This window comes from Pelobates fuscus, chromosome 9 (assembly GCF_036172605.1).
Source record: "Pelobates fuscus isolate aPelFus1 chromosome 9, aPelFus1.pri, whole genome shotgun sequence".
NCBI classification, from domain to species: Eukaryota; Metazoa; Chordata; class Amphibia; order Anura; family Pelobatidae; genus Pelobates; species Pelobates fuscus.
The window spans coordinates 74,150,264-74,222,352 of NC_086325.1; the positions used below are offsets into that span (position 1 = coordinate 74,150,264).

General features: G+C 41.1%; 1 protein-coding gene across 1 annotated transcript; it reads right to left on the bottom strand.

Annotated features, from left to right (window-relative positions):
* Positions 1-1,385: 1,385 nt before the first annotated feature.
* On the bottom strand, positions 1,386-48,418 carry LOC134572838 (cysteine-rich hydrophobic domain-containing protein 2-like). The gene is made up of 6 exons (XM_063432079.1): positions 48,220-48,418; positions 37,883-37,937; positions 9,823-9,978; positions 8,200-8,256; positions 8,052-8,111; positions 1,386-1,444 (listed from the first exon to the last, which is right to left on the bottom strand). Exons 1-6 carry the CDS (start codon positions 48,393-48,395, stop codon positions 1,394-1,396), a joined length of 555 nt encoding a protein of 184 aa, XP_063288149.1. The 5' UTR covers positions 48,396-48,418; the 3' UTR covers positions 1,386-1,393.
* Between the last annotated feature and the right edge of the window lie 23,671 nt (positions 48,419-72,089).

Here is a 72,089-nt window from a genome sequence, read left to right on the forward strand (position 1 = left end):
AAGTATTACATTTGTGTAAAACATTAGGGATATCAAAGCCCAACCTTATGGGCCTCCCAACTTAAGTGTTTAATTAAGGTACAACCAACTAACAGGCAAAGACATTCACAATGTTGCATGAGATGTAATCGTGATTGTATAAAGTTGATGGGTTTGTTTCTGTGAGTGTTAAAATAAGGTATGTGACTGCAAGTTCACATGCCTAAAACCTCATAATGCACTGCCCTCTTGTAAAGATTTTTTTTTCACCACCATACTCAAAATATCAGATTATTTAATATTGCTAAATGAGGGAAATACTATCATTTATGATGGATCAGAAGGAGAGTAGGCATTGTTAGTCTTTACATCACATGACACAAGTAACCACCCACCCCCTACTGACCACATGCAACCAACAGGTCAGTCCAACCATGCAGAGAGCTAAGGGTGCAACATATATTAAGTGATATTAGTAGTGTAGACAAGCCAGTTGTAGTGTTTGAGGCAGGATGAGCAGTGTTGGAAACCATACTACTAGGAGAAAGTAGGATTAGAACACCTGTGGAGGGATTGCATTCCCGTCCTGCTTGTGGGTTGTAGGTTAGACAATCCTGGTTTTCTACAATCAAATAATGCTCAAGAAGTACATTTACGTAGAATTGTTGGCAAAATAGTAACAGCTATATTACATTCTGTAAACAATCATAACACTTTAAATTCTGAAGAGAAAAACAAAAGGCAATATTTACAGGTTGTATTTGGTTTAACAAATAATCCATTTCAGTTCTATTTTTTGTTTTTTTTTTATATAGTGCCCACTCACAAAACACAAACATTGTTTAAATACAGCTCTTGATGCCAACTTGGCAAGTTGTAAAGAAAAAAAAAATGTGTGTGTATATATTTATATTAACTTCTGTATGGTGACAGGGAGTTAATCTAAACAGCAACTTGAGAAATAGGTACAAGCCATCAGACTTAAAACATACTGTTAACACTGGAGCACTACTCAGACATGAGGTAGAATGAAATGGATTAAAACCACGTTTGAAGAGATGGACAACTGGTAATGCAGGAACAATAAGGCAATAAGCTAGAATTTAAAGCAGCACTAATGTTGATCTGTCATTGTAACTATTGTAACGTATGGGTGCCAGACCGACAATAAAAGGTCTAATATGAAGAGTGCAACATAGAAGCCTCCATTAACATAAAAAAATAAATGTGCAAATTTCATTTTTTTTACGCATTATAGAAAATACAAGAGCTATTAGGTACTATAATGCTGTACAAAAAAAGATCCCTTTGTGTTTTTAAAACACAGTAACAGTATTCCTTCCTTTCTATCACCGTCTACAAGGCACTAAGGATAGGAATGAATGGTTAAAGAAAAAAAGGAAAAAGGTCCTCTTCAATCTGGTCGAAAAATTGGATATTTTGGTAAGAATTCTATAAGAATGACCTGCAAAATAAAAAAAGAAAAATAGTGTTTAGAAGTATTACACTATGGATTGTTAAAGGTGGAAAAAGTAATCCACAAAATTACAAAGTCGTGTACAGGTAAGCATCATAACGAAATTTAACATTCTCCATCCCTGATTTAACATGTTTCTCCACAAAAATGGCTCCCCAATAATGGCTTTTGATAAGCTTTCCAAATGATCTATTTTTCAACATTTTAATATATATATATAAAAAAAGGATCATATATAACAAAATATATAAATAGATCCAAGTATTACAAAATTCAAATGTCTATATAATAAATTATTTTAAAAAGTTTATACAAAAATAATTAATTATTTAGAAGGCTTATCTAACAATATGAAATAGGCCGATTTAGTCTATTTTGGTGCATTGAGAAGAAAAGAGGATATAGTTAGAATGAATTACATCATGTTTAGGTGTTAATAGAAACAAATAGAAGGTTAACAGGATTTTGAGGGGCAATATGCATATTATACCAATTTTTTTTTTAGCTCTATTACACTTCTTTCACTTAGGAAATAGAATTACCCACGAAACTGACATTTATCACAACTTGTTCAGATGTTTTGCCATTCACACACTTGAAAGGGTTAAAGCGGCATTGTCACCGTCTGGGGACTTTGTCAAATTCACAAATTCCTCTGACAGTGACAAAGCTGGTGGGGGCAGGTAAAGATGATATTTACTTACCTGAAACGGTCCATTGCAGGTGCCGACATCTTCCTCTGGTAGCTCCCCTTCAGATCCTGGTGCTTCAGTGCCAGCAGCAGACATCACTACTGTACTCTCGCACATGATTCAGAGTTCAGCACTGAGGTCTATTGAGGTCCTCCACGACAGCCAATTCCTATAGCAGTTAATGGTGACGGCTGTCAGGATTGACACTGTAGCTCCGCCCAGAGCCTAAGAAAGTCAGGCGGAGGAAATATACAGGGACAAGAGTAGTCCACTTCCCAATGAAGTGGTTTGGGTGCACGGTCCTGTTATTTTAACCCTGCAATGTAAAACATTATAGTTCTGAAGAAACTGCAATGTTTAAATTGAAGAGTCAAACACACCTCCACACTGCACTGACAGTATAAACGGTCACAAAAGGCTGCAGTTCATATGAAAGCACTAAATTCATTCATTTGGATGCTCGTTGTACATGCACATCAGTTTCCAATGCTCCTCTACATGTAGCATTGGGCTGGCCATCAGCTGGAGAACCAGATGAGATGGTTGGAGGCAGAGCGGCCTGCAACTCCAAGCAAGTTTTGCACCGGAGTAAATTTAAGTAAAACAAAGTCTGCCGGTAGGGCACAGGTTTGTATTCCTAATGCTATAGTGCTCCTTTAAGAAACAATCAGTAGAACTTCCCTAAATTCATGCAGACAAAAGCAAAAGGCAGTCCGGAAAGTGCACTGCCAAGTGTCCCAAAACATAGATCAAGGACGAGCTTCTTCAAAATGAATAATTAAACATACGGTATAGTTAAAGGCAAAGTGCATCATCTCTAGTTGCAAACAGACACTCAAACCACCTCACATTTAACCTTGGAAAGACCTCTCCGTTTTAGCTGACAAATGTTATGCCCATTTCGACGGAACACATATTTTAACAGCAGTCAACATAAGTCTTGATGATCCAACTTCTGCCAGCTTTTATACAAACTCAGTTGGAGTCAATATCAGGGTTGAAATTTATGGAAATAAGCTGCTTGGAGGGCAGATTACTGCAAATATGTTATAATATACAACAAATCAACTAAAATAAGTTCACAACAATATATTAGCGTGAAAACCCCCCCAAAAAAACAAGTAGAACAAATTCCTGAATTTGAGATGATGAAGCAGAGCCTACTTCGGGGTAGTGTCCTGACTGACATAGTAGACGCAAGCAAGTGAGGAGAGCTACGTGCATCAGCAGGCTTAGTGTAGCAATCCAGCAGCATCTCACACAGTGCCAAGCCTGCACTTTGATCAACGGTACACATACATGTCCCCTCACAAATAACACAAACTGACAGGAGAGCAGGGTCCTGCACTAACAGCTATTTATATTCCACCACAATAACAAAAATATCCAATTCCATCTTTTTGTCCAAATATTTTTTCCTACACAACAGAACCAGACAGAGGTGTTCCCACACAACCTTTATTTACATTCTAGGTTTGGATCCTTTGGTATACAAAATTTAAGACCGGACTGATCACAGGGTTTGACATCAGGTCAACTACAAACAAGCTTGAGTTATACACATATAATATATTGAGCCTTACGCATCCACGCTCCTCTCTTCCAGGGTTAATGCCCCCGAGCCTCTCCCCCCACCCCCATAAAAAAAAAAAAAAAAAAAAAAAAAAAACAGTACCTGCTTCAGAGGCCAAATTAAAGACCCTTACAATTTTGATTTAAAAAAAGAAAGAAAAAAAAAAGGAATTTTTAAAAATGGTTCTTTCTTTAGAGATACTTTTCAAATTCCTTTTATTATATGGATTCCTTTTTGTCAGTGGAATAATTTGCTCTGCCAGGACATCAGGTTTTAATAAGCTATTGATCACCTCAGCCCTGGTTGGCCTAGGAAAAGACTTTATTAATGTGTTAAAGGTACCATGTTTTTTTTATAACAGATTTCATTTCTCACTGATGTTTTCCGTTTTACATACAGGCTGTGGAAACTCTTTATTTCACCAAGAAGTCCTTTCCCCCATCTGTCAATATATTCTCAGCATACACCTCTATGCTGACAGGGTGTAGTCTATACAGACAAAGAAGTGACAGAGAAATCTCCAACATGCAGTTCTATTGCCCTCTTGTACAGTGCAACAAACCAAGCAGGTGACTGATCTTCTTCTATTCTGAGGCACTGGCACGAATGCCAGCGTCATCAGGGAGGATTGTTGTGCTTGGGGAAAGTCCTCAAACATGTCCAAATGTCTTATACATGGGCAAAGCAGGGTGAGAGGATGGGTGTTGCTGTAGTGAAACAACCATCGTTGTTCATGTAAGCAGAGATGGAGTTACCTTACAGCAGATGTCACTTTTTGTCATTTCATAGAATATATAATCTTTATGAAACACTATGACTGCATTTGAATTTCATTAAAGCCCAACACAATCCGAAGTTGTTATGAAAAACTAGGGACTACTGTGTATTATTGTAAAGACAGAGGCTGACATAACCAATGGTCTTGAGGACACCTCCGTAGACTTCAGTCTTTTACTCTCACACATGCGCGAGTGTACAGCACTGACTTGGTTTCTGGCAGCTGAAGTGCTAGGAGCCGAAGAGGATCTGCATTGTGAAGATGGCGGTGGCGAAGTAAAACTCCCCTCAAATTGACAGATCTACTTTAAGTCAATGCATTATAGGAATTGTAGTTCTTTGATAGATGGGCATCTACCTGTTGGACATCCTTTATATGCAACATGCAAGGAAACGCTCCACACCTACACCTGTCTCTACAACAGTCAACAAGAATTCATTTTTTTGTTTCACAAATGTAAAATGTTATAATTCACCCATGATCCTATCACTATGAAACATTTGGATGTTCTTACTATGTGTGCTGATAGATCATTTATGAGATGGGTATGTTGTAGCAAAAGAGAAAAAAATGTAAATCAAGAGAGCGTAATGGGCAGATATTAGTAAAAAAGAGGGAAACCTCCCAAGTATATACCAACAATTATTAAGCTGCTAAAACACAGAAGAAATCCCAGAATTTTCAAACATAAAACAAACATATAAAGTGTCAGCGCTTAGTGAATAATCCCCTCTAACAAAGTTTTTAAAAGAGGGTTTTGTCCAATAATGAACCGTAAAAGTTAATATAGGATTCTTCAGGTTGGGATAAATGTTATTCACAACTTTTTGCTGTTATACCACAGTCATATAAATAATAAGAATCGCTGTAACGTCTCTCCTTATGGTGTTCTTGGTTTCACCTTGAAAAATAAAGAGAGGCTGACATAGCGTGATACTGTTGGAAGGATTTCCCCAACTCAGTTATCCACACCCTACTATTGGAAAAGGAATCGCTTTTAAACTGCGAAGGAAACCAGTGTCCTGCCGAGATAGCTATATACACCCCCCGGTCCAAGTGCACAGGACGACGGAGCTTTTTCATTCAGGCGGGCTGGTAACAGAACGAGCCGGCTTTATTTAATTTATGCTGTATTTGTGGAACTTGGAGACAAGGACCACTTAATTTTGTGTAAGAGTTTTACTTAGGGGGGTTGGGATTACCTATTTTTTTTACTATTAAAATACCAAACAGTATCACGCTATGTCAGCTCCTCTTTATTTTTAAAGGTGAAACCAAGAACACCATAAGGAGAGACGTTACAGCGATTATTATTATTTATATGACTGTGGTATACCAGCAAAAAGTTGTGAATAACATTTATCCCAACCTGAAGAATCCTATATTAACTTTTATGGTTCATTATTGGACAAAACCCTCTTTTCAAAACTTTGTTAGAGGGGATTATTCACTGAGCGCTGACACTTTATAGGTTTGTTTTATGTTGTAGCAAAACATGACATTTATCAGTTGTACGTGCCTGGATTAATGTGCATTTATTGCATGTGCGATGCAATACTCATATACAATCTTTTTGGGGTTTACCAAATAATTTTTTTTGCATTGTTGCACAATTGTTTAAATAGCTACATAACACATGGTAGCATATATGGAAGACATCAGTACACCCATGATGCCAAATCTGATTGCATTACATTGTACAATTTTCTATGGATAAATCTGGAAAATCATATTGCTTGTTATTGGCCAGTACGAATATAGAGACAATAAAATATAAACTATGTTTCTGCACTGAATGCTAAAGTGCAAAGTGAGATTTAATACTTCAAGCACCATTACCACTGTAGTAGTTAAGGTGCGCGGCTTGCCCTCATGTCCTCCCGAAGCCAGAGAACATTTTAACAACTTACATGGGTCCTCCAAGAGCCCATTACCATTTCTTCATAAGACATTATCATCATCATCGGCATTTATATAGCACCAACAAATTCCGTAGTGCTTTACAATGTATGGCAATATGCTTACAATATGCTCATTGGATCAGCTGGCACTCTCAGTGGTCATGGTGCTTAGAATCATCTTAAAACTGAGGGGGTCAAATGCGTGTAATTTATGTTGTAGAAGTCTGGAGGTAGCACATGAGTTTGAACTTTACCAACTCATATCATCTGGGTGCTGACTTTGGAATATTATACAAAATCAAAATAGGGAATACTTTGTCTTATGATAAAGCCTGAGGTTGGCTAAAGGAGGAAGTCCTGTCAAATTTAGTCCAATCCCAACAGCCGTCAACTTCCCGATTTTCGATGGCAGACCTCAATGTTGTACTCTCACACATGCACAAGAGTACAGCACTGATGTGGCTCCTGGCACCTGAATTGCCAGACACCTGCAGCTTTAACAAGGCAGTGGATGTGAAAGACAGCTGGCTCCCCTGCACCTCGCAGCCACTGGATTGGTTTATTTTGGGCGTCTTAAGGAATATAGACTCTCCAAAACGACAGTTCCGCTTAAAGGCAGCCCTGGCCAGAGGCTGAAAATTGACACACTTGGTCAGAGGTTTTAAAAGCGCACAGAGGTTGGCCTACGCAGAGGCCTATTGCACAGGGGTCCAGAGACCTTCTGGTCTGCATCTTTGCCAGATTCAGGCCTTATATATTACTCTTGCAAGGCACTGCTAGACTGCCATAACGTACAACAGCAATATTTAGCTTGGTGGAGGTACACACCAGATTATCTCACCAACAGTGATTTGAATACCACCCCTCCCTGGCTCAAGGTAGCAAGAGGGAGGAGGGAATAAACATTATTCAAATAGATATATATGAATTAGCCCCACAGTCCTTCGCCCTCTTCATGCACACACACATTGCTGTGAGTTTTAATGCAGAGGAGGTCAAGGTTTTTCACAGTTTTAGTCCAAACCAAAAAAATTAAATAAATAAATTCTCCACAAATGGAATGTAACAGAGGAAAACACAGAATTCCAAAGCTATAAAACTCATATTGGGTGTGGCAGGGATAAGTATCAAGAAGCTTCAAAGCAATCTTTGGCAATGCATCACTGCCTTTGTAGGCAAAAAATCCTTGAATCGGCTCTCGAGATAGTATAACAATACAGGGTGTTAATATCCTAAGTGGTATATTTGTTGTTGTAGGTGCAGTTATCTGTCTAGATAAACTTGCATTAAGAAATCTACAGCATATACTATGCTCGCTGATTATGTATTAGCACCCACATGGGGTGTGAAAGGTGCAAAGCAGGTATTAATTTGGTCTTTCTGCCATATGCTTTGGTTGCTATATACAGTTCATTATTATATTGTTTAAGAAATATTTTATATTCAGTCTGCATTGTGAGGACCAGATATTTGGCATGGAGTGTTCTGCTCACTCCAAAATATAATACCTTAATTTCTGAGGAATAATTAATAAAAAAATAAAATCTTATCCAATGTATTTTTTTACATTTTTATAAAAAAAAAAAAGAAGTTAGAAACAGACAAAATACAAGTTTGGGTTAGGGGGAGGGGGAAGAAGAGTCATACTTACATATTCCATCATATTGTTAGATTCACATTTCCTTCTGCTCAACTTCCAGTGCAAGCCAAGCTGGGAATACATTAATTGTGGCATTGTTAATAGTCAGTCTACTCATTAAAATCACTGCGTTACACAAACATGGATCTACTCTGCTTACCTTATGATATAATCTGTTATTTTCCCATTCCAACAATTTATGGATGGATCTTCTTGTCTAGGGAAGTATGAGAGGGAATGACAAAATCTATACACAAAGAACCCTTTTAATGTGATCCACCCCTCTTATCCAAAGGGAACGCATCCTGTTCATTACAACGCTGCCATTTTAAAAATAAAAAAAAATTCCATAAGCCTATAAGGGATCAGTGAATATTACATTAAATAAGAGCTCTGCTGTGTCACACAATAATATTGCTGGAATAAGTGAATGTGGTGTTTGACAGTAAAACATTGTTTCTTAGAGTCACTCTTGGCATGTATTTTTAATATTAAAACAGTTTAGTTTGAAAACATTACCATTAAATATCTGCCTGAAAAAAAAACAAAAAAACAATAACCCACAACAAAGTCATTACATCTGAATTTGCATAGGAGTTGTTTGCCATGATCTGAGAGAGGTCATCAGGAAACAATTAACTCCTTCACTCCCACAATTTAATATAAATTGAAGAACAGAATTTAGTCCATTAAGCCTCACTCACTCATTTATACTCTAGGGATGATTACCAGCCTGTATGAACTCTATCATTTCCCTACTAGAATTACATTTGCATTGTAGAGGGTGATAAAGATTGCAACAGCAATATAAAAAAGGGCACTGTATACGGTGTATTGTTTCTCACTCTCAAAAATGCAATAGATTGCCAGAGAATCATGGGTGCTGTAGTTCAGGAACATCTCCTGAGTTGAGCGCTTGAGCTGCCTACAGTAGTGGCTAGGTTGCCTATAGTGTCCTGGCATCATCTCCTGGTACATCATCATCTCTTTGATACAAACGAAGCACCAAGAGACAACCAACAGTTGCACTGCTAATGCAGCCATGTTAGTTCTGCGTTATCGGTGTCAATTTTAACCAACCTGGATAACATTGGTTGATCAGATCTGTTGACAACACAAAATTAAAACCGCAAAAAAAAAAAAAAAAGGGGACACTAGTCACCAGAACAACTACAGCTTATTGTATTTGTTCTGGTGAGTAGAATCATTACCTTCAGGCTTTTTGCTGTAAACACTGTCTTTTCAGAGAAAATGCAATCTTTACATTACAGCCTAGTGATAACTCCACTGGCCACTTCTCAGATGGCTGCTAGAGGTGCTTCCTGGGGCAGTCCTGCCTAGTGTGCAGCACTGCCGTTCAGTGTCTCCACCCACCCTCTGTATGCAGACACTGAACTTTCCTCATAGAGATGCATTAATTAAATGTATATCTATGAGGAGATGCCCCTGATCTGCCTCCATGACAGTCTGAGCCAATCCTAAAGGAAAGCATTGTGATTGGCTTAGACCACCACTTCTGATGAAGTTGGCAGACAGAGGCAGAGCTAGCAGCTGCAGACTTAAATACAAGTAAGATTTTACTCTATTAAGGGAGGCAAGGGGGGGGGGGGTTACGGGGGAAGGACAAATTGTTTTTAATTCATTTTCAAGTCTACACATTTCACTTTGTAGTAAACTAAATTCCAAGTTAAAGTAATAACATACTGACAACGACGATAGATTAGAATATAAAATTACTGGTATTTCTGAGTTCTTGCAATGAAAGTATAAAATCAGCACTTACCCTTTTGTTTAAGCATATGACTGGCCACAAACTACAGCCTAGAGTACAACAGCAACAGATACAACCACAAAGCAGCCACTTCACATTGTGCGGGAGATTCTTCTTCAAACAACCATTCACACGTCCAATGCTGATTTTAAACTCTTCTGGTGCAACCTTCCAAAAATAAATTCAAGATTAAAATGGTTAATAAACGTTTTTCATCCAGCAGACCATAACGTAAGCGACAACTTTAAAAAGATCATGCCGCAGATCTTACGGAATGGCTTTTTTGTATACGAGGGACAATACAATACATTTTTTCCACGGGAAAATAGAATAAACATTCAGGAAATTACATTACTTGCTATATCCAAAAGCAAATACGTGACACTCAATACAACTTGAAATGAACAATCTAAGAAAGTGCAGAAGGAAACACATGAAGAAAAAAAAAAAAAAGGAAAAATCCATGATTACGCTTTCTACTTTCTTGCTACCAACTCAATTGTATGGGGTCTGACCGCAATCAATTAAAAATAGTCAGTCATGGATATATATTGGAGAAGGATCAGGGGTTGGAACATTACTTAATGGGAAGCCAACAAGAATAAAACTACCTCTACAGTACCCAGATTGTTTTCCTCCTTTCATTAAGTCTTTTTCGGTGTGCATTACAAAAGATCAAGAAAATGGTGAGAGACCACTGCAGTCTTTAAAGAGTTAATGCAATCGCCTTGAGCACTTCTGCTTTTAGAAGAAGTCATAGTGATAGGAGTCTGTATGTAGAACTAAAGAATTATACCTAACATTGCCAATATGCCACAAAGCATGTAGAAATCTGGCTAGCACAATTGTATTTGTTTTGCAAAAATGGCTTCTAATAGCGAGATTGTACAGACTTAATTTTGAAACACAACCAGTTATTGAAGAACCTCTCCTCCCCTTCAGATACACCCGCAAGTTGTGAAACTGGTAAACATCACAAAGAGAGAAAGTTATTCCAGAGTTTTTCTAGTTGGACTGAATTGGGATTTGTTTGCCAAGTTCCTTTCACATTGTTTTTCTCATTCTTCAAAAGAAAAGATAACAGCTCTGCTTCTGGTTGTACTTCTCCAAATTGTAAAGACATTATTTCCTTTGGGCATTTATTCTTCTTCACCTCTTCTCCTTTCAAACATTGTTAAAACAGGGGTCATAATATTTTACGACAGGATGCAAAAAGGGAGGTAAACAGTAAAACTAAGCAAAGCCCAGCAGGCTGGATCTGGTCTACTCAAAATTCTTCAATGTGCTGAACCAATCAATCAATGCTCTACTCAGCTGACAATACCAAGGGCACATTTTATGGCTCACAACCCATAGCTGTGCATAGGATAATTGACTGTTTAAGGCATTTGGCAGGAAACACAGTGGTCTTCCCTTAAGGTCTAGCTAGTCATTTTTCTGTCACCTGGAGCAAGATACTGCTGTAGGACTATATATCATCAGGTAACCTTTTCACTTTGGTTTGTAGTTGTGACTAAACCACTTTCCAAAAAAAAACAAAAAAAAAACAAAAAACACTTTAATCTCAAAACCAGAATTGTTAGATAGCAAAATTAAAAGAAAGCCAAGCAATTTCCACAGCTTAACACTACAAAATAGACAGCGTAACACACAAACGGTTATAGAAATTTAAAAGCAGACTTCCTATCAGAATCCTCTTTGAGAGTGCTTGTCTTTCTGCAATTTGGATTTCATTTCACTATTTTCCATTACTGATGATGTCCATGGCCCTAATTGGCACAGCAAAGATGAAAGAAGGAATATAAATAGAAGAGCATTCCCAAGAGGGAATAAGAGGAAGAAGACTGCAACAAACTAGTAGCCGTCCATATCCCAGAAACTGATGATCATATATATACCTCCATGACAATGGGAGAAACTACTGATCATATATATACCTCCATAACAATGGGAGAAACTACTGATCATATATATACCTCGATGACAATGTAAGAAACTACTGATCATATATATACCTCCATAACAATGGGAGAAACTACTGATCATATATATACCTCCATAACAATGGGAGAAACTACTGATCATATATATACCTCCATGACAATGGGAGAAACTATTGATCATATATATACCTCCATGACAATGGGAGAAACTACTGATCATATATATACCTCCATAACAATGGGAGAAACTACTGATCATATATATATACCTCCATGACAATGGGAGAAACTACTGATCATATATATATATACCTCCATGACAATGGGAGAAACTACTGATCATATATATACCTCCATGACAATGTAAGAAACTACTGATCATATATATATACACACCTCCATAACAATGGGAGAAACTACTGATCATATATATACCTCCATAACAATGGGAGAAACTACTGATCATATATATACCTACATGACAATGGGAGAAACTATTGATCATATATATACCTCCATGACAATGGGAGAAACTACTGATCATATATATACCTCCATAACAATGTGAGAAACTACTGATCATATATATATATATACCTCCATAACAATGGGAGAAACTACTGATCATATATATACCTCCATGACAATGGGAGAAACTACTGATCATATATATACCTCCATGACAATGTAAGAAACTACTGATCATATATATACCTCCATAACAATGGGAGAAACTACTGATCATATATATACCTCCATGACAATGGGAGAAACTACTGATCATATATATACCTCCATAACAATGTAAGAAACTACTGATCATATATATATACACACCTCCATAACAATGGGAGAAACTACTGATCATATATACACCTCCATAAAAATGGGAGAAACTACTGATCATATATACAGGTGAAACTCGAAAAATTAGAATATCGTGCAAAAGTTCATTTATTTCAGTAATGCAACGTAAAAGGGGAAACTAATATATGAGATAGACGCATTACATGCAAAGCAAGATAGTTCAAGACATGATTTGTCATAAGTGCGATGATTATGACTTACAGCTCATGAAAATCCCAAATCCACATTCTCAGTAAATTAGAATGTTACATGCAATCAAAAAAACAAGGAGTCTACATAGAACAATATCGGCCCTCTGAAAAGTATAAGCATGCATATGGACTCAGTACTTGGTTTGGACCCCTTTTGCAGCAATTACTGCCTCAGCCTGTGGCACTGCTGAGGTGTTATGGAAGACCAGGAGCCTTCAGCTCTTCTGCATTATTCGGTCTCATGTCTCATCTTTCTGTTGGCAATGCCCCATAGATTCTCTATGGGGTTCAGGTCAGGCGAGTTTGCTGGCCAATCAAGCACAGTAATCCCATGGTCTTTGAACCAGGCTTTGGTGCTTTTGGCAGTGTGGGCAGGTGCCAAGTCCTGCTGGAAAATGAAGTCAGCATCCCCATAAAGCTAATCTGCGGAAGGAAACAAAGTGCTCCAAAATCTCCTGGTAGACGGCTGCGTTGACCCTGGGCCTAATGAAGCACAGTGGGACCAGATGACATGGCTCCCAAAAGAAACTTCACACTAGACTTCAAGCATCTTGCAGTATATGCCTCTGCATTCTTCCTCCAGACTCTGGGTCCTTGGTTTCCAAATGAGATGCAAAAGTTGCTCTCATCAGAAAAGAGGACTTTTTTTCTTTAGCCCAGGTAAGTCGCTTCTGACGTTGTTTGTTGTTCAGGAGCGGCTTGACAAGAGGAATACGACATCTGAAGCCCATGTCCAGGATGCGTCTGTGTGTGGTGGCTCTTGATGCACTGACTCCAGCGTCAGTCCACTCCTTGTGAAAGTCCCCAACACATTTGAACGGCCTTTTCATGACAATCCTCTCCAGGCTGCAGTCATCCCTGCTGCTTGTGCACCTTTTTATTCCACACTTTTCTCTTCCACATAACTTTCTATTACTGGGCTTTGATACAGCACTTTGGGAACATCCAACTTCCTTCGCAATTACCTTTTGAGGCTTCCCCTCCTAATGGAGGGTGTCAATGATGGTTTTCTGCACAACTGTCAGGTCAGCAGTCTTCCCCATGATTGTGATTCCTACTGAATTGCATGATTTTGCTATTACATGACGAAAAGTCATGATTTTATTAAAGACACGGAGGCGAGTATTGCATATCCCTTTCTTTACTGTTGACAAATAGCAGCAAAGGAAACAAACAGAATGAAAAAAGAATGAACATGTGATAACATAGGCCCCTCCCCCCTCAGGTCCCAGTATAACAGGCAGCACTTCCCTTCCATTTCCCTCTTTCTGCAGATGCGACCAAAGAACAATGTCCATAACTAGAGTAGTGTGAGAATAAAGTCCCAAGGTAATAGCATAAAACCGAAGAAGGTATAACATCAAAAACTGGGAAGTGTGACCGTAGAATCCATAGGACTGATGGAGGACAGCGGGAGGAGACCAATAAACCGGACCATTGCTAGATGTCTTGCCGGATTAAGCTGTGAAGATATAAAGGACAGGAGCCAACAGGTTAAAGTCGATACTTGCAACTAGTTACAAGGTTACACCAGTGAGAACAAAGACCCCCGTATGTACAGTCCCACAAAACAATTAATAGTAACATATCCAGTATTATTGAAAACAACAAAGTCTAAGGACGGCCCCACTTACCGTATCAAACTATACTATGCGGCGTGTCGTGGTATGAGTAATTTGGGTGGGGAGATACATACTTACCAGCGTGTAAGAATAACAAAAAGGGTGGGGCAATACTCGCCTCAGTGTCTTTAATAAAATCATGACTTTTCGTCATGTAATAGCAAAATCATGCAATTTTATAACAAGACACAGAGGCTCATATTGCAAGTTTAAAGCTGATCCATTACCACAGCGAATGTGTGTGGGGCCGGCCGAAAGTAGAATTCTCGGAAGGTAGACTCCCTAGACCAATCAGCTGTTCTCATAATGTCTTCTAGGCGGGCGCCCGCCGACATCATAGAAGAGGCTGATGCCCCCCGTACTGAATGGGCGCCAAACACTGTAGTGTCAATGCCCGCTTGGGCCAGCAGCCATTTCACCCAGCGTGACAAGGTAGTGCTGGAAACTGGGTGAAAAGGAGGACGGAAAGATAAGAACAACTGATGAGAGGCAGTAGAGCGGTGTGGTTCGGTGCGAGATTCATATTCACGAAGGCAGGTCACTGGGCATAGCGAAGGAGAGGCAGGGAAACTAGGGTAGGATACCGCTTTGATGGAAGTCTTAGTGCGCCTGCTGATGTTAAAAGTTACCCCGTCCGGGGTGTATGACTTGGCATCGACGTCCAGTGCACTGACATCCGAGACTCTCTTGCATGAGATGAGACAGAGCAGGCACACCAATTTGGCGGACAGCTGTTTGAGGGAGAGTCCTGCGTTAGCGGGCCAGGATGAGAGGAAAGCCAATACAACGGAAACATCCCAGGTCGTGGAGTAGCGGGGCCTGGGCGGCCTTGAAAATCTAGAACCCTTGACGAGTCGGCACACTAGAGGGTGTTGTCCCGCGGGGCGGCCCTCGAAACCTTGGTGAATCGCCGAGATAGCGGAACGGTAAAGGTTAATAGTCCTGTAAGCCTTACCGGCTTCGAAGAGAGACGTCGGGAACTGCAGGATCGTTGTTACAGGGGCCGAAACGGGATCCTCGTTCCGAGCCATGCACCAGCCAGCCCAAGCTCGCCAAGCTGACCCATATGCCCGTCTAGTGCCGGGAGCCCATGCTGCTGCCAATAAGTGTCTAGTTGCGTCCGAAACTCCTTGGATTTCCCAGGGTCCCCGGAGATTCGCCATGCCAGAAGTGGGAGAGAGCCCTCTAGCCGGAGGGGATGATAGCGTCCCGTCGGGTCTTGCAGCAGGTCGTGGTGTCCCGGCAGGAGTCGAGGATAGTCCAACGTCATCTCGAGCATTTGGGGAAACCAAGACTGCGTTTCCCAGAATGGGGTGACCATGACTAGTTCCGCCCGGTGTTTGCGGGCCTGCAGGAGTGAGCGAGGGATCATGGAAAACGGGGGGAAGGCATAGAGGAGGCCTCCCTTCCAATCTTGTAGGAAGGCATCCACTGCCTCCGCCATTGGGTCCGGCCTCCAGCTGAAGAAGCGTGGGAGTTGGGCATTGAGCCGGGAGGCGAAAAGGTCTATGGTAAATGGTCCCCAGAGAAACGATATATTGGAGAACACCTTCCTGGCTAATCTCCAGTCGCTGGTGTCTGAAAGATAACGTGAACCCCAGTCCGCCTGGACGTTGTGCAGACCAGGTAAGTACTCCGCGTAGACCATCAGGTTCCGTTCCAGGCAGAATTCCCAAAAGTCTTTCGCCAATCTGGCCAGGACCGCCGACTGTGTACCACCCAGGTGGTTGACATATCTCACCGCCGAACCATTGTCCATGCGGAGCCGAATACATGATAGGGCACGGTCCTTGGCGAAGCTGCGGATGGCGAAGGAGCCTGCCAGAAGTTCCAGGGCATTGATGTGTAGTCGGGCTTCGGACTCCGACCACCGGCCCCCAGTTGAGATTCCCTCGCAGTGGGCTCCCCAACCGTGTAGACTCGCATCCGAGTCGATCGTGAATTCTGGCATTGAGCCGAAGATGGCTTTGCCATTCCATGCAGACAGGTTGAGAATCAACCATCGCAACTCGTCTTTCGTCTCGTTGTCCAGAGATACCAGGTCTGCGTAGGATGCCCCGGCTCTTAGGTGAGCGATCTTTAGGCGCTGTAGCGCTCGGTAATGGAGTGGGCCTGGGAACACGGCCTGGATTGAAGAGGCCAGCAGGCCTATGAGGCGTGCCAATTGGCGTAAGGTGAGCTGGGGCCGGATAAGGGCCCTGCGTAACTCTTTGCGGATGGATCGAATCTTGGATATCGGGAGACTCAGCGTTGCTGCCCCCGAATCCACTTGGAATCCTAGGAATTCCAAGCGGGTGGCGGGGGTCAGGCATGACTTCTCCCAGTTGATTATGAAACCTAAGCGTGACAGGAGGTTTATGGCTAGTCGTAGATGTGTGAGGAGGGTGGAACGCTCCTGAGCCATGAGGAGAATATCGTCTAGGTAGACGATTAGCCGAACTCCTCGACTGCGTAGCCAGGCCATAACAGGCCGTAGAAGCTTTGTGAACCACCACGGGGCTGAGGATAGGCCAAAGGGCAGACAGGTGAACCGCCATGTTTCGTGTCGCCAGTAAAAGCGTAGGAGGTCCCGAGAGGCCTCCGCTATTGGCACTGTCAGGTACGCGTCTTTTAGGTCTAGTTCGCTAGCCAGTCTCCGTGGAGGAGGAGATCCCTTAGCAGGTGAATACCCTCCATCTTGAAATGGCGGTACCTGACTACGGCATTGAGGGGGTGCAAATTTATGACTGGCCTCAATTGGCCGCCTTTCTTTTCCACTAGGAAGATATTGCTTATTACGCCCGCAGGGTTGGGGGGTGCTAGTTCGATAGCCCCTTTGAACCGGAGGGTTGAAAGTTCTTCGTCGATCCGACCGCGATCCTGGAGGGAAAAGCGGATCGGTCGAGGAGGGGGAATGTGTGTGGGGCGGCAGGTGAGTTCTATATTGAAACCCCGAATAGTGGTCAGTACCCAGGGATCTGAAGTGATTTGTGACCAGGCTGGGAAAAAATGTTGGAGTCTGCCCCCTATGTAACCCGGAGAAGAAATGTGTGGTATGAGGCAACTCACCGTATGGTCGTCTTGAGCTTGGGTTACCCCGAAGACCTCTGGATCGCCATTGACGTCCGCGGGATGGAAAAAACATGGGGCGGGAGGTCTCCTGGTACTGGTTATAGTGTTGAAAGGAGCCTCTTCCCGTGCCACGGGATTGGGGGTAGCTGCGGACGGACAGACGGCTCCTGAGTCTGCCGGCCCTGGTAGAGACCCGCCCCTGGAATACTCGCCTCATGGAGGCCTGGGCCTTGTCTAGAGCCATGAATGCTCCCACAAAACGCCCTAAATCGTTAATGAAGGAATCTCCGAAGAGGAGTCCTTGGGCGTCTTTGCCCGCTTCCGTAAGGGCGAGGTTGGCCAGTTTGGGCTCAATTTTGAATAATATGGCTTTACGCCTTTCTATAGATAGGGAGGTATTTACGCTCCCAGCAATACAAATTGCTCTCTGGACCCCAACCTCTAAGGTCTTCAGGGTCGACCATGCGGTTCTCCGCTCTGGCGTCTTCCGCCAAGTCAAATAGTTTGGCCAAAGGTCCGAATATGTCCAGGTGCTTGTCCTGGCAGGACTTCAAAGCGGACTCCAGTCCTTTACGGGGATTCCAGCCCAGTTTAGTGAGGAACTGAGTCATTTTGGGGTCAACCTCTGGGTTGTCACACACCTTGTTGGGCACCAGAGGCCTAGGACACTCCGCCCTCAATTTGTTGCGGGCCGCCTTGCTTAAGGGTTTTCTGACCCAATTTTCCAGGTATGTGGCAACGTGGTCGGCCGGGAGCCACTCCGCCGACCTCGGATGGTGAAGGTCATCCGGGTCGAAGAGTGGGACCCCCGAAGGATCCACGAGGGAGGGCCCCGCAGCCGCGGGGTTCCCGGTCCCTGTCTCGCCTCCGGGCATCTCTGCCTGAGCAGAGGAAAGGAGGTCAAGAGCGCCATCGGCGGAATCCGCATCAGAGTCGGTATCCGACTCGTTCATAGCCTCCTCATTTGACCCGATTTCTGAGTCGGTGTCGCTCTCAATCTGTGCTCTGGCACATTTCCATAGCCGCGCCCGTTCTGCCTGGCGCGGAAAGGCTCTTTTGCGTGGATGGGACACGCTTTCTGGGGCGACCGAAGGTACGCCAGTCATGGTGTTTCTGGAGGCAGAGGAATGTTTGGACTTACGGGCAGCCTTTTTGAAATCCTCTTTAGACACCTCTCCCTGGGGTGTCAAGGTGCCCGAGAGTTGCTTGTCTGAAGGACGGGGCAAGAGGGCTTGTGAAATGGTGTGGGAGAGGGTGGAGGACATAGACCCCATAGCAGCCATAATGGCGTCTGTTACTGAGCGCTGTAGCGCTAGAAACTGTGGCCCACCGGGGTGGGTATTTCCATCCGCCATAGAAGGCGAGATATCTGAGGTGACAGGGGCCTCAGTTCTGATTAGTGGGGTATCCGACTCCCCAGAGTGAGCGGACCCAGCAGATAGTCTGGGTTTAGGCATGATGTGGAAACTAGCAGGGTAATAGGAAAAATAAAGGACGTATGGGTTAGTCACCCAAACAAACTAAGCAAGGAAAAAACGCTCTCACCAGGGCCCAGACCAGTGACACACTAAGAGGTAGGGACAGGATGTCAGAAAATGGACGCCGGGAATCTCGCGGGATTCGCGGCACCCGCGAGATACGCGGTAAAACTATCAAACAAGAAGGAGTGCGCAGAAAGGCGCTCGAGCAGAAGAAACAGACAGGAGACAAGACTACATAAGCAGGGGAGGTCTGGGCCCTGAGGCTAGTGTATAAAGAGACAAATACTAACCTTAGAAATAAAAAGACTAAATAAGTGGATAAATAAATACATGTAAATAAGAGAAAATTATCAATGAACAAATCAGTATATAAGAGAATATGAGGAAAAAATATGGCATGTACTTATCTTTGTGTCAGAGCAGCAAAGAAAGAGGGAAATGGAAGGGAAGTGCTGCCTGTTATACTGGGACCTGAGGGGGGAGGGGCCTATGTTATCACATGTTCATTCTTTTTTCATTCTGTTTGTTTCCTTTGCTGCTATTTGTCAACAGTGGAGAAGCAGACCTGGTGGGTCAGAATAAATTGGGCGCCCCCTAGTTGGGGGCCGTTGGGGGCCAAGGTTTTGAATCTGTAGATCCAAAAACACTCTTTTGAGCAACATGTGATCCAGGTCACCCCCTCTATGGCCTACAGTCACCTTTTCAATACCTGCAAACCTTACTCCCTTAGGGTCACCAGAGTGTTGGTTTCTTATGTGTCTTGCCACAGGAGTATCCCTCAGACTTCTCACGGAGTGTATATGCTCCATAATGCGTCTTTTGAAGGGGCGGATTGTTTTGCCCACATATCTGAGGCCGCATGTGCATATCAGGAGGTACACTATACCTTTGGTGCAGCAATTAAAAAATTGCTTAACACTGCAGGCTACTTGATCGCACGAGTCCTTAAGATGTTTGGAGTCTCTGCAAATGTAGCTACATGCCACACATTTGCCACATTTATACGTGCCCTGTAAAGATAGCCAGTTGCACCCGGCTTTTTTAGAGGATAAATGGCTTGGCACTAGTGTCTCCTTTAACGTGTTCTCTCTATTATAACCTCCTATATATTTGTTTTGTTTTTTTCTTTTTTGTTTATCGCTTATCTGCGATCCTACTATAGGTCAATATACCTTTTTATACAGCATTCATTAAAGGTTATGTTTTACCCTCTGTATATATGCATGGATTTCCACTAGGGGGCGCCCAATTTATTCTGACCCACCAGGTCTGCTTCTCTATTTTCATACAATTGTGTAAGGGTTACCCCCTGGTCTGGTCGCCCCCGGACACACATGAAGTCTTTTCCCCTTGCTGGGAATCGCACTCATTTCTTTCTTACTTATTTGTCAACAGTAAAGAAAGGGATATGCAATATGAGCCTCCGTGTCTTGTTATAAAATCAGACTGAGAGACCATTTAAAGGCTCAGAAACACTTTGCAGGTGTTATGGTTTACTTAGCGGATTAGAGTGGGACACTGTGAGCCTAGAATATTGCACCTTTTCACAATATTCTAATTTACTGAGACTGTGGATTTGGGGTTTTCATGAGCTGTAAGCCATAATCATCGCACTTATGACAAATCACAGCTTGAACTATATTGCTTTGCATGTAATGCGTCTCTTATATAAGCTTCCCCTTTTACGTTGCATTACTGAAAAAAATGAACTTTTGCATGATATTCAAATTTTTCGAGTATCACCTGTACCTCCTTAACAAATGTGAGAAACTGCTGATCATATATACCTCAATAGCAATGTGAGAAACTGCTGACCATAAATAAATATATATATATATATACATACATACATATATACATATATACATACATACATACATACATACATACATATATACATACATATATATATATACACACACACCTCAATAGCAATGTGAGAAACTACTGATCATATATATACCTCCATAACAATGTGAGTTGGGGAGCATTTTAATTAAAATTTCACATACAACAGGCATTATAGATGCATGCCAATTGCATAGTTAAAGACAACAAGGGAGGCTCATTTACTTCTGTTACTCAGTTTAAAATGAGCCCAACCCTCATTGTGGTTGCATTGCATGTGTGTGTGTGTCTTTGTTACCCATCGAAATAGGAACATTAGTGCATATGCTGTCATACACAGCCTTAAAAGGACCACTATAGGCACCCAGACCACTTCAGCTCAATGAAGTGGTCTGGGTGCAGGTCCATCTAGGGTTAACCCGGCAGCTGTAAACATAGTTTACATTAGGGTTAATCCAGACTTTAGTGGCTGTCTCAATGACAACCGCTAGAGGCACTTCTGCGCTTCTCATTGTGAAAATCAATGAAAAGATGAGCCGTCCATATCCTTTCATTAAATTTTCAAAAGAAATTGATTTGTTAAATGAATATATAAAAAGAAAAGGAGAAAAACAATTCCTACCTTTAGTATAGGACAGGATCCAAGCCATATACATTCACTTTGGTTTAAACAGTAATTCTGGTGTTACTCTGTGCAGAGAGTGAAGCAAGAAAGACCATAGAGACTATAAAGAGGTTTTCAAACACGGTCCTACCCAGGGTGCATGTACATGGTCTGGTCATATACTAAAAGGTAGGCATGTGTCCAATTCAAACAGATAGATGTTGGATCAGCGCTTATATGATCAACCTGAAGCAAAGAAAAGTGTAGGGCTGCAACCTATGAAATATGTGGTTCCCTCACAAACCCTCAAAAAAGGAATAGTAGACAAAAAAAGGCTAATAGGTCGCGCCACAATAAACTAACGTAATATAAACTGCAGTAATGTACTTATATATATCAAACAGAGCAAAATTTACAATAGTCCTGATAAAAAATAGACAGGTAGAGAACCAGGTAGACTTGCAGGAGCTTGAGTTTGATGTGGGTCTGTATAGGTTGTGGATCTTAAAATGGTTTTTAAGTTTTCTTGGTTCAGATTAGAATATGTGAACACAGAAAGAAAAACTCCAACAGTGCAAATTGCAACTGACAAACTGGAAAAAGAAAACTTCACAGCAGGGTGGTATTTACACTCACCTATTGGAGAGCTAGAACTTTATTTACCGTACTTAAAATAAATAAAAAATGAAATAAAATACTATAAAAGAAATTTAAAATGATAAGAAAAAGGTATTTGGCACAGTTTAGAAGGCCAATATTGCTTTAATAATACACATACAAATATATTAAGAAAAAATCAGAGAGAAGGTATAGCTTATGGCGCTAAAGAACAGCTGCTGAGACACACTAGTGGGATTTAATCACAAAAAGTCGCACAGAAATAAAGAACACAACAAGTACCAGAAAGTGTGCAGCGCTATTAACACATATGCAAAAAATATATGGTGTATTCACCCAATGTGCATATATATGTAAACAGTAAATACCCAATTGGAATGTATATCAGTGGGTCAGTAGGTATCACTCCTATAAATAAAAGATAAGAAAAACCATAGCATAATACTGCATAAGTAAATCAGTTCAATGCAGCAGTCTTTATGGTCTCACTCACATGGGTTGGAGCCTGTTATCACACTGGCTCAGGTAATATCGCTTTAAAAGGAGTCTTTCACCGGTTTTCAAACGAATGGAGCTTGATCCGTGCTCGTGGCTGGCATCAAAATACCTTGAATGTAAGATTTTATATGCTTTTGTAATAAATGATACTTTTGATATATTCTTATTTGGTGTTTGCCTATCTTACATGTGAGTGAGACCATAAAGACTGCTGCATTGAATTGATTTACTTATGCAGTATTATGCTATGGTTTTTCTTATCTTTTATGTATAGGAGTGATATATATTTTCCAAAGAACTTTCCCACGCTTGTAAAATGACAAAGAGCACTCTGATTGGCTTAAACCCACCAATCAGAGTGTTCTTAGGCTAACTGCAGGGCGGGGCAAGGCTTTATAAGCCTTGCCCCGCCCTGCGGAGCTCAGTCTGCAGGGAGCCCTCCATGGGTGAAGATGGATTATTTTTTGTGCGCTCGGGTTTTTTATTTTTCGTCAGGGTTTTTTTTTGCGCCAGGGTTTTTTTTTGCGCTCGGGTTTTTTATTTTATTTTTAGTTCAACGGCTATGATGGTTTTTTATTTGGCCTGAAATTTTTTTTATTTGGCTGAAAATGAAGATTTTAGAAAAAAGAAGACGTCGAATGGTAAGTTTAATTTTACTTTACAGGTTAGCAATTTTATTCCCCCCTCACTATTTTTTAGGGTGAGGGGGGTAGGTAGGGGCATTTTTTATTTGGGTGGGGGGTGGGTGACTAGGGGCTTGGGCACACCTAGTCACCTTCATGGGGGGGGGGAAATTTACTTAGTGCCCCCACCCGCCGCCCAGGGGTGGGGGCGGGGGGAGGACAGTAGGTCCCCCCCCATTATCGTTATGGCCCCCACCCGCCGCCCAGGGGTGGGGGCCGGGGGGGAGGACAGTAGGTCCCCCCCCCCCTTTACCATTAGGGCCCCCACCCGCCGCCCAGGGGTGGGGGCCGGGGGCTGGAGGACAGTAGGTCCCCCCCCCTTACATATTGCAAGGAGGGAGCTGCACGCCGGTAGCTCCCTCCTTGTAATAAACCGAACAAACAAACGAACACTGATACACAGTGTTAGTTTGTTCGTCTGATTTTTTCTATTCATTCATTCGTCTGTCTGATGAATGAATGGGTGAAATTCCCGTTCGCATGTCCAGATGTTTCACTGGGCATGTGCGGGAATCTCAGGGCTATCTAGTGTGGGTAGATGACGTGTCCCACAGGGACTTCACCTACCCACACAAAGATGGCGGCACCCTGAATATAGATCGGGGCAGAAAATAAAGAATAAAAAATAGGTAATGTGGGGGGCATAGGGGCATTTGGGGGTGACTAGGGGGTCGATTGGATGTAGTTGAGGCGGGAGGGGGGGTTAAAAAAAAAACGGAATTCGGCATGACAGTGCCGCTTTAATATTTGAAAATGCAAAAAACTAATTTGAACGCAAATTTTGGCCAGTGTTTGTGACTAAGTGGCTATTAAAAAAAATAAACATACCCTATTTGCAATACCCTGGGTTGTCTACTATTGCAAATGGTATGCCATCATGGAGATAATTTTAATTCCTGGGCTACCATACGGTCTCAAAGGCAACCTGGCGAAATTTAATGTGAAAAAACGGAAACGCAAACCTTATATTTGACTCTGTAACTTTTGAAAACACCATAAAACCTGTACATGAGGGGTACTGTTATACTCAGGAGACTTCGCTGAACACAAATATTAGTGTTTCAAAACAGTAAAACGTATCACAACAATTATATCGTCAGTGTAAGTGCCATTTGTGTGTGAAAAATGCAAAAAATGTCACTGTCCCTGACGATATCGTCTTTGTAATATATTTTACTGTTTTGAAACACTAATATTTGTGTTCAGCGAAGTCTTCCGAGTAAACAGTACCCCCCATGTACAGGTTTTATGGTGTCTTGGAAAGTTACAGGGTTAAATATAGTGCTAGCAAATTAAATTCCCTATAGTTTCAGCATGGGTTGTCAGGCAGTTCCCGCTAATTGTAATTAATAAAATGACCTAATTATGTAAAATTATTACATAAATATATGCGTAGAATTATTATATATAGGTGTGTATATATGTATATATATATATATATACCCCTAATTAGCCTAAGAACACTCTGATTGGTGGGTTTAAGCCAATCAGAGTGCTCTTTGTCATTTTAAAATTCCAAAGAACTTTCCCACGCTTGTAAAATGACACAGAGCACTGTGATTGGATGGATTTCAAGCCATCCAATCACAGTGCTGTGTCATTTTACAAGCGTGGGAAAATTCCAAAGAACTTTCCCACGCTTGTAAAATGACAGAGCACTCTGATTGGCTTAAACCCACCAATCAGAGTGTTCTTAGGCTAATTGCAGGGTGGGGCTCAGTCTGCGCGGAGCCCTCCATGGGTGAAGATGGATTATTTTTATGTGCGCTCGGGTTTTTTCTTTTTCGTCAGGTTTTTTTTTTTTTTGCGCTCGGGTTTTTTATTTTATTTTTAGTTCGACGGCTATGATGGTTTTTTATTTGCCCTTTTTTGGGGCTGAAAAATGAAGATTTTAGAAAAAAGAAGACGTCGAATGGTAAGTTTAATTTTACTTTACAGGTTAGCAATTTTATTCCCCCCTCAATATTTTTTAGGGTGAGGGGGGTAGGTAGGGGCCTTTTTTATTTGGGTGGGGGGTGGGTGACTAGGGGCTTGGGCACCCCTAGTCACCTTGATGGGGGGGGGGGGGAATTTACTTAGTGCCCCCACCCGCCGCCCAGGGGTGGGGGGCAGTAGCCCCCCCCCCTTATTACTATGATGGCCCCCACCCGCCGCCCAGGGGTGGGAGGACAGTAGGCCCCCCCCCTACTATTATGGCCCCCACCCGCCGCCCAGGGGTGGGGGCCGGGGGGGGAGGACAGTAGGTCCCCCCCCTCTTATTACCATTATGGCCCCCACCCGCCGGCCAGGGGTGGGGGCCGGGGGAGGGAGGACAGTAGGTCCCCCCCCCCCTACTACTATCATGGCCCCCACCCGCCGCCCAGGGGTGGGAGGACAGTAGGTCCCCCCCCCCCCCCCTTATTACCATTATGGCCCCCACCCGCCGCCCAGGGGTGGAGGACAGTAGGCCCCCCCCCTCATTATCTTTATGGCCCCCACCCACCGCTCAGGGGTGGGGGCCGGGGGGGGGGGACGACAATAGGTCTCCCTCCCTTATTTTTCTTTACAGCCCCCACCCGTCGTTTAGGGGTGGGGGGCAATATTTTTATTTATTTTTTTACAGTGAGCAGCCACAGGCTGCTCACTGCTTACTAGACATGCCCCTACTCGCGGTATAGCGAGTAGGGGCATATTATTTACTAATACCAAGTCATTTTTACTTAGTGTTAGTAAATTTGGCTGAAAGACCAATTTAGGTCTTTCAGCCTTTTAGTAGATAGCTCCCTGATACCATGGGAATTAGGGAGTTATCTACTAAGCGGCTGCAAGATGCAGCCACAGCAATGAATAGGATCGGAGTTTCATTCATTTGAATGAAATTCCGATCCGAACAAAGTACCGAATTGCATCCTAACACCAATGGAGAAACAGTGCTCATTCTGTTAGGATGCAATTCGGCAGTTTTGCCGGCGTTCTGTCTAAGTGACAGGACGTTCGGCAATACTGACAGGAAGCATTGTGGGAACTGGGAGGAAAGCTAGGGATCATGGGAAAATTGCTCTGACCAGCGGAAATGAAGCACACTTTGCTCCTCCGCTGGTCAGAGCTGGTCAAGCGGAGGAATCCTCCATAAGACAGAGTCCCTACTCTGTCTTATGATTTTAAAGAAAACTAAAGAAGACAGGAAGAAAAGAATAACAGATCCCGAGAGAGGGGGAGAAGAGGAAGAGATTGAGGAAAGGTAAGTTCGGCATGACAGTGCCGCTTTAACACTAACTTTGGCCAGTGTTTGTGACCAAGTGGCTACTAAAAAAGACTGGACATACTCCATTTGCAATACCTTGGGTTGTCTACTTTTGCAAATGGTATGCCATCATGGGGGTAATTCTTATTTCTGGGCTACCATATGGTCTCAAAGGCAACATACCGTATATACTCTAGTATAAGCCGAGTTTTTCAGCACATTTTTTTGCATTGCCATAATACAGAGGGAGAGGGGGCTGCAGAGATCGTTACTTACCTGTCCTGCAGCTCCTGTCAGCTCTCTCCTCCTCCGCGCCGTCCGTTCAGCACCTCGGTCAGCTCCCACTGTAAGTCTCGCGAGAGCCGCGGCTCTCGCGAGACTTACAGTGTGACCTGACAGAAGAGCTGACCGGACGGCGCGGAGGAGGAGAGAGCTGACAGGAGCTGCAGGAGAGGTAAGCAACGCTCTCTGCAGCCCCCCTCTCCCCCCCACTGAACCACCAATGACACTGGACCACCAGGGAGTAAGAGCCCCCCTCCCTGGCCAGCAAGCAAGCAGGGAGGGGGGATGGAAAAATAAATTAAATAATAATTAAATAAAAAATAATAAGAAGAAATAATAATGAAAAAAAATATAAAAATAATAATAAAAATAATAAGTAAAATAATAAAATTGCCCACCCCCCCACCACTGCAACACACACACACTGCACTCACACACACACACACACGCGCGCTGCACTCACACACACACGCGCGCTGCACTCACACACACACGCGCGCTGCACTCACACACACGCGCGCTGCACTCACACACACGCGCGCTGCACTCACACACACGCGCGCTGCACTCACACACACGCGCGCTGCACTCACACACACGCGCGCTGCACTCATACACACACGCGCTGCACTCATACACACGCTGCACTCATTATACACACACTGTAAATAAATATTCAATTAATATATTTTTTTTAGGATCTAATTTTATTTAGAAATTTACCAGTAGCTGCTGCATTTCCCACCCTAGTCTTATACTCGAGTCAATAAGTTTTCCCAGTTTTTTGGGGTAAAATTAGGGGCCTCGGCTTATATTCGGGTCGGCTTATACGGTAACCAATCTGGCGAATTTCAATGTGAAAAAACTGAAATATGTAACATGCTATATTTGACCCTGTAACTTCCCAAAACACCATAAAACCTGTACATAGGGGGTACTGTTTTACACGTGAGACATCACTGAATACAAATATGTGTATTGTATTGCAGTAAAAGCAAACAGTATTATGACATTCACAGTTAGAATGTCACGTAGAACTAAAAAAATTAGGGGTGCACCGAAATTCCGGCAGCCGAAAGTATCGGCCGAAAATGGACCTAATCCATTTCGGCCGATATTGGCAAATATCGGCAGAAAATAGGGCGGTCAGGCTGGCGGGCGCGCGAGGGAGCACTCTCCCCTGAGTGCTTCCTCTTCAGCTCCCTCGCGCACCGCAATGATACCGGAGCCGGAAGATGACGTCATCTTCCGGCGCCGGTATCAGTACGCGGCGCGCGAGGGAGCTGAAGAGGAAGCACTCAGGGGAGAGTGCTCCCTCACGCGCCCGCCAGCCTGACCGCCCGGTGACCGGCCCCCCAGGAGCCCAGCAGCACCACTGGACCCCAGGGAATCCCCTCAGCACTACAAAAGGTAAGGAGGCTGGGGGGATTAAATAATAAAAAAAAAAAGCGTTAGTGTGTGTGTGTGTGTTAGTGTTACAGTGTGTGTGTGTGTGTTAGTGTTACTGTGTGTGTGTGTGTGTTAGTGTTACAGTGTGTGTGTGTGTCAGTGAGTGTGTTACAATGTGTGTCTGTTACTGAGTGTGTTTGTGTTAGTGAGTCTGTTTGATGTCTGTTAGTGAGTGTGTGTTTGTCAGTGAGAGTGTATGTATGTCTGTCGCTCAGTGTTTCTCTGTCAGTAAATGTGTGTGTCTGTTAGCTAGTGTGTATGCATCTGTTCGTGAGAGTGTGTGTGTGTCTTCAGCACTTACCTTTCTCCAGCGCCGGACTCCCTTGGCGCTGGGGATCCCTCCGCCGCTCAGCTCCGAATGCGCATGCACGTCAAGAGCCGTGCGCGCATTCAAACCGCCCATAGGAAAGCATTACTCAATGCTTTCCTATGGACTTTCAGTTCGCTGAAGCTCCTCTAGCGGCTGTCAGTGAGACAGCCACTAGAGGCTGGATTAACCTTAAGTGAAACATAGCAGTTTCTCTGAAACTGCTATGCTTTCAGCTGCAGGGTTAAAACTAGAGGGACTTGACACCCAGACCACTTAATTGAGCTGATGTGATCTGGGTGTTTGTAGTGGTCCTTTGTGTGTGCATCTGCATGCACTGGTGTACATACCGCGGTCGCAGCCCTGCGACCAGGTGCCCGCCGCCATGTTTTGCGGCCCCATTGGTCATGTGTACGCCACTGCTCACCATCCACCCTGGTACCGCTGTGAGAAGACCGCACACTGCCGCCGCGCAACCTTCTAACCGGAAGTGCCGTGAGAGCAGTGGGGCAACCTGCTGTAAAACTACCCACATCGTGTATACCCACAAGTGTATAAAGAAATACACTTTAAGAAAACCTATCCTACTGCAAACATAGCCACATTCATTTATTAATTATATTCTGCACGTGCCAATCTGCCCAAAGTGCTTTCTTCAAGTCCCTAGTCCACATTTCTAAATCTTTATTATTAATAAATATTATTGGTATGGTATTCAATTATATATATATATATATATATATATATATATATATATATATATATATATATTATTCAGTCATATATAGCAAACAGGGTTAACAGATTTTTATTTATATTGTTTTTTTTAAAGCTATTCTGTCCAATTTCGGTGTGTTGCTCTCAATAAGTGTGGTTATTTATTTTATTGGCGTGTAGTTTTTCATATTTGATTTATAAATCCATGTAAAAGAATTTTATTAATAAAATCAAAGAAAAAGTATTTTAAAAGTATTTGGGCAAAAAAGCAGTTTCGGTTTCGGTCAAGGGCATCCTGAATTTTCGGTTTCGGTTTCGGCCCTGAATTTTCATTTCGGTGCACCCCTAAAAATTTTTTAAAAAAATCTTATTTTCTCTCATTTTTGTAATATTTTTTTCATATTAAATTATGTTCCATACCTAAATATTTGATGTTAAACCAAAGCCCCGTTTCCCCTGAATAAAATGATATATAATAAGTGTGGGTGCATTTAATATGAAAGAGGTGAATTACGGTTGGACAGACATGTAGTGCAAATGCCAGGTTTTGTTTACGTTTTTTTTTTATCACAACTTTTACATTTGGCTGCGGTCTTAACCCCTTCACGACGGGTGACGGACGAGGTCCGTCATCCTGGGGATGGCCTTAACGACGGGTGACGGACCTCGTCCGTCACGCGGTAAAATTAACGCCGCGATCGCGCAGTGCCGGCGATTGCGGGGTTAACGCTGTTGCTGGGTCCCTCTGAGTCAGGGGCAGACCAGCAACAGCAAATCGCGATGTCCCAGCACATGTGATCGCTGTAACAGCCAGTCACAGCGGTCACAATACTGCTGGGATATCTGATCCGCCTCCCTCCACCTCGTGTGGGTTTGTGAAGTGGAGAGAGACGGATCGTTGCAACATTGTGTTCCAGAAGAATAGTGAATATCTTTAAAAAGTTCCTAATCCCTTTCCCCTTCCTTAAAAAAAAATATTAACCATTTCCCTGCTGCTTGATCACTGCTAGCAGTGATCAATATACAGGTCACAGTACTTTACTGTGATCTATTTTTTTTTTTACACTTAAGGGTTAAATTTTATTTTTTTTGTAACCCTAAGGGGTTAAATTTTATTCCTTTATTTTAGCAATTTGTGATTTAGTTAGTTGGTGGGTGGAATTTAGTGGTAATTTGGGGAATTTAGTTAGGGGTTAAAAAAAAAAAAAAAAAAAGTTTAGTTATTTAGTTAAAGATTTCTTAGCTGTGTTAACTGTATTAAAAATGTTGCGAAAGTATAGCGCAGAGGAGGCTTATGCCCTGTTAGCCGCCGACTCAGAGGCGACCGACACTGCCTCAGAGAGTGACGCAGGGGACAGGGACTATGTGCCAGATAGTGCAGTAACATCAGAGGAAATCGCTGATTCCCCTAATGTTCAATATGGCGCAGATGACTGGGTACCCCCTAATCATTTTTCGCCAGACATCCCAGTGTTCACTGCCAATCCTGGCATACAGGCTGACCTGTCTGGCTATAATGCGCTGGATTGTATGGAGCTGTTTTTGGGGGATGATTTTTTGGGGAGGTAGTTACCCAGACGAATCTGTATGCGGAGCAATATCTTGCACGCAACCAAGACTCCCGAATCGCCAGGACAGAGAGATGGTACCCAACCAGTGTGCCAGAAATTAAACAATTCTGGGCACTGACCATGTTAATGGGGGTAGTTAAAAAGCCCACAATTAGAATGTACTGGACTAAAAATCCTATTTTTAATACCCCCATTTTTTCCCAGACTATGCATAGGGAGAGATATGAGGACATACTGCGTTTTATGCATTTTAATGACAATATGAAGTGCCCCCCAAAAGGTCATCCGCAGTATGACATTCTTTATAAAATACGCCCTCTAATTACCCACTTAAATGAAAAATTTGCCACTATTTACACCCCCAAAAAACAAATTTCAATTGATGAGTCCCTCATGAAATATAAGGGAAGACTGGGATTTAGACAATACATCCCATCCAAAAGATCCCGGTATGGGATAAAATTCTATAAATTATGTGAAAGTGGCAGTGGCTATGTATACACCTTCCGTGTATACGAAGGAAGGGATAGCCACCTTGATCCCCCAGGTTGCCCAGATACAGTAGGGACAAGTGGGAAAATTGTCTGGGACTTAATAATGCCATTACTCAACAAAGGTTATCACTTATACATCGATAACTTTTATAACAGCATCCCACTCTTACAAATGCTGTACTGTTTTGAGACCGTGGCCTGTGGCACTATCAGGAAGAGTCGCACAGGTTTCCCAAAGGCTCTAGCAGAAAAAAAATTAAAAAAGGGGGAAACAGCAGCTCTCTGCCAGAATGAACTGCTGGCACTCAAGTACCGCGATAAAAAGGAGGTTTTCATCCTAACTACGATCCATGGGGAAAACACTCGCAGGGTCGCAGTTCGTGGCAGAGAGGAACATAAACGGGTGCCAGTCTGCATTCAGCAATATAATCGGCACATGGGGGGAGTTGATCTATCCGATCAACTAATGCAGCCGTATCTAATCATGCGCAAAAACCAGGGCATGGTACAAAAAAGTGGGCATATATATAATGCAGACGGCAGTCCACAATGCCTTTATTATTTTTAAAAAAGGCAAATGCTGAGCTGAAATGCACATTCCTTTCATTTCAATTTCAGCTCATTTCTGGGTTACTTGAGTGCCACAGAGGGGGACCATCAGTGGAGCCTAGCAGAAGAATGGAGGCAGGTCACTTCTGCTTTAAGATTCCACCAACCCCTAAAAAACAAAACCCCCAGAAAAGGTGCAGGGTGTGTTACAAGAGGGGCGTAAGAGTTGAGACAAGCTATTACTGCCCTGATTGCCCCTCTCAGCCCGGCCTATGTATTGGCCATTGTTTTAAAGTTTTCCACACCCAGGCCGAATAAGCACACCCAGGCCGAATAGTCAACTGTCTGGTTACCAAATCTTGGCTTTGTCTCCCGTTTATCCTGTCTTCTCTGATCCTTGACCTCGGCTTGTCCTATCGTTGTTCCGTTTCTCTTTACCCCTTTGACTTCGGCTTGTACCTTGACTATTCTCTGCTTGTATAGCCCGGCCATTCTAAGGACCGGTATTACAAGTTTCTCTCTCTGTGTTCTCTCTCTTTGTGGTCTGTCTGTGTTTTGGAATCCGTGACAGCGTTGCCCGTGACACATTGTTGCACTAAGAGGACATAGCTGAGCAACATATTAGGTGTTATACTGCCATAGCACACATAAGGATTGCAAAATATACAGTAACATCTCCAAGTGTGTGTCAAAAAGGCAGAAAAAAATGCTAATTGCAACTAGACTTGGTACAAACTAACAAAGAAATGATTCTACGCTAAGGTTTAAAATATGCCTTTTGAAATGCCCTGGGGTGTCTACTTTAAGAAATGGTAGGCCTTTGTGGGGTAGTTTGAACTTAAAACCTGCTAAGATGCTTGGAAATTGCACATGGGCAGAGCGTCAAAATTCAAAGTTCGGTAAAAACTGATATGGCTTGGTCTCCAATGTGCCCCTTCAACATCCACATATCCCCAAAAAGGGTACACATGGGGGTATTGCTGCACTAAGAGGACATAGCTGAGCAACATATTAGGTGTTCTACTGCCATAGCACACATAAGGATTACAAAAAATACAGTAACATCTCCAAGTGTGTGTCAAAAAGGCAGAAAAAATGCTAATTGTAACTAGACTTGGTACAAACTAACAAAAAAATGATCCTACGCTAAGGTTTAAAATATGCCTTTTGAAATACCCTGGGGTGTCTACTTTAGGAAATGGTAGGCCTTCGTGGTTTTTTTTTTTTAACTTTCCAACTGCAATAATGCCCCAAATTGAAGCATAGGCCAATTAAATCCATCTCTCAAAATTGTACTGTAAATACTGAAATGGATAGGTCTCCTATATGGCACTATAGCTTCACGAAATAGTGCCAAAGACATACAATGGGGGTGTCATTTTACTCAGAAGACTTAGCTGAGCATAATTTGGGGGGTTTGAACTTAGTGGCAAATGTGAAATATACAAAATGCCTAGCAAAAATGCAATCCATAGGTAAAAAACGCACAAAATTATTTTTTACCACATACTTTGGCATATATTGGTGAAAAAATGGGGGCATGTTAAGGCACAATATGCACTTTATGAGATACCCTGGAGTGTCTACTTTTACAAATGGTAGGCCTTTGTGGGGTTTTTTTGAACAGTCAAACTGTTATAATACCCCAAATGGACACATAGGCTCATTAAATCCGTCTCTCAAAATTCTACTTTGAATACTGAAAAGGACAGGTCACCTAAATGGCACTGTAACTTCACGAAATAGTGCCAAAGACATACAATGGGGGTGTCATTTTACTCAGAAGACTTAGCTGAGCGTAATTTGGGGGGTTTAAACTTAGTGGCACATGTGAAATATACAAAATGCCTAGCAAAAATGCAATCCATATGTAAAAAACGCACAAAATTATTTTTTACCACATACTTTGGCATATATTGGTGAAATAATGGGGGCATGTTAAGGCACAATATGCACCTTATGAGATACCCTGGAGTGTCTACTTTTACAAATGGTAGGCCTTTGTGGTTTTTTTTTTGAACAGTCAAACTGTTATAATACCCCAAATGGACACATAGGCTCATTAAATCCGTCTCTCAAAATTCTACTGTGAATACTGAAATGGATAGGTCTCCTATATGGCACTGTAGCTTCACGAAATAGTGCCAAAGACATACAATGGGGGTGTCATTTTACTCAGAAGACTTAGCTGAGCATAATTTGGGGGGTTTGAACTTAGTGGCACATGTGAAATATACACAATGCCTAGCAAAAATGCAATCCATATGTAAAAAACGCACAAAATTATTTTTTACCACATACTTTGGCATATATTGGTGAAATAATGGGGGCATGTTAAGGCACAATATGCACCTTATGAGATACCCTGGAGTGTCTACTTTTACAAATGGTAGGCCTTTGTGGTTTTTTTTTTTGAACAGTCAAACTGTTATAATACCCCAAATGGACACTTAGGCTCATTAAATCAGTCTCTCAAAATTCTACTGTGAATACTGAAATGGATAGGTCTCCTATATGGCACTGTAACTTCACGAAATAGTGCCAACGACATACAATGGGGGTACCGTTGTACTCAGCAGAAGTAACTGAACACATAATAAAACTTTGTACAGGAATAGCACACACCAACTTTACAAAATACATTTGAGAAGTTCTTTGTTATAAGTTTGTGTGCGAAAACCCCCAAAAAACACAATTTTACTCCAATATTTAGCAGAGGTTGGCGGTAAAATGGCTACGTAGAAAGTGTCAAAACAACCTTAGGTAAATAGCCTGTGGTGTCTACTTTATATAAATATATACTTTTGTGTGGCAATTTTGTTTTCTTTTATGGCTATTAGGCTTACAATACAAACATACCAAATTCTAAAATCGCTCCACATTAAAATTTTATTTTACTCCTTGTGCTTTGTGACCTGTAACTACCAAAAAAAACTTAAAATCCCAGACACATTATATATTCTGTAAATCAGAACAAATAAATGAATTTATTTTTAATTACTTTCCTTAACCTGCACTAATTATGCACACATTATTATTGCAAAAACTGTAAAAAAAAAAACAATATTTTTCATTTTTTTTGCATTTTTCTGTATTTTTTTATAATAAGTAAGCATTTATATATATATATATATGTTATATCAAATTAATGCCCTTTCTGTCCTTTAAAAAACAGTATATAATATGTGCCGGTGCAATAAATGAGAGAGATGCAAATTGCAGTTGAACGCAAACAGCAAGAAAATGCAAAAATTGCTTGTGTCATTAAGCGTAAGTCAAGCTTCTGAAGCTCTGTCCTTAAGGGGTTAAGGGGTTAATAAAAACATTTTTCAGGAGAGGCAGTCACGTGATCGCGGCATATAGCAATCACGTTGTCAGCCCCAATTCATTATGGGAAAGGTATGCTGGGCGGGGAAGAGAGGGGGATCATGGATATTAACACGCCCCCTTGCTGGAGGTAAACACTGCCCCATCATGCATATTATTATGTGTATTATTATTGGCCTTCTAAACTTATATGTGCCATATACCTTTTTCTTATCTTAATTTTTTATAGTATTTTATTTCATTTTTTATTTATTTTAACCTGGTCATCCACTACATTGGAGTATTCACCTGCCCAAGAATCCTAGGTGGGGATTTTACCATCCATGCTATTACAGTGAGCAGTATATTCCTGCTCACTCAAATGTGAGTACTTTACTTTTCTATATTAACCTGCCTTATAAGAAATACAGTGGGCACTATATTTGGTTTTATTTCTTCCCAATACAGAGGACCTCTTCCGCCTAGACACACCCATATATCCTACCAGTGGGGGATCAACGCCACTGAATGCCAGTTATGCCTGAGCTAGTTCTAGCTCTCCATTAGGGGAGTGTAAATACCACCCTGCTGTGAAGTTTTCCTTTTCCGGTTTATTGTCAGTTGCAGTTTGCACTATTGGAGTTTTTCTTTCTGTATTCACATATTCTAACCTGAACCAAGAAAACTCTACTATTTCAAGATCCACAACCTATACAGACCCACATAAAACTCAAGCTCCTGCAAGTCTACCTGGTTCTCTACCTGTCCATTTTATATCAGGACTATTGAAAATGTTGCTCTGTTTTATATATGTAAGTACATTCCTGCAATTTATATTACGTTACAGTTTATTGTGGCGAGACCTATTTTCCTTTTTTATATGTCTAATTCAGTCTGCTTAAATTAGAATTTCTTATCTCCTGCTCTGTTGTATGCTAGAGCCTTATGTGTATGATTAATGTTCAATTACTAGAGCAAACAATTAAAAACTTCTAAAGTAAAGACACTGTGCTGTAAGATCTGACTAAAAAGAAAAGCAAAAACACAAAGACTGCATATACAGAAACATGATTAATTTAACAAAATTAAATGGCAGATTACTGAGACTGCAGGGGCTACACACAAAAACTGCTTCATTAAAGTGGCTCTGTCACGCCATGCTTTTATTTTCCCCAATCGCTTCCTCTTGCGTACTTCGTCTTTGTTTTTTTCCCATCCATTTGTAACTAAAAACACAAGACAATGTATGGACTACTTTTGGACCCGAATTTGCTGTGCCCACGAATGACAGATTGAGGTAAGTAGAGCTCACCATCCAGGGTCTTTGCAACTTCTGCAAAGTCCCCAGATGGTGACAGTGCCGCATTAACAGTTTTGGTACTTAAGAGTGTCCCTCTATATAAAGTGAATCATCATTAGATGCTTTGACTATATTCGCTTTTCTTTGGTCTTATTTTCAGAGTGGAGTATAAACGAATACCAATGATAAAGAGAACAAAATTTTACTTTTCAAATGTGATACATAAAGGACAAGTCACAAAAAAAGTAAAATAATATTGGTTATCTACTTTTGCTTCCTTTTTGTATTTGAAATGTTAACATATTTGAAAAGGCGAGTATTATCAGAATTTAATATATTTTGTGCAACTTTCTTGCACCATAACCAAGAGCGCCACTTAGCTAAGTGGACCTTGTGATCTATAAACATTCTGAAAGATAGATCCACCATTTGTATTGTTCAAAATCTTATTAAATAGGAATAAATTCAGTTGTTTAAATTAAGCTTATATTTTCATTTATAAATAGTTGGATTTGGTAGCCTACACTTTGTGATAAACGCAATCAGAGTAACCATTTCTGACAAAAGTCAACATGACACAAATCTAGACAATGTAAACACAATGACCAAGTGATTTATTTCTTGATTTAGATTCAAATAAAGCACAAGTAACTACCATACCAAGACGATTCAGTTTCCCCCCCCTTCCTTTACAGAAAACTTAAATTTACAACAACAGATCATTCAGAAAGACATTCTGACAAACTTAAGTTTATCAGAAATGGTTAGTTTTCTAATTAAGCCCTATTAACGTCACAGATAAACAGCAAAACATAGGGTACCAACATTTTCTATATACACCAAAATAAAATTACAATGAATACATACCTCTCCCCCAACAGCTGCTAAACAGAGACATTACACAAATTAAAAGACAAGCAACTTAATTGTGACAAATGCCATGCAATAAGAAAAAAAAAAACTCCAACAACATGTTGAAGAGGAAAAAACAAATCTATATTTGTACACTAAATTAGGTCCATGGTTTATTTTTCACTTTAAATAACTGGCCATGATATTTAATAAGCACTTAACATATGAATATATTAATGCCATATGCTTCCTACACTGGGTAGAGTTGGATTGTAGTAACAAATTAAAAATACTGAAGAGGTATCCTAGTTAGAATCATGCTTTACTAAGATGACTGCATCTCTAGAGTACCTTTATGTTGTTTTAAGTTGGGGACAAGGTAGACAGACCTAGAATATAGATGTACAGAAAATGGATTTACCGGCATCATTAAAATGATATGGTCAGACTAAACAGCATGACCCTTTATTGAAGAAGGAAAAAAAAAAACCAAATTAAGACATTGCTTATTTTACAGGAAGTTGGACATCTCAACATGTAAAAAGTGCATTATTTTTAGGACAGCACACATGTACTCAAAACATGCCAATTGAAGGTTACTTTGAAAAAGGCTTACCTTTCCTGTTAAAACGGAGGGGAATTCAGCATCAAATTTGTTGCTCAAGCCAAATCTATAAAGAGAAAAGAGAACATAGTCAGCTCCAAGCAGGCATCATATTTGCAAAACTATTCTATTTTAGAAGCCAAACTTCCCTATCCTAACAGCAAAATAATATGTTAAAGGCAGGTTGGTCACCTAAGAGACATTGATCTAAATCAGGGGCAGTCAACCATTTTCTACCTACAGCCCACTAATGTATCTTTCTTGATGGAAAAATGTCCTTACCGCCCACCAGTTTTCACGCAAGTGCAGAATATTTTTTAGAAATGAGGGTGTTAAAAAAAATAAAAAAAATTGTACGTACATTTCTTAAAAATTTCTACTGTATGCATGTTTATGTTTTTAACTTTTTAAAGTTTAATGAGAAAACAAAGTAAATGGTAATTACCTTTAACTAGTGATTAATGAGATCCTTGAAGGGACACTATAGTCACCTGTACAACTTTAGCTTAATGAAGCAGTTTTGGTGTATAGAACATGCCCCTGCAGCCTCACTGCTCAATTCTCTGCCATTTAGGAGTTAAATCCCTTTGTTGATGAACCCTAGTCACACCTCCCTGCATGTGACTTGCACAGCCTTCCATAAACACGTCCTGAAAAGATTCTTATCCCATGCTATGTTAATAGCTTGCTAGACCCTGCAAGAGCCTCCTGTATGTGATTAAAGTTCAATTTAGAGATTGAGATACAATTATTTAACCCCTTAAGGACGGAGGACGGTTCAGGACCGTCATCGGCATTTTTGCGTTGACGACCGGTGACGGTCCTGAACTGTCCTAACCGTTTAATGTACTTACCCGATCGCCGTCGTTCCCCCGGCGGCGATCGGCGGTGCTCCCGGTGTGGGGAGACTGCCTGCAGCCCAGACAGTCTTCTCCCCATGGCGGTTTAGGACCCCTGTGGCCATGTGATCGCCCAACAGGGCGACCACATGGTCACAATAGGTGTCCTAGTCTCTGCCTGCAGGGGGACTGTCTGTGCTGACAGGCAGTCTCCCTGCAACTGTAAAATCAAAAAAAAAATTTAAAGTGAAAGTTAATAAAAAAAAAAAATAAATTATATATGTGTATATATATATGACATATAGACATATATTATACCTATATAATATATGTCTATATATCATATATATATATATATATATATATATATATATATAATGTCATGCTAAGTGTATTTTTATATTAATATGTACATATATTAATATAAAAATACACTTATACTTAATTTACACATGTGTATATATAATATATATAATATATATAATAACTATATATATTGTATATATATATATATATATATATTATAAAATATGAATAAATAATTTTAATTAAATTAAAAAAAATTAAAATAATAATAAAAAAATGATATATCTATACGAAATGTTATTCTAACTATATTTTGATATTAATATATATATATATATATATATATATATTTATATCAAAATACACTTAGAATGAAATTGTATATATACCTATGTATATATAAATAAAAAGAATGCGAACTATTCATATGTCCATATACAAAATTACATAAATAATTATATAAATATACACGTAGACTTCAAATATATAAATATGCATATATATTTAAATTCTATGTGCGTATTTATGTAATATTTTTACATAATTAAGTTATTTTATTGATTGCAATTTAAGGGACCTGCCTGCCAACCCAGGCCGAAAGTCCAGAGAATTTAATTTGCTATCACTGTATTTTACCCTGTAACGTTCTACGACACCCTAAAACCTGTACATGGGGGGTACTGTTTTACTCGGGAGACTTCGCTGAACACAAATATTAGTGATTCAAAACAGTAAAACATATCACAGCGATGATATTGTCAGTGAAAGTTACTTTTTTTGCATTTTTCACACACAAACAGCACTTTTACTGATGATATAATTGTTGATACATTTTCCAGTTTTGAAACACTAATATTTGTGTTCAGCAAAGTCTCCTGATTAGAACAGGACCCCCATGTACAGGTTTTATAGCGTTTTTGAAAGTTACAGGGTCAATTATATGGGTCAAATATTTTTACATTGAAAATGGCCAGGTTGGTTACGTTGCCTTTGAGAGCGTATGGTAGCCCAGGAATGAGAATTACCCCCATGATGGCATACCATTTGCAAAAGAAGACAACCCAAGGTATTGCAAATGGGGTATGTCCAGTCTTTTTTAGTAACCACTTAGTCACAAACACTGGCCAAAATTAGCGTTTAATTTAGTTTTTTACTTTTTTCACACACAAACAAATATGAACGCTAACTTTGGCCAGTGTTTGCGACTAAGTGGCTACTAAAAAAGTCTGGACATACCCCATATTGAATACCCTGGGTTGTCTACTTTTAAAAAAATATGTACATGTGGGGTGTTATTTAGACAACCCAGGGTATTCAAAATGGGGTATGTCCAGTCTTTTTTAGTAGCCACCTAGTCACAAACACTGGCCAAAGTTAGCATTTATATTTGTTTGTGTGTTAAAAATGCAAAAAACGCTAACTTTGGCCAGTGTTTGTGACTAGGTGGCTACTAAAAAAGGCTGAACATACCCCATTTGCAATACCTTGGGTTGTCTTCTTTTGCAAATGGTATGCCATCATGGGGCTAATTCTCATTCCTTGGCTACCATACGCTCTCAAAGGCAACCTAACCAATCTGACAAATTTCAATAAAAAAAAAAAGTAAAATCAAGCCTTATATTTGACCCTGTAACTTTCACAAACACTATAAAACATCTACATGTGGGGTACTGTTATACTCAGGAGACTTCACTGAACACAAATATTAGTGTATCAGAACAGTAAAATATATCACAGCAATAATATCCTCAGTGAAAGAGCTGTTTGTGTGTGAAAAATGCAAAAAACTTCACTTTCACTGACAATATCATCGCTGTGATATGTTTTACTGTTTTGAAACACTAATATTTGTGTTCAGCAAAGTCTCCCGAGTAAAACAGTACCCCCATGTACAGGATTTAGGGTGTCATAGAAAGTTACAGGGTTAAACACAGTGCTAGCAAATTAAATGATCTGGACTTTCGGCCTGGGTTGGCAGGCAGGTCCCTCGAATTGCAATCATTAAAATTACTTAATTAGGTAAAAATATTACATAAATATGCACGTATAATTTTAATATATATACATATTTATATATTTGACGTCTACGTGTATATTTATGAAATTATTTATGTAATTATGTATGTGGACATATGTATATTTCGTATTATTTTTATTTATTTATTTATACATAGATATATATATCATTACATTCTAAGTGTATTTTGATATAAATATATATATATCAATATCAAAATACTGTTAGAATAAAATTGCATATATATAATTTTTTTTTAATTATTAAAAATTATTTTTATTTTTTGTTATTTATTTTTATTAACATATTATTTGTATTTTATAATAATATATATATACCATATATATAGTTATTATATATATTGTATATATTAGTGTGTAATTTAAATATAAGTGTATTTTTATATTAATATACGTATATATAAATATAAAAATACACTTAGTATGACATTATATATATGATATATATACATATACATATTATTTTTTTTTTACACTGATTGTTTTTTTTTTAACTTTATTTTTGATTTTTCACTTGCAGGGAGACTGCCTGTCAGCACAGACAGTCCCCCTGCAGGCAGACACATGGACCCCTATTGCGGTCATGTGATCGAGTGATCACATGGCCGTGGGGTCCTGATCTGCCGAGGGGGGACTGCCCGGGCAGACAGGCAGTCCCCCTGGACCGGGAGGAGAGCTGATCGCCGCCGTGGGACCGACGGCGATCAGGTAAGTTGCCCAAGACCGTTATGACGGTTCAGGACTGTCAGCGGTCCAAACGCACGTTTTACCGCTGACAGTCCTGAACCGTCAGCGGTCCTTAAGGGGTTAAGGACTGGGCCAAATTTATAAAACAAAGCGTAAAAAAAAACTTGGCATTTGCGCTATATGTCTGTCCAACCGTAATTCACCTCTTTCATATTAAATGCACCCCCCTTATTATATATATATCATTTTATTCAGGGGAAACAGGGATTTCATTTAATATCAAATATTTAGCTATGAAACATAATTTAATATGAAAAAATTGGGAGAAAATAAGATTTATTTTTTTAGTTCTACATGACATTTTAACTGTCAATGTCATAATACTGTTTGCTTTTACTGCAATAAAATACACATTTGTATTCAGCAAAGTCTCACGTGTAAAACAGTACCCTCTATGTACAGGTTTTATGGTGTTTTGGGAAGTTACAGGGTCAAATATAGCACGTTACATTTGACATTGAAATTCGCCAGATTGGTTACATTGCCTTTGAGACTGTATAGTAGCCCAGGAATAAAATTTACATCCATAATGGCATACCATTTGCAATAGTAGACAACCCAAGGTATTGCAAATGGGATATGTCCAGTCTTTTTTAGTAGCCATTTGGTCACAAACACTGGCCCAAAGTTAGCGTTAGTATTTGTTTGTGTGTGAAAAATGCAAAAAACGCCAATTTTGGCCAGTGTTTGTGACCAGATGGCTACTAAAAAAGACTGGACATACCCCATTTGCAATACCTTGGGTTGCCTACTATTGCAAATGGTATGCCATCATGGGGGTAATTTTCATTCTTGGGCTACCATAGGGTCTCAAAGGCAATGTAACCAATCTGGCGAATTTTAATGTGAAAGAAATGAAACAAGCCTTATATTTGACGCTGTGACTTTTGAAAACACCATAAAACCTGTACATGAGGGGTACTGTTGTACTCGGGAGACTCCGCTGAACACAAATATTTGTGTTTCAAAACAGTAAAAAGCATCACAGCAATAATATCGTCCGTGTAAGTGCTGTTTGTGCGGAAGAGGACGGATGTGCCGCGGGGGGCCAAACGGAGGGCGTATTATTAAATAGGGCGTAATAGTACGCCCTCCGGTCTTAAAGGGTTAAACTCCTAAATGACAGTGAAATTGCAGGGGAATGATCTATACACTAAAACTGCTTTATTTAGCTAAAATAATTAAGGTGACTATAGTGTTCCTTTGAGGTTGATGCTGCGAGACAAAGTATTTGATATCTGGTTCGATTTTCGTAAGGAACAAACGAAGGTCTCCTCTTTCAGTGATATTCAGACAACTTCTCTATTTGCTCATATTATGATTTGTCATCTGTGCATCAGCTCCCCTCCTCAATTCCCCTCCACCCCCTTTTTTCCATTTTTTTTACCTTCCTTATAGCAATGCCCAGCAGGAAGGCTGAACTAGGTAGCCCACTTATTATTAGCTCTCGCGAGATTTACACTGGGAGCTGACCGAGGTGCTGAACGGACGGCGCAGAGGAGAAGGGAGCTGACAGGAGCTGCAGGACAGGTAAGTAACATCTCTGCAGCCCCAGTCTGTATTATGGCAATGCAAATTGCCATAATACAGACTATTGACTCGAGTATAAGCCGAGTTGGGGTTTTTCAGCACAAAAAATGTGCTGAAAAACTCTGCTTATACTCGAGTATATACGGTAATTGCATGAAAATTTCATTTGTTGTAATTTGTATTTGCTCATTCATCTTTCGGACAAATGGACGAATAGACCAAGTCTACTATCAGTAGAAATGAGGCACAAAGATCTCGTGGGACAATGGAGGAAGGGCGGGACATTGTGTTAGAATTTTCTGTGACAAAGGAAGTTGAGCATGGTTAAGCTCCACCCTTATAGTCCTCTAATTAGTCCTCCAATTTGTATTGTGTTTTCAAGAGAAATAGAACAGAATAAAGATAAGTACAAATTGGGAAAGAGGAAAAGAAGAGTAACAATAGGAGAAAGGCAAGTTTTCAGAGCCACTTTAATATCAAACGTTTAGCATATTATAATCCAATTCTGACAAGGCAAAGCCAGAACAAATGTTACAAACAAAGAGGAGAAATTGAAACATTGCTTAAAGGGACACTATAGTCACCTGAACAACTTTAGCTTAATGGGGTTGTTCAGGTGATCACAATAGCTCCCTGCAGCCCTTTTCAGGTAAACCCTATTTTCTGAGAAAATACAGTGTTTACCTTGGAAACTAGGAACACCTTGAGTGGCAGTCACTCAGACGGCCACCAGAGGGACATCCAAGTAAACTGCTGCCTAATTCACATTCATCACCTTTGAATTCTTCACGCTTGGCTGAAGACATCAAACGTGCTATCAGGACACAGGAGGCACTGTGAAAGTGCATCCTGTGTCCTGTAGTAACCCGGAGGCTGTCAGCAATCAGAGCCGACAATATGGGAGATAAGGATTTCCTGCACACAGCGTGGGCTCAGGCTGACAGGCTGAAGGCAGGAGAATCTACTGACTTCAAACAGTAAGTAAACTTATTTTAAAACTAGAGTGAGTGAGAGAGTGAACATAGAAATAGAGTGTGTGTGTCTTTAACAATATTTATTTACAGTGTGTGTATGAATACAAACACTATATATAGTGTTTGCATACAAACTTTTGTCTTAGGAGGGTTGCAGTTGAAGGGGGCGGGCATAGACAGCGAGCTCTGGCACATGCACACGAGTACAACACTGATGTCATCGGAGGATCCCACAGGATCTTCCATAAACAATGCCTTTCTTTTACCCCTTAGTCGCTGTGACGAAGTGCCCTTCGCCACTTGTGCCTGGAGAGGACTAATTACCAGCCTCTTGCGGTATGACTATGGTCCCTGGGAGATTTTGCCAGTTAGAAACACCATTTGGACTTATTGGTGTTTTAAAAGACTGTTCTGGCCCTTTAAATGGTACTGGCACAGTTCTGCAACTTCCAATAACTGTCAGAAATTCAAACACTGTCTGGCTTTATAACTGTCATATATTCAAACACTGACCTTATAACTGTCATATATTCAAACACTGTCTGGCCTTATAACTGTCATATATTCAAACACGGTCTGGCCTTATAACTGTCATATATTCAAACACGGTCTGGCCTTATAACTGTCATATATTCAAACACTGTCTGACCTTATAACTGTCATATATTCAAACACGGTCTGGCCTTATAACTGTCATATATTCAAACACTGTCTGGCCTTATAACTGTCATATTCAAACACGGTCTGGCCTTATAACTGTCATATATTCAAACACTGTCTGACCCTTTTAACTGTAATTTTGTTTTCCTCTGAGGAGGAGTTGTTTTGCTGCATGAGTGCTGTTGCTTTTGTGTGATCATTAAACAGACCTGCTTGACCCTTTCTTGAAGCCTTGGCTCATGCTTGGGGGATGGGATAAGTCTGCAGTGCTGATGGTGTCGGTTGGAGTGCTTGAAGTCCTCGGCAAGCACTAGGAGCGCGCGGAGGTACTCTGTCGGAGTGCCAGCGGGTCCGTCGCAGTCGCCACTACTGACGGCTTGACAGCAGGAGCTCTTCATTTTTGTCAAGTAGGAAAAATACATAAGCAAAGTAGTTCCTACTTTGTCTTACGATATTATTTTTGACTGTGTTGGAATATCAGTGAAATTCCAACACAGTAATTTGGAGTATAAATGCAAATTTGTAAGGGTGGTGGGCTGCTTTAAAGGGTAACTCCAAGCAACATTACCACTGCAGGCCACTGTGGTGGAAAAGAAGCAAGGAGTAGCCTGGCGCCATTTAAAAAAAAAAAAAAAAGGAGGGGTGGGGGGGAGGAAACGTTTTGCAGCAGTGTGCGTTTAGTCTGGGTCCGCAGGGCACCAGAGCTGCTAAAGCCAGATTCCGATCCCCCTGCTCATTCAGCTGTCAACTTAGCACTCTCAGCCAACAAATGGAATATGCAGAATTGGCATTAGCCAACCTGGAACACTCATTCCAAGCTGGCTAAAGATGCAGCTGGAGGTGGAGTTAGACCATTAGATATCTAAGCATGTACACTATTTCAAACTTCGTTATAATATTTTTAATTTGCTATCTTTCCTGCAAAAAGTCTAGCTCTATTGGAACCCCATAACCCTATTCCCAATTCCCAAATTTAGTAAAACTGATTTCCCATAATTTTATCGATCTGAAAATTCTGCCTCTTTATACATGGAAGCTTCTACAATTGCCTTTTTGCATTTGCCAACAGGAGCTACCACGCTCTGCCTAGTAGCCTGTCAGAGAACTAGTCACAGTGACCCAATGCTAGAGAAAGACATACCCAAGAGAAAGTAGGAACCACTGATACCTTTGTGTGTCATCCACAATAGATACTTATAGTGATAGGTGCACAGATGATGTCCTTGGACAATGTAAAATACTGCTATTTCTAACAAGCGGCCATGTTTACATTTGAGATTACACCAATTGGGTATCAGACTACCACTAGAGGCACTTCCTAGTGTAAACTTAAAACAATAAAAATAATAATATATACATTTTTAAGGTTAACCAGACATCTTAAAATGGTTATCATAAACACCTTGAACATTTCAGACATTTACAGTGTTATTTACTAAAGTGAGAAATGCTGGTTATTCAAACGAAGATCCAAAATTTGTGCCAAGATAGTTTGATTAGATATAATCTCCAAGTCACTTGAGGTTTCAGCTTGGCTATTTGGTCTTAAATTTTAAATCTACACTGCTGTCATTTTAGTGAACAAGCCTGTAAAGGCTATAATATTAGCACACTAAATAAATACCAAAATACACCCAATAGACACACAGTTGGGAGTACAAAATGTATATACCTTGTCAGAGTTCATACAGGTGCACACAAAACAACCGTGGGAAAAAGTTAATTTAACAAATAAACTTTTACATTGCAGGATTAAGGGGGGCAGGGACATTGCACCCAGTCCACTTCCATGAGCTGAAGTGTTCTGGGTGCCTATGGTGTCCCTTTAAGCACCAGTGAGTGTCAGTCAGTGAGTGACTATGAGTGTCAGTCAGTGAGTGACTATGAGTGTCAGTCAGTGAGTGACTATGAGTGTCAGTCAGTGAGTGACTATGAGTGTCAGTCAGTGAGTGACTATGAGTGTCAGTCAGTGAGTGACTATGAGTGTCAGTCAGTGAGTGACTATGAGTGTCAGTCAGTGAGTGACTATGAGTGTCAGTCAGTGAGTGACTATGAGTGTCAGTCAGTGAGTGACTATGAGTGTCAGTCAGTGAGTGACTATGAGTGTCAGTCAGTGAGTGACTATGAGTGTCAGTCAGTGAGTGACTATGAGTGTCAGTCAGTGAGTGACTATGAGTGTCAGTCAGTGAGTGACTATGAGTGTCAGTCAGTGAGTGACTATGAGTGTCAGTCAGTGAGTGACTATGAGTGTCAGTCAGTGAGTGACTATGAGTGTCAGTCAGTGAGTGACTATGAGTGTCAGTCAGTGAGTGACTATGAGTGTCAGTCGGGGGCTGCACAGCCTGAGTGTCAGTCGGGGGCTGCACAGCCTGAGTGTCAGTCGGGGGCTGCACAGCCTGAGTGTCAGTCGGGGGCTGCACAGCCTGAGTGTCAGTCGGGGGCTGCACAGCCTGAGTGTCAGTCGGGGGCTGCACAGCCTGAGTGTCAGTCGGGGGCTGCACAGCCTGAGTGTCAGTCGGGGGCTGCACAGCCTGAGTGTCAGTCGGGGGCTGCACAGCCTGAGTGTCAGTCGGGGGCTGCACAGCCTGAGTGTCAGTCGGGGGCTGCACAGCCTGAGTGTCAGTCGGGGGCTGCACAGCCTGAGTGTCAGTCGGGGGCTGCACAGCCTGAGTGTCAGTCGGGGGCTGCACAGCCTGAGTGTCAGTCGGGGGCTGCACAGCCTGAGTGTCAGTCGGGGGCTGCACAGCCTGAGTGTCAGTCGGGGGCTGCACAGCCTGAGTGTCAGTCGGGGGCTGCACAGCCTGAGTGTCAGTCGGGGGCTGCACAGCCTGAGTGTCAGTCGGGGGCTGCACAGCCTGAGTGTCAGTCGGGGGCTGCACAGCCTGAGTGTCAGTCGGGGGCTGCACAGCCTGAGTGTCAGTCGGGGGCTGCACAGCCTGAGTGTCGGTCAGTGAGTATGAGTGTCGGTCAGTGAGTATGAGTGTCAGTCAGTGAGTATGAGTGTCAGTCAGTGAGTATGAGTGTCAGTCAGTGAGTATGAGTGTCAGTCAGTGAGTATGAGTGTCAGTCAGTGAGTATGAGTGTCAGTCAGTGAGTATGAGTGTCAGTCAGTGAGTATGAGTGGCAGTCAGTGAGTATGAGTGGCAGTCAGTGAGTATGAGTGGCAGTCAGTGAGTATGAGTGGCAGTCAGTGAGTATGAGTGGCAGTCAGGGATTGTAGGTGAGGCCTTTCCCAGCTCTCCCCCTCCTTTCTTACACGGTAATATGGCCGGCTCCCCGAACCACCACCGGGTCCGGAGCGTATCTCAGTAAGTACTCATCGTCCACTACCCGGCCGCGACCCGAGTCAGGCTCCTCACTATCATCGTCCTCTTCTTCATCCAACTCGTAGATAGTATCGAAGTCCGCCATATTGGGCAGCAGCACGCTCATGACGTCACCATAACGGAGTTGGAACTGCGGTGACTGCGACTGACGGCAGAGGTGGGCGGAGCCTAGGGAGGAAAGAACACTCCCAGCATGCTCTTTGTGCGGAAAGGCGGGAAACACGTGAGTTAGCTGGGAGGGCTCCTCACTATATGTATCTGGCTGGTAAAACAGGTCAAGGTGAGCAGTGTATAAAAAAACACAATGTCTGCCGTGATTATATCTGCAATTTCCTACACCCTTTATTCATGGCTGGAAATAGCACTGAGAGACTTTGCAGACATTCATGTAGAGATTGTGGGCATTTCCTGGGTATGAGAGCACTCAGACATGCTGTGACTGCCTCACCGATTTCTGACATCACTTAGTGGCTTCGCATTTGGCCACCAGATCCTAAAAGGTAGACCTGTGTATTGACCTGACTTTTAGGGTATCATTGGGTAAGATTTTAACGCAAGCATGTCAAACCCAAAATCTAACACGGGCCACATAAACAAGGTTAAAGGTTATGTGGACCAAAAAAAAAAACAACCTTAAATTTTCATAGAAACGTAGGTTTATTTGAAAAGTACAGTATTAAAAAACCCAAGCATCCCCACTCTACTAAACCATAGCACCCCCATCTACTAAATCCCAGTCCCCCCCATATATACTAAATCTCAGTTGTCCCCCCTCTACTAAATCCCAGCACCCCCCTCTAGCCAACAAGCAGACTCCACTCACTTTGCCGCTGCCAGTATAAGAGTCTGGCCTCTGCTATACCCCAAATGGTGCCGTCCGCACCCTGTGCCAAATCTGATCCTCCCGCTACTTCTTGAAACCCTGTGAAGGTGGAGCACGTCAGAATGTGACGTGCCGTTGCATGCCTCCATGCACCTACAGATATTCCACTGTCCAGTTGCAGCCAATGCAACACTGACCAACACACACACTCACTGACACACTCATAGACACACACACTTACTGACAGACATAGACAGACACACTCACTGACAGACACACACACTCACTGACAGACACACACACTCACTGACAGACACACACATTCACTGACAGACACACTAACAGACACACACACATTTACACATCATTTTCTTTATTGCGCCCTACCTTTGGGAGCCGATGTGGGGCTTCTCCCTCGGTTCCAATGGGGAACTTCTATCTGCTCTTTACTGCGCCCTAGCGCGCAGTTTAGTGATGCCGAGTGCCGGAATATTAAGTCATATTCCGGAGCCCAGCTTCACTACAGACTGCGCGCACGCGCGAGGGAGCATAGAGGAGCAGGAATACTGAGCTCCCTTGCTGGCCCTCCTCCTCAGCCAGGTAAGTTTTACCAGAGTAGGCACCTGCAATGTGGGGAAAGCAGGTGCCTACTCTGCTTTAACACCAAGCATGTACTCGCAGCTCGCAAAAATGTCCATTGTGGGCCGCAGGCCGTGAGTTTGACATGCTTGATGTAAAGGGTCACGTTTTTTGGTGGTGAACCGGGCATATTGTATCATTGCAACTATAATTATTTATGTAGTGCCAACATATTCAGCAGCTCTGTACAATAGAAAACAAGACAGACATGTTCTAACAAAACTCATATGACATACAGGAATAGTAGGTGAAGAGGGGCGTGCCCAGAGAAGCTTACAGTCTGATAGGATGAGGGACACATACACAAAGGGAGCTGAGGCAATTGAGTGATCTGAATGTACTCAACGATGGGAGGGGAGTGCACAGTAGGTGCAAGACGGCAGAGGACAAGGAGTTAAGGGGATAGCTGATAGGCTTCTTTAAAGCAGTATGGTTTTAGGGATTTTGTGAAGGACCGCAGAGATGGGGAGAGTCGGATGTCCTGCAGGAGGAGATTCCAGAAAGAGGGGGCAACCCTGGAGAATTCTGTAGGCGAGAGTTTGGGGTAGGTGTGCTTGAACAGGACAGTAACAGGTCGTCAGCTGAGCTGGAGCATAGTTGCTAATGAGGTAGGAGATTTAAGTAGGAGCACGCTTATGGAGAGCTTTGTAAGAGATCGTCAGGTTGAATATCTGGGATTAAAGCAGCATTGTCATGGTTCGTTTTCTTTCAGTTTTCCTTTTCTTGTTCCCCATCTGTCTTAAAGGTTTATTCCAAATACCATGACCATCAGTGTTTTGAAGTAGTCATGGTGCCTAGGGCCTGTGTGTTTAGTGTTTCACAACGAAACACTGCGCATACTGAATTTGACCCCTTTGTTGCCGTAGGTTTTATGGGGCGTCATTTGCCAAACTGAAACAATTTTGTCTCATTACCTGGTCACCTCCATCAGAACCAGATTTCCCACTGCCTGTTACCCTTCAACGACCCATGACGGAATGTTCTTCCCTTAAAAACCCATGATGGAATAATTTTGTCATGCAGTATTTTATCAGCAGGATCTGTTTCTCTGCAAGCGTAAGGGAAACCGTATTTCAGAATTAGTGGTCCAAGCTGACCGATGAGTTGTGTGCAACGCTCACTTAGAGCTCTTAAAATGGGGATTTAAATCCCTCCATGTTAAATCTTTGTGTGAGCATGATTAAATCCCTGCTCACACTGGAGAGACCCAGGTATCAGTTTCTGTGTGAACAGAAACTGTCAGGGCCGCACTGCATGCTCTGTGCTATTTTAATTAGTGCTGGGATTTGCCAGTTGCCCAGCACCAATGACAGCATGTCCTGCACCTAGTTTTTCTGCATGAGAGTTATCTCTCTGTCATGCTGTAAAAAGCCAGGAGATGGATGCAACACATGCTTTGGTGTTATCATTGATATAATGGAAAAACATTTGGGTTAGGATTATTTAAGGATTAGTATTAGGTTTATTTTTAGGATTAGGGTTCGGATTATGGCCAGCAAGGAAATACCTCAGCTGTAATCAGCAGAGGGAATCTTTCTATCACTATTGCTAGGGTAAGGATTATGGTCAAGATTATGGCCTGATTAGAATTAGGCATAGGATTCAGGTTAGGATTAGAGATAGGATTAATTTAATTTGAAATTAGTCTGGATATCAGCCAGGTGGTACTTCGCTGGACGTCTTAAATCCTGGTTGAATTCTGCAACTTTAGAATTTTACTGCAGGCCCGGATTAAACTGCAAGCAGAGTGAAAATAGTTAAAAATCCTCTGCAGCGCAAGAGCTTACTAAGCAGCCGCTACATTAAAATAGTTTTAAAAATGTATAAAGTGAAATCGTATTGGGATCAATAAGACCTCCATACTACTATAATAGAGATATTGTACCTCCCTATGCCCCTCATTTCCAATTTGACCCTGAGTTCTCTGATTGGTTGGTTAATCAGCCAACCATTCAAAGGGCTCAGGGTCATATTGCAAAGTATTGGAAATTTTCTGTGAGTGCTAATTCTGCAACAAGCCCTCCATGGGTGAAGATGGATTATTTTTGTCATGGTGTGTTGTTTTTTTTTTTTTTTTTTCTTTGGTGATTGGGCTTTTTTAAATTTTAACCCCTTAAGGACCACTGACGGTTCAGGACCGTCAGCGGCAAAACGTGCGTTTGGACCGCTGACGGTCCTGAACCGTCATAACGGTTTTGGGCAACTTACCTGATCGCCGTCGGTCCCACGGCGGCGATCAGCTCTCCTCCCGGTCCAGGGGGACTGCCTGTCTGCCCGGGCAGTCCCCCCTCGGCAGATCAGGACCCCACGGCCATGTGATCACTCGATCACATGACCGCAATAGGGGTCTTTGTATCTGCCTGCAGGGGGACTGTCTGTGCTGACAGGCAGTCTCCCTGCATCTGTAAAATCAAAAATAGTGTAAAAAAAAAAATCTGTGTAAAAAAATAATATGTGTATATATATATATGCTATATATACATGTATTATATCTATATATACCTATATATAATATATGTATATATATCATATATATAATGTCACACTAAGTGTATTTTTATATTTATATATACGTATATTAATATAAAAATACACTTATATTTAAATTACACACGAATATATACAATATATATAATAACTATATATATGGTATATATATATATATTATTATAAAATACAAATAATATGTTAATAAAAATAAATAACAAAAAATAAAAATAATTTTTAATAATTAAAAAAAAATTATATATATATATTCAATTTTATTCTAACAGTATTTTGATATTGATATATATATATTTATATCAAAATACACTTAGAATGTAATGATATATATATATCTATGTATAAATAAATAAATAAAAATAATACGAAATATACATATGTCCACATACAAAATTACATTAATAATTTCATAAATATACACGTAGACGTCAAATATATAAATATGTATATATATTAAAATTCTACGTGCATATTTATGTAATATTTTTACCTAATTAAGTAATTTTAATGATTGCAATTTGAGGGACCTGCCTGCCAACCCAGGCCAAAAGTCCAGATAATTTAATTTGCTAGCACTGTGCTTAACCCTGTAACTTTCTATGACACCCTAAATCCTGTACATGGGGGTACTGTTTTACTCGGGAGACTTCGCTGAACACAAATATTAGTGTTTCAAAACAGTAAAACATATCACAGCGATGATATTGTCAGTGAAAGTGAAGTTTTTTGCATTTTTCACACACAAACAGCTCTTTCACTGAGGATATTATTGCTGTGATATATTTTACTGTTCTGATACACTAATATTTGTGTTCAGCGAAGTCTCCTGAGTATAACAGTACCCCACATGTAGAGGTTTTATAGTGTTTGTGAAAGTTACAGGGTCAAATATAAGGCTTGATTTTACTTTTTTTTTTTAATTGAAATTTGTCAGATTGGTTAGGTTGCCTTTGAGAGCGTATGGTAGCCAAGGAATGAGAATTAGCCCCATGATGGCATACCATTTGCAAAAGAAGACAACCCAAGGTATTGCAAATGGGGTATGTTCAGCCTTTTTTAGTAGCCACTTAGTCACAAACACCGGCCAAAGTTAGCGTTTTTTGCATTTTTAACACACAAACAAATATAAATGCTAACTTTGGCCAGTGTTTGTGACTAGGTGGCTACTAAAAAAGACTGGACATACCCCATTTTAAATACCCTGGGTTGTCTACTTTAAAAAATATGTACATGTTAGGTGTGTTTCGGGGATTTATGACAGATAACGGTGTAACAATGTCACTATTGATACATTTAAAATATATATATATTGAAACAGCAATTTCCTACTTGTATTTATAGGCCTATAACTTGCAAAAAAAAGCAATAAAGCATGTAAACACTGGGTGTTTTTAAACTCGGGACAAAATTTTGAATCTATTTAGCAGTTTTTTTCATTAGCTTTTGTAGATAAGTAAAAGATTTTTCAAGTAAAAGTCCAAAAACATGTTTTTTTTTTTTTTTTTTCACCATATTTTATTATTTTTTTTAAATACAATATATGACATAATATAAATACTGGTATGTAAAGAAAGCCCTTCTTGTCGTGAAAAAAACAATATATAACTTGTATGGGAACCGTAAATGAGAGAGCGGAAAATTACAGCTAAACACAAACACCACAAAAGTGTTAAAACTGCTCTGGTCCTTAACGTACAAACATCGCAAAAACAGGCCGGTCCTGAAGGGGTTAATTAGTGGTGTCGGAAGTCATGGATTTTTATTTAGCCTTTTTTGGGGATAAAGAAAAGAAGAATCCGAAGAAAGACTTCTGATGGTTAGTAAAAAAATTTTTGACAGGTTTTCAATTTGTATGTCCCCCTCCTCACTAATAATAGGGTGAAGGAGGTAGGTATGGACTTTATTTTAGGATGTGGCTAGGGGATCAGGGCCTCCTGGCCATGGTGGGCTTACTATTATATTTGGGGAGGTTGATAATGGCATGGATGGGGGCCAGGGGAGGGGACACTAGGTCCACCGCTTTATTATACTTATTAGAGCCCCCAACTGCTGGCATAGGAGGGGGCAGGGGAGAGAACCCCCTTTATTATACTAGGATCCTTACCCACTTGCATTGGTGGGGCCAGGAGAGGGGGCACTATGCCCCACCCCTTTATTATACTTGTTAGGGCCCCACTTGCCAGGACGGGTGGAGGGCAAGGAGAAGGGACACTAGTTCCCCCCCTTTAAAATTTAAAGTAGACCTGATGCCCACGAAGGAGGCTATATCCCCCCATTATTTCATAGGTCTCATTCCTATGGAATGGCAATGCCCAGTCGCTAGTTGGCAGTGACTGCCCAGTCGCTAGTTTTAAATGTTTAGCAGATATGCGCCACCTGCCAGGTGGCAGTGGGACATAGGGAGATAAAATACCTCCATTATAGTAATAGTATTAAACCTTTTTTCATGTGGTGGCTGGCTAGCAAGCATTGGCCAGTTGCCACACAATAAACCTTTACATTGCCAAGGTTTTTGTTTTTAACTGAAAGTGATCAAGTCACTTGCAAAAAACATGCGTCCTGCAGGATTCATTTGGTTTATCGGCAGCCACCATGCTGTTGTTGATAAATTCTTCTACTGTAGATTGGTTCGGATGTGAAAATAACAGATTTTCAGATCTCATCCGAACTAATGTTACAGAATTGGTCAAACCGACCAAATCCTGACCACATTTGGCTTTAGTAAATCTGAGAATTGCTGATGTGGTCGGAATTCAGCAGTTTTTACCAGATTTTCTCAGTTTGGACAACACCCAGTGTTAAGTAACTAACCCTCTATATGTATGTAAAAATTAAAGAAAATTCCACAAATTTCGAAAAGAATATGGTAAAAAAATGGCATCTCAATAAAGATCAAAATATCATGTGACTGTAATTATAGTGTCCACATTTACAAATGGTTTGCAAAAATGCTCAAAATACACCATAGACCTATTTTCAGTTTGCCTTTTTTAATATTTATTTATTTTTAAACTGCACTGAGCAAGTTATAAATGCAGACCTGTATTTTCACAATAACCTGGCAAGGTTATGCAACGGTCATTCTGTCATCTCACCAGGGGATATACAGTTGTGCTCAAATGTTTGCATACCCTTGGAGAATTGGTAATATATGTACCATGTTTAACCCCTTAAGGACCAAACTTCTGGAATAAAAGAGAGTCATGACATGTCACACATGTCATGTGTCCTTAAGGGGTTAAAGAAAACATGAGTGAGCAGGCAAAACACATTTCTTTTATTCTTTATGGATTCATATTCAACAGTAGGTTATAACAGAATGGCACAACCATAAAACAAAACATGGCAACAAAAAAGGAATTAACCTCTGTTCAAAACTCTGCATATCCTTAGTTCTTAATACTGTGTATTGCCCCCTTTAGCTTCAATCACTGCGTGCAGTTTTTTTTTTTTAATAGTTGTCTATGAGGCCCCTAATTCTTGCAGGTAATATAGCTGCCCATTCGTCTTGACAAAATGCCTCCAGGTCATGCAAAGTCTTTGATAGTCTTGCATGAACTGTATGTTTGAGATACGATGATATTAAGGTCAGGAGACTGTGATGGCCACACCAGAACCTTCACATTTTTCTGCTGTAACCACTGGATGGTCAACTTGGCCTTGTGCTTAGTGTCATTGTCATGCTGAAAAGTCAAAGAGCATGCCATTTGCAGCCTTCGTGCAGAAGAAAGCAAATTGTCTGCCAGTAAATTCTGATTCCCAAGATTCCCTGTGCCTTTAGAGCCCCCCCCCCCTCCCACAACATCAGTGAGCCACCACCAAGCTTCACAGTGGGAATGGTATCATTTATTTATTATTATTATTATCATTAATAAAATATTTTTCCAGGAAGGATATATTGAGATTTCTCTCGTTTTCATATATGTCCTGGGTCCACAAAACATTGCATTGATACAATAGAGTAAAATAAAATACAAAAACAATTAGGGATGCACCGAAATTAAAATTCTGGGCCAAAACCGAAAATTCAGGATGCCCTTGGCCGAAACCGAAAATGACTTTTTTCCCCAAATGATTTTAAAATAGTTTTTTCTATAATTGTAATAATGTTAGATTTTTAATAGAATTCAACAAATCTAAAAAGAAAAACTACAAGCCAATAAAATAAAACACAAAACAGAACCCTTCAGGGATTTGTTTCATTCTGATAATTTAAGACAATTCCTTATTATCCTGATACAACATAATCATGATTACAAAAAAAGAGGACTGTCATTCAGACAGCTGATCAGGTAAATGCAAATCAGTTGCTCTGACAGACTGAGGGGAAGCCTAACTGCTTAAAGGACCACCCAGACCACTTAAGCTTAATGAAGTGCTCTGGGTGCCAGGTCCCTCTAGGATTAACCCTTTTTTTTATAAACATAGCAGTTTCAGAGAAACTGCTATGTTTATAATAGGGTTAATCCACCCTCCAAATCCTCTAGTGGCTGTCTCACTGACAGCCGCTAGAGGCGCTTGCGTGATTCTCACTGTGAAAATCACAGTGAGAACACGCAAGCGTCCATAGGAAAGCATTGTAAATGCTTTCCTATGAGACCGGCTGAATGCTCTTGCCGCGCATGCGCATTCAGCCGAAAGGGAGGATCAGACGCGGAGAGGAGAGCTCCCCGCCCGGCGCTGGAGAAAGAGGTAAGTTTAACCCCTTTCCTCTCCCCAGAGCCTGGCCGGAAGGGGTCCCTGAGGGTGGGGGCACCCTCAGGGCACTATAGTGCCAGGAAAACAAGTATGTTTTCCTGGCACTATAGTGGTCCTTTAATGTCAAAGACAGAAACCATAAACTTAGCTTAGTACAGAGATTGGGACATGATCATTTAAACAAAGTCTCATGGCAAATGAAAACATTTGGGACTGGACTATACAGCTGGACTTAGTGCTTTGATTAAAGTAGTCAGTAACTAGTGCTCATACAGGTGCAGCTTCTTTAAGGGTTGCCAGATCCCCCATCTTTTACTGGACACAGCACTTATACAAGCTGATGGCCAGCAACTGACAGTGTTGCCCTGTGGAATGTATAACTCAGGTCATAGAATGAATAATGCAGCATATGAATTCCTCATACTCCAGGGCATCACATTTCATTGTAAGTAGAACAGCAGTAGCCTCAAAACCTCACCCGGAATTCATCCTTGAGAATACACATTTAGCAACCCCATCTTTTCTATATAAAAAGATAAAGCTTTAGGACTAAATAGGCATAGGACTACACTAAAGGTGGGCACAGAATAAGACCAACCTTACTGGCCACAAACTGGAGATGCCAACAAGGCTGTCCCTATCCTGAAATCCCCAGTGATGCAAATGACCCATTCACAAGATTCACTCTTATTACATACTCAGCTCAGCCAATAAGAGTTCAATGTAAGCTGAGTTGCTGATATGACTGTTTCCTACAGCCAGTTTCTCAGAAATGCAATTTTCAACTGTAAGGTTGTATGGGCCGCATCTTTGCCCTAAAATCACTTCATTAAAGTGACGTTATGGTGATGCATAGCCTGTCCCTTTAAACTTTCAAATCAGCTTCTGCTAAAAACAGACTGTCATGCATGATTAGTTAGTTACTCTTATTTTCTGCAACACTCTGCAGATGGTCAAGATGGTTGTGTTTTAGCCATCTGCTTAAATATCAGGAACAAAGAGCTGTTTTACAATATTAACTTTAGCTGGACAAATATAGATATAGTGGTTCAACACAGTGTAAAAAAACTAAACAGTGTCTCTCTCCCAATGCTTTCCCTTCCTCACAGACACAGTGTCAGTTCTGCTGCTGAGGGGCAGTGATGTGAGCCTAATGTGAGGTTTCCTGCAGCCTAGCCAGTTACAGCCACTGATCCCCCTGTCCACATACCTTGGCAGTCATGCTGTGCTGAACTCACACAAACTTCCCATAGAACGTTGCCCTAGAACGTCCCAGCGCTGTGTTCGGTTTAGGTGCATGCCGGCTTCTGATTGGCTGCAGCAAGGCTGACCACCCCGTGCCTGTCACGTGACCGTCGCGTCCTTCTGCCTTGTAAAGGAGACGGGAGAAGGCTGCTCTCCGCGGGAGGTGAGACCTGGGCTGCGCTCAGTCATTCTATAAGAAGTAACTGACTGGAGGGGAGCGCAGTGCGCTTCCCTCCTGCTGGCCAGCCTGACATTGTGCACCCAGGACCAGTACGCCTTATGATTGCGCCTACCCTGGAAGAGGAGGTTTAATTTTCTGCAAATTTGAAACATTTTCGGCTCAAATGGGATAGACCCAGTTTCGGCCGAACATTTCGGGAGCTAAAATTTCGGTGCATCCCTTAAAACAATATCAATACACAATATATACAAAATTTAACATAGAACAGGTAGGAAATATATAATCATATATAATCAACCATGACAGGTGCCTTCTGTTTTGAGATATGTAGAGAGGGATCTCTTAAAGGACTTTAGGCTTGGGGAAGATTTGAAAGTGTGCGCGAGGTCGTTCCATAATTGCAGTGCTCTGTAGTAAAAGGAGGATCGAGCTGCTTTTTTTTTTGTATTGAGGTAGACTAAATAAAGTGCTGGTACTGGATCAGAGGTTATAGGAGGTGGGACCAGCTGGGGAGAGCATTCTGCTCAGGTAGGGTGGGAGCTTCCCAGAAAAGTTCTTAAACACAAGGCTGGAAAGATAAAGGGTACGTCTGGATTCCAGCGACAGCCAATTTAGTTATTTTAGCATGTCACAATGGTGGGTCCTGTAATTACATTGTAGCACAAATCAGCAGAACGAGTTATACAATGTATTAAAGGGACACTATAGTCACCAGAACAACTACAGCTTATTGAATTTGTTCTGGTGAGTAGAATCATTACCTTCAGGATTTTTGCTGTAAAAACTGTCTTTTCAGAGAAACAGTGTTTACATTACAGCCTAGTGATAACTTCATTGGCCACTCCTTAGATGGCTGTTAGAGATCTTTCCTGGGTCATGGCTGCCTAAAATGCATCCAAACATTCAGTGTCTTCACCCTCTGCATGCAGACATTGAAGTTTCCTCATAGAGATTAATTGATTCAATTCATCTCTATGAGGAGATGCTGATTGGCCAGGGGTGTGTTTGAATTGTGCTGGCTCTGCCCCTGATCTGCCTCTTTGTTAGTCTCAGCCAATCCTATGGGGAAGCCTTGTGACTGGATCAAGCTACCACTTCTGCTGATGTCAGCAGGCAAGGGGCAGGTCTAAAGGAAACAGGGACAAAGCAAGCAGCTCCAGACTTGAATACAGGTAAGATTTTACTATACTATATTTAGGGAGGCATGAGGGGCCAGGGGAGCTAGATGGTGGTTTTAACTCTTTAGGATCAGGAATACATGTTTGTGTTCCTGACCTTATAGTGCACCTTTAAGTTAATTAAAGTGAGTTTGCGGTGCAGGTGCATATACTACATCCCCATAATCAATGATTGGCTTCAGCATTTGCTGTACAATCTTTTCCTTTACTGTAGGGCTTAGGCAGGATTTGTTACTGTACAGGGCACCTAGTTTTGGATAAAGTTTAAATGCAAGTTTTTCTATGTGGCGGCCAAAAGATAGATTCGGGTCTAACCACATACCCAAGTATTTGAAAGAGTGGACTGCGGTCAGTGTGCTATTTGATTTTGTCTTGATGCATAGATTGGAATTTTGTAATTTGTGTAATTTAGGTACTGTTCCAGAGATCATTGTGACAGTTTTGTCAGTATTTAGGAAGATTTTGTTTTTTGCTATCTACTTTTCTACCTCTGTGAACTGGTCTTGGAGCACAGCCTCAAGCTGCGGTAGATTGGATTTGCTTGCATAGATTACTGTGTAGTCTGCGTACATGTGTACATTTGAGGATTTGCAGACATTAGGCAGATCATTTATAAACAATGTGAATAGTAGAGGTCCGAGAATGGACACACGTGACTGGGAGAGGGAGTCGCTGTCAGAAATGGACACATATTGTGATCGATCCGATACATATAATTGAAACCAGGTTAGCGGACGATCACCAATACCTGAGTTTTTTAGTTTGTGCAATAGAATGTCGTGGTCTACTGTGTCAAAGGCCTTTGCAAAATCCAGGAAAATAGCTCCAGTTAGGTCTCCTTGTTCCATGCCAGTTTGGATGTCATTGCAAACTTTTAAGAGGGACATGTAGTGGAGTGATTCGGGCGAAAACCTGATTGATCAGGGTCAGATAGTTAGATTGTTGGTAATACTCACATAGTTGCGTATGGACGCATTTTTCTAAGATTTTTGACAATACTGGGAGCAATGATATTGGGCAATATTTAGTATGGTATCGGTAGCTAATAGAATACCAGAAAGGTAATGCTTTGTTTATATAACAATAGTAAATACTCTTGCTTTATGTAATTCTGCTGTCACTTGTTCACATAGCACCTATTCCTAACCCACTTATATTGTGTTCTAAATATAAACGTTTCTGTATTTCTCGTTCTTTTTCTGCCCGAGAATACAAAACGGCAGTTACATTCAAATCTGCCTGGGCGGGCGTTACCATAGTAACGTCAGTCAACAAAGTGCAATAATGTTATATGTGGGTCAAAATAAGTAACAAGATTTATAAGCTGGTGTATTTTGATACACTGTGACCACCTGGTCATATGAAAGTTAAGTTGTCTCAAATTTTAGATCTGTGAGAAATCTGCCGTGACTAAATTGGTACCGGTAAACCGCTATATAAGCGAATGCATTGAGACAGACCTCATCCATTGAGAAAGCCGCAGGAGCGGAGAAACGCGTCTGGAGAGGTCTGACTCCCAACACTACAAGCCACCACTTGGATTACAAAAGGACTTTTATTCGATCTATTTTTTTCAACACCATATATTTTAACTCGGGACGCCGAGCATCTGAATAAGGTCTGGACTTTGTTATGGCTTTCATTTAAATTATTTGAACAAAACATAATTTATGTATAAGTAATTACTTTCTTTTATATTTTGTCTGAATTTTACAATAAATTGTTTTATACTTAACTTTGAGTGTGCAAGTAAGGTCAGTTTTTGATCTACTACTAGAGAAGGGGTAATCTCTTTATGTATTTGTATTGTATTTTGATAGGTAGTTAGGTATCCTATTTCGTTAACCCCTCTCACATTTATTTAATCAGCGCTCCACTTAATATATTTTTCGATATTGGGCAATAGTTAGAAACCAAAATAATGTCACCGCTTTTATGGATAGGCACTACTCTCTTCCAGAGTTTGGGTATGTATCCAGCAACTAAGGATTTGTTAATTAGGGTTGTGACAGGGTTAGCAATTGCCGGTGCACTGAGCTTCCAACAGCATTGCTGGGATTTGATCAGGTCCAGAGTGTTTTTTAATTTTAGATTATTAAGGTGTCTTTTAATGACACTAATACGTACAGGTCTAAAATTGAACTTGTCTCTATTGGGTCTTTGCAAATTTATTGGGGCCTGATTTACATGTGTAGTTTCAGGATGTGTGTCATTTATTAGCTTTGCAATCAGGGTGGTGGAGCATCTGACAAAATAATTGTTAAAGGCATTTGCTACTTCTAAGGGAAGTTGCAGGGTTTGGTTATCCACTTTGACAGTGGAGAGTTGTGAGTGGATGGGGGGAGTTTGTAAGTTATTTATGACTTTCCAAAAGTTTCTAGGGTTTGAGATGTTATTGTTCAGAGTTTCACAGAAACATTGGGCCTTGGCCAATTTTGTTTGTCTAGTGCATATATTTCGCCAAAGGCATTGTTGACCCCTCTCCAAACATAGCACCTATGGTTGTGACCATAAAGCTCTATTTTGATCTCGTCACTCCAAAATACAGTGTGCCAGAAGCTGCGGCGTGTCAATGTGTTGTCAGGCATATTGTAACTGGGCTTTTTTGTGGCATTGGTGCAGTAAAGGCTTCTTTCTGGCAACTTGACCATGCAGCTCATTTTTGTTCAAGTATCGTTGTATTTTCTCCTTGAAACAACCACACCATCTTTTTCCAGAGCAGCCTGTATTTCTCCTGAGGTTACCTGTGGGTTTTTCTTTGTATCCAGAACAATTATTTTGGCAGTTGTGGCTTGGTCTACCTGACCTTGGCTTGGAATCAAGAGATCCACAAATTTTCCACTTCTTAATAAGTGATTGAACAGTACTGACTGGCATTTTCACGGATCTGGATATCTTTTTATATCCTTTTCCATCTTGATAAAGTTCCATTACCTTGTTACGCAGGTCTTTTGACAGTTCTTTTCTGTTCCCCATGGCTCAGTATCTAGCCTGCTCAGTGCATCCAGGTGAAGGCTAACAAAATCACTGACTATTTATACACAGAGACTTATAGCAATTGAACCCCTTAAGGATGGCGGGCGTGCTATACCGTCCTTGGGGACCTGGCTCTAAACTCGCGGCATAGCACGTCCCCGCCGTCCTATGTACATACCCAGTCGCCGGCGATCGCGGTGGGGGGACTCACCTAGCGTCCCGAGAGTCCCCCCTGCATGGACGGCATAGCCATCCACAGCAGGATGTAGTAATTACAGGTACTCCCCCTGCTGCCTGTAAAATGTTAAAAAAAGGGTTAAAACAGTTTAAAATTAAATTATATATACTTAGATCAAAATTGGCATTCAAATTAGGTTTTTGCATTTTTCACACACAAACAAATATTAACACTAACTTTGGCCAGTTTGGGACCAAGTGGCTACTAAAAAAGACTGGACATACCCCATTTGCAATACCTTGAGTTGTCTACTATTGCAAATGGTATGCCATGATGGGGGTAATTCTCATTCCTCGGCTATCATACAGTCTCAAAGGCAACATAACTAATCAGGCGATAACATGCTATATTTGACCCTGTAACTTCCCAAAACACCATAAAACCTGTACATAGGGGGTACTGTTTTACACGTGAGACATCACTGAATACTAATATGTGTATTTTATTGCAGTAAAAGCAAAACAGTATTATGCCATTCACTGTTAAAATGTCACGTCGAACTAAATAAAGTCTTATTTTCTCCCATTTGTTTTTATTTTATTCATATTAAATTATATTTTATAGCTAAATATTTTATGTTAAATGAAAGCCCTGTTTCTACTGAATAAAAAGACAACCCACCTACGTACACTTCCACGCATAGCATTCGGTAAAGATTTCTTCCACTTCACATTGAATGCGTGCACACAATCTCTCAACCACACGGAACACACAATTCAGCACACGAACAAAAAGGAACGTGATGTGGACCGTGACTAATGATATACTGTATGCTAACCCAAATGTATAAAATCCCCTAACCTTCATTATTTCTTCTGTTACCCCATCTCTGTTACTAAAACTATGACACAATGTTATGAATGAAGAATTTATAGAAATAACCCACACGTTGCAAACCCAGACGGTTCTCCCCACCATGGGTGGCATGGGAGCACCACCTCAAAGCCACTCAGTTTAAAATTTATAGCACCTCACTCTGAAAAGAACACAATTTGGATTGTATGAAAACACGCAGCTGTACTTGATACTCCGAGTGTAAAACTGTAAACGTAACCTCTAAAAATTGAAATAAAAACAAAATGTATTAAAAAAATATTGCGAAAATAAATACCATTAACTAATCAAAGAAAAATCTGTAAACTTTTAAAGTAATTTGTGCTAAAATGGCTTTAAAATAAGGCTCAGCATATGAGATACCCAGTTGTGTCTACTTTCACAAATAGTATGCATTTATGCAGTGTGGATTTGATTTAAATTTATAGTTAAAGGGACACTCCAGTGCCAGGAAAACAAACCGTTTTCCATGCACTGCAGGTACCCTCTCCCTCCCACCACCTATCCCATGTTGCTGAAGGGGTGAAAACCCCTTCAGGGACTTACCTGAGACCCCCGCCGATGTCCCTCGGCGGTGGTAGACCTAATGCGCATGTGCGGCAATGCGGGACGCGCGCATTAGACCTCTACATAGGAAAACATTGAAAATGCTTTCATTGCTTTCCTATGGGGAATTGAGCGACGCTGGAGGTCCTCACGTCCAGCGACGCTATTGCACAGAACACCTGTGCTAAAAACCAGGAAGTGCCCTCTAGTGGCTGTCTGTATTGATCTCTATATATACCAGTAGGTATATATAGAGATCAATACATTTAAAAAAAAGACATCAAGCACCTAAACACAAAAGCAGTAGACAGCCACTAGAGGAGGAGTTAACGCTTCAATGTAATTATTGTAGTTTATGAAAACTGCAATATTTACAGCTGCAGGGTTAAGGGTAGTGGGAGTTGGCACTCAGACCACTCCAATGGGCAGAAGTGGTCTGGGTGCCTGGAGTGTCCCTTTAAGGCTTGTTTTAAATCATGATTTTTAAACATAAAGACTAATGCTTGCTGGTTGTTTTAATATTTGCAACCAGATGAAGATCTCATTTTAGAATAACTTTTCAGATTAGATTAACATATATTTAAATTAATGCATTTAGGGGTAAATCATTAGTATACAGCATGCATATACAGATTGAATGCAAAGGGTCTAATCACCACTCCCTTAAAGAACCACTATAGTGCCAGGAAAATAAACTCGTCCTGGCTCTATAGGGTCTTTAATTCCCCCCACCCTCAGGGTCCCACTCCCGCCGGACTGAAGGGGGAGGAAGGGGTTGAATTCTTACCCTTCTTCGGTGCTGCGGACTCTCCTCCCTCTTCTGATGTCATCCGTCGAATGCGCATGCGCGGCAAGAGCTGCGCGCGCATTCAAGCAGTCCATAGGAAAGCATTTCTCAATGCATTCCTATGGAAGTTGGCGTCTTCTCACTGTGAAAATCACAGTGAAAAGTGCGAAAGCGCCTTTTGCGGCTGTCAATGAGAAAGCCACTAGAGGCTGGATTAACCCTAATGTAAACATAGCAGTTTTTTCTGAAACTGATATGTTTACAGCTGCAAAGTTAACCTTAGATGGACCTGGCACCCAGACCACTTCATTGAGCTAACAAAATTGTTAATCATAAGTAAACCGATAAATTGCTGTACAATATATTTACCTCATCAATAAAGGGAGGACAGAGAAACCACCCAAATTTCGGCACAAATGACCTTCATCAAGGGTGAATAAAAGTCACTTACCAATAGGTATATACAATACATTTAACCCCTTGAGGACGGTTCAGGACCGTCATCTGCATTTTTCCATTGCCGACCGATGACGGTCCTGAACCGTCCTAACTTTAAGATGTACTTACCCGATCGCCGTCGTTCCCCCGGCGGTGATCGGCGGTGCTCCCGGTGTGGGGAGACTGCCTGCAGCCCAGACAGTCTCCCCATGGCGGATTAGGACTCCTGTGGCCATGTGAACGCTCAACAGGGTGACCACATGGTCACAATAGGTGTCCATGTGTCTGCCTGCAGGGGGACTGTCTGTGCTGACAGGCAGTCTCCCTGCAACTGTAAAATCATAAAAAAAAAATAAAGTTAATGTTAATTTAAAAAAAATATAATAATTATATATGTGTATATATATATGATATATAGACATAATATATCTATATAATATATGTCTATATATCATATATATAATGTCATGCTAAGTGTATTTTTATATTAATATGTACATAGATTAATATAAAAATACACTTATAATTAAATTACACACGTGTATATATATATAATATATATAATATATAATAGGTAGTTTTTTCATTGCAGACTTTAGACTTCGGGTTTAGCGCAGTGTGGCCTCGTCATAGTACGAACGAGTGGTATGTCAGTGACGTCAGCGAACTGCTTTGCTCTTCTTGACCCACCATATTCGAGGTGTCCACAGCTTCAAGCTTTTTGGGCGTTTGGGGAGTTCGGAATGGAGATGTCACTGCGGCCCATCCGGCTGACATTTTGGAGTACTCAGCCATTCCCAGAGGTAATTAGAGAATTATATATCCTTTAGGGTTGCTGACAGCAAAAATATATATACGAGTGGCTCCAAGTGGATACTGAACTTTCGGAGTAGTATCATCATTTACACTATAAGTTCACCACAACAGCGTTAGCTTAATGGAACAGGTTTTGTGTACACATCATGTCTCTGTAGGCTCACTGCCCAATTCACTGCTATTTAGGAGTTAACCCCTTAAGGACCAAGGCTTTTTTGTTTGATGCAATGTGTTTGTGACCAAGGCCTGTGATAGCAATAAAGCAGCTGAGCAAGATACCTTAGTCGCTGTATTTAAAGCGCTATGTGCAGCTCTCACACACACCTACACATAGTGCTACTAAGACTGTACAAATGTTTTATGGTTTTATGGCTGGAATTATTATCTCAGTGTCTGAAATGTATAAATTATTTTATATTAAAGTTTATATATAAATTTTGTTATAAGGTGTAAAGTATTTCGAGTTTAGAAATGTATAAAAACAATATTCATGTCAATTTAATTGTTCAGAAAATCAGAAGAAAGTGGATGAACAAAAAATATTATTTATCAAGCTGCCTGCATGTCACCGTTGGCTTGGGTGTGTGTCAATGGAATATATACCACCCTGTTCCCAATTCTCAGTTGTACCCGTTTTGTGCATGGGGAACCACTATCCTTAATCTATCGTCTCCCAGTGCTTAAAGGGACCCTATAGTCATCTGAACAACTTTAGCTTAATGAAGCAGTTTTGGTGTATAGAACATGCCCGTGCAGCCTCACTGCTCAATCCTCTGCCATTTAGGAGTTAAATCCCTTTGTTTATGAACCCTAGTCACACCTCCCTGCATGTGACTTGCACAGCCTTCCATAAACACTTCCTGTAAAGAGAGCCCTATTTAGGCTTTCTTTATTGCAAGTTATGTTTAATTAAGATTTTCTTATCCCCTGCTATGTTAATAGCTTGCTAGACCCTGCAAGAGCCTCCTGTATGTGATTAAAGTTCAATTTAGAGATTGAGATACAATTATTTAAGGTAAATTACATCTGTTTTAAAGTGAAACCAGTTTTTTTTTTTTTTCCATGCAGGCTCTGTCAATCATAGCCAGGGGAGGTATGGCTAGGGCTGCATAAACAGAAACAAAGTGATTTAACTCCTAAATGACAGTGAATTGAGCAGTGAAATTTCAGGGGAAGGATCTATACACTAAAACTGCTTAATTTAGCCAAAGTAATTTAGGTGACTATAGTGTTCCTTTAAGCTTTCCCACTCTGCCAGAAATTCCTCTATAAATGGTCTGAAACTTCTATCAAATACCTGTGGCTTTGGTTAACCACTGATCTCAGTCAGTGATATTGGGCTAACTTCCAGCTGATCCTAGACAAGTTTCATGATGCCTCTCGTCTGCTCTCTGTAACCTCCTCCGTTGTACTCACACAGTGGTCTAATTGAATAACTCATAGAGCAGAAAACACTCTTGACCTCATTTTCACCAATCTCTGTACCACCTCTAATCTCTCCAATGTTCCATTTGCTGTATCTGTCCACTATCTGCTGTCCATTGACATCTGCAGACCCCATACCCAAAGTACCTCACCCTCACCATATCAGTCTTTCAGAAACCTTGTCTTGACCTATAGCAATTCTCCACAAACCTCCAAAGTCATCTTTCACCAATCTCAAATCTCACCTGCCCTAAGACTGCAACTCTCCTCTACAACTCCACTCTCTCCTCTCAACTAGACATCATGGCATGTCCTACACTTAAACACACTAAGTGCCCCCAATCACAACCCTGGCACACCAAGCTGACCTGATAGCTCTAAGAATGTTCCAGAACTGCTGGTCTGACTTCCTCCACTATAAATTTATGCTGCACTCCTACAGTCTGGCCTTTTCCTCTTCTATACACTCATAACCACACTCTCCAGCGAGCCCAAACGATTGTTTCATGCTTTTAACTCTCTTCTTTGCCCTGTCGTGCCTCCTCCTCCTACGAACTTGACCCCCACAAACTTTGCAACTCAATTCACTGAGAAGATTTCTACAATCAGGGAAGAGATCTCTCATCTGTCTCCATCCACTACGAACTTTTTTCCTAACAACACTCGCTCAGCTGTTCTACGCTCATTTGCACCTGCTAAAGCAGAAGAGGATTCTGCTCTGCTCCACTCCTCCTGCCCCACCTCTTATTCCCTCGTATCTCATCCGCACTTTGTCTCCTTCTCTTGCTCTGCCTCTCACTAAAATTTTCAATCTCTCCCTCTCCTGTGGCACATTTCCTCTACCCTTCAAACATGCAACCGTTACCCCGATTCTGAAAAAGCCGAACCTTGACCCTAATTCCCCGTTCAACTACTGCCCTATCTCGCAACTGCCGTTTGTCTCCAAGATCCTTGAGCGAGTTGTGTATGCGAGATTGACAGATTTCCTCGTATCCAACTCTCTGCTTAACTCGCTTCAATCTGAATTCCGCGCTCGTCACTCTGTTGAAACGACTGTGACCAAAGTATACAATGGTCTTACCACTGCTAAATCCCATGGCCACTGCTCTATCCTAATTCTCCTTGACCTTTCTGCTGTCAGGATTCCCCCTTGTTGTTTGAGAATTCCTTCATATTTGATTCCAGCCAGATCGACATTTAGCGATCAGGCCCCATGTGCTTGTGATGTCATCTCTTCCTGAGTTAAAAGGAAGCTGCACCTGATCTCAGGTGCTCAATCTTTATCTGTCAATCTCCTGTGATTTATGTGCTGTCGCTTCTTACTACATGGTTGCCGTTTCACTGCAGAACTCTGCTCATTTGAATTCCTGTGCACTGAACCTCTGGCTTTGTTCCTGGCATTGCCATAATACAGACAGGGGCTGTGGGGGCTGGCAGAGCTGTAACTTACCTGTCCTGCAGCTCCTGTCAGCTCCCTCCTCCTCCGCGCCGTCCGTTCAGCACCTCGGTCAGCTCCCAGTGTAAGTCTCGCGAGGAGCTGCAGGAGAGGTAAGTAAACTCTCTGCCAGCTCCCCTCTCCCCCCCCACTGAACTGCCAATGCTGGACCACCAGGGAAGGAGAGGCCCCCTCCCTGCCATATATCAAGCAGGGAGGGGGGACGAAAAAAATATATATTAATAATAATAATGAAATTAAATAATAATAAAAAAATAATAATAATGAAATTAAATAAAAAATAATAATAATAAAAAAATTAAAATAATAAAAAAAAATTGCCCACCCCCCACCAAGGCTCTGCAACACACACACACACACTGCACTCATACACACACACTGTACTCATACACACACACTGCATTCATACACACACTGCACTCATACACACACACTGCATTCATACACACACACCGCATTCATACACACACACCGCATTCATACACACACTGCATTCATACACACACTGCATTCATACACACACTGCATTCATACACACACACTGCATTCATACACACACACTGCACTCATACACACACTGCATTCATACACACACTGCATTCATACACACACACTGCATTCATTATACACACACTGTAAATACATATTCAATTAATATATTTTTTTTAGGATCTAATTTTATTTTGAAATTTACCAGTAGCTGCTGCATTTCCCACCCTAGTCTTATACTCGAGTCAATAAGTTTTCCCAGTTTTTTGGGGTAAAATTAGGGGCCTCGGCTTATATTCGGGTCGGCTTATACTCGAGTATATACGGTAATTGGCCTTGGGCATACTTATCACTAAAATGAGCATACTGCAATAACGTACCTATAACCTGCAAATGGTGGACTTAATGTCCCATTAATAATAGTTCACCCCTCTATTACGATCTACTATGTTTTTATGAAGCTGATTACTCAACAAGCTGTCTACTTAAACCTGACATCACTGCTCTACTACAAGCTATTTCCTATATGCATATCCAGTTATGTGTCCTAAGATGCGCAGTGTCACTCCTTCAACAATATTCTGATTAACTGCTCATGTTCATCTTGTTATTAATTGTTGATTATTATAATATAAAATTGTGCACGTCCAATCTATTATCCCATTATTATCTATTATCTATTATTGTAAGCTTGATATGTCGCTAGAGGATTGCCGTTGGGGTACCTTGAGCCTGTCTGTATCTATCTTATGCACGGCAAAAATATAAAATAAAATAAAAATTAAAAGACGGTCAAAGTGAATTTCCTATATATTTTCTTAAAGGGACGATATCAAATTTTATTATTTCATCTGCAGTTGCAAAATACATTTTCTCCCAAAAGCATTACATCTGCTGCTTTTGACACTGTTGATCATCAACAGCTTCTTCTCATCCTCCGTCTTCTCAGTCTATGACATACCGCTCTCTTCTGGTGCTCTTCCTTCCTTTCCCAGCGCTCATTCAGTGTTTATTTCTCTGGCTCTGCCTCTTCTCCCCAATCCCTCTCTGTGTTCCCCAAGGGTCTGTCCTTAGTCCCCTATTATTCTCAATCCACACTGCCTCCCTTGGTAAACGCATCAGCTCCTTTGGCTTCCAGTATCATTTCTCAGTATGTACCATTGGGTAATAAATATAAAAGAAACAAATTGAAACCAATGTGGCTTAGTAGAGAAGTAAAACAAGAGATTAAAAATAAGAAAGTGGCATTTTAAGCATTTAAATTGAACAAATCAGAGGCATCCTATATAAGATATAAGGAAGCAAATAATGCTTACAAAAAGACAATTAAAGTGGCTTAACTAGAAAATTAGAAATTGATGATAAAAAGAATGCAAAACCAACCCCAAAAATGTTTTCCCGTACTTCAATTCTAAAAAACAAAACAAAAAAAGAGAGTGTAGGTACACTGGAAACAGAGAAGGGTCTGTTAATTGATGAAGACCAGGAAACGGCAGACATTTAAATAACTATTTTTCTTCAGTATATATTAATGAGGATCCTATGGCAAGATATATGCAAATGATTGCTGCAAATAAACTTGCAGATAACTTAACCCCTTAAGGACACAGCTTCAGAAGCTGGACATACCCGTAACCCCTTAGTGACCAGGCCATTTTTCAATTGTATTACCGTTAAGGACCAGGGCTCTTTTTACATTTCTGCAGTGGTTGTGTTTAGATGTAATTTGCCTCTTACACATTTACTGTACCCATACATATTATATACCATTTTTCTCGCTATTAAATGTTCATTCTAAAGATACCATCATTTTCATAATATCATATAATTTACTAGAATAAAAAAAGTAAAATATGATAAAAAAACAAACAAAAAAAACACAGCTGGCCATCATGCACCCATGTCCCAGTTGGAACATGTCTGAAGCCGACCAATGTAATTCACCTCCGTCAAACTGTATGTTTTTGAAAAGTACACACCCTAGGGCATTTCACATGGTGGCATTTGAACACTTTACATGCACTAATTCTACCACCAGTCTCTGTCAAACGTTTTTGTGGTGTTATTTTTCACTCACACATTCTACTTTGTGCATAGATTCTAAGCTCCTGTTAGGTGTTACTGCCAAAGGACACCACAATATGTACTTGGCATCATCTCCCGAGTACAGCGATAACACTCATGCATACGTTTGTCGGGTTCACTGGGGGGGTGCAAAGCGAAATGTCTGATATGCGTTTTTCAAATTTTATATATCTTGTTTGCCTATCTTGCTTTTGAGGGCCTTATCAGATATCCCAATGTATTTTCTTGCCATGAGCGTGCATATATTTGAAAAGTTTACACCCCACAGTAGTTGAAGAACGTGTGTGGAGGTAACTGTTCAATCCTCAATTTTACACACGCACACTGCTATTTGACTGTGATTTAGGAGAGCCCGCTGTTGGTTATTGCAAGAACACACCCCGGGTTGTTTTCTGCGAGGCCTCCTAAGGACACCCATGCCCCCCCCATGCATAGGTCTGC

Excerpts from the sequence above, each read along its gene's own strand:
- LOC134572838 (XM_063432079.1), bottom strand. The coding sequence starts at position 48,395 with ATGAGCGTGCTGCTGCCCAATATGGCGGACTTCGATACTATCTACGAG. Across the intron at positions 9,979-37,882 it reads CCTCCGTTTTAACAGGAAAG|GTTGCACCAGAAGAGTTTAA; the intron begins GTAAGCCTTTTT and ends TATTTTTGGAAG. Across the intron at positions 1,445-8,051 it reads CTAACAATATGATGGAATAT|GTCATTCTTATAGAATTCTT; the intron begins GTAAGTATGACT and ends TTTATTTTGCAG.